Raw genomic sequence first — 67,778 nt, 5'->3', positions numbered from 1 at the left:
TCTGAACTTTTAGAATTATTTTTTTATTGCCATTTTCTGACCCCTGTAGCTTTTTTTCCCCCCCGCATATGGGGCTGTATGAGGGCTCATTTTTTGCGCCATAATCTAGTTTTTTGTATCGGTATCATTTTGGTATTGATTTGACTTTTTAATCGCTTTTAACTTTTTTTCTGGGAAATTATAAAAATTGTAATTCTGTGTTTTTTTTTATTTGTGATTTACCATAGGGGGATATATAATGTTATATATTTTTTGTGAAATAGTTTTTATTAAGCATTTTTCAAAGTTATACAACAGGCCAGGAGATCCCGGTAAGGGTGATGGTACATAAACAGTAATGAACAGTAGTAACACAAAAACAAAATGGGTGAATAATCGTATATCCTACGTGTATACAATATAGAGGACATGTGCTAGAAAAAAAAAGAAGAAGAAGAACCTTGTGCATAGCTGCGGTAAAAGAGGTAAGCAATGGTCTAAGGTGTTGGGGAGAGAAACCTAATGTTACTAAGAACACAAATATTCACTATTAATCCTTCACAGTGAAGGGGGATTGGAACCAGAGCCGCCACTTGTTGAGAAAGGCCGGGTGAGTGCCGTTCCCGTAGGAGATAATTCTTTCATATACGCACATAGGATTCATTTCTAGTTGGAGGGCTGCAAAATCTGGAACTGCCTCCGATTTCCATTTATGGAGCAGAATATTCTTAGCGACAGCACATATTGTACACATGAGGGCTCTACTATTTGGTGGCATATCAGAGATCCCAATGAAAAGAAGGGCCGGTCGCAGGGTCCACACTATTGGCCCAGGGAGAACTTTTCATAGCAATTCTTTGCAATTTTCCCAATAATGTCGTATTAGGGGACACAACCAAAGTATATGTAGCAAGGATCCCCCACCCCCGCAACCCCTCCAACATCTGTCCGAGGCTGAAGGGTACATTAAAGAAAGACGGTCTGGAGTGTAATACCACCGGAATGGGGTTTTGGTGACAGATTCAATATGTGAGGTACATTTGAGGTATAAACGCGACATTTTAAATGCCTTTTGTTACTCATCAATTGAATATTCAGATTGCAAGTCTCGTTCCCAACTACGCATCAGATGAGTTTTCCCACAGCCAACGTCCCGAAGCAAGGCAGCATAAAGGGGTTTCAGCCCCCTACATGAGGAGGATATGTGGAGGCATGCTAATTCATCTAGTTTGAGCCCCAAGGGGTGTAATCCCCCAGCAGGTGTCAGACTTGGAGATATTTAACCCCTTAAGGACCAGGCCATTTTTTGCACATCTGATCACTGTCACTTTAAACATTAATAACTCTGGGATGCTTTTAGTTATTATTCTGATTCTGAGATTGTTTTTCCGTGACATATTCTACTTTATTTTGGTGGTAAATTTTCGGCGTTACTTGCATCCTTTTTTGGTGAAAAATTCCCAAATTTCATGAAAATTTTGTAAATTTTGCATTTTTCTAACTTTGAAGCTCTCTGCTTGTAAGGAAAATGAATATAACAAATAAAGTTTATTTTTATTCACAAATACAATATGTCTACTTTATGTTGACATCTTAAAATGGACATATTTTTACTTTTTGAAAAAATTAGAGGGCTTCAAAGTAGAACAGCAATTTTCTAAAATTTCATGAAAATTGCAAAATCTGAAGGGACAGATGTTACAGAACTACAACTCCCAGCATGCCTGGGCAGTCTGGGCGTGCTGAGAGTTGTAGTTTGGCAACATCTGGAGGGCCACCGTTTGGGCACCACTGTAATAGTGGTCCCCAAACTGTGACCCTCCAGATGTTGCAAAACTACAACTCCTTTTTGGCTGTCTGGGCATGCTGGGAGTTGCAGTTTGGCCTTCCTAGTGGTTGCCACAGTAAAGATCACTTTACTTTCACTTTTGTTTCCCCCCCCCCCCCACGTGTCTCCCTACCTGAGTCGGGATCTCCGTAGTCTCCAGGAGGATCTTCGGTCTCCACGCCATCTTCGGGTAAGGTACCCGGCCTCCATCTTCTTCCCACAATCCCCTCGACATCCAGGGGTGGGCAGAACGGGGGTTGCCATGGCAACCCACTGTCCTGCTCTGCCATTGGTCTGAATCAATTCTGACCAATGGCAGGGGATGGGAGGAAATCGCAGCATTGCGACTTCACTCCTACCCTGCAAGATGATCTGGGCTGTCACTGACAGGTCAGATCATCACAATTTTCCGGGTGATCGGGTCACCAGAGACCCGATCAGCCCGAAATAGAAGAAAATCGCAACTCTGAATTGACATGCGATTTTCTGCGATTGCCGACATGGGGGGGTCCCGGGACCCCCCTGGGCATTTGCACGGGATGCCTGCTGAACGATTGCCTGGCGCACGGTGGGGACCGGAACTGCCCATAACGTAACAGTACGTCATGGGTCCTCAAGACCCAGGGTGTCGGGACGTAACGTTACGTCATGGGTCCTGAACGGGTTAAAGAAATCAGCAGTTGGCAGTGAGAATTTTGCTCAGATATCTCCAAAAGTCAATAGAGAATTGGATGAGTGAATGTCCCCTACTGAGGCCAAACTTTTATCTATCCAAGCCCTTAAATCAGGATGTGGAAGCAGTGCGTTCAGAAGGGTGATGGATATACTAGATGCCTGGGGGGGTACTCCTGTGTCAGACATTCTGTGGAATATTGTCCAAGCTCTGATAGAAGCCGACATCGTTGGGCAGATGTCTTTAGGAGGTGGTAAGTTCCAGAACGGCAACTGCAACAGGTCTTTCAAGGTGTATGGCAAGGCCAGCGAATGTTCTATGTGTACCCATGGAACCTCCAATGTTCCCAGAATCCACCCCCCCCACCAGCACAGAGACCAAGGTGGCTATGTAATAAAGTCAGGCATTGCCAGGCCACCCGCATCCCTCTGCCTAGTTAGAATGTGTCTTGCTATTCTGGGCTTTTTGTTGCCCATAATGTTATATTTTAATAGTTTGTACTGTGATACCAAATATGTTTGTTTTTATTATGTTTATATGTTTTTATATTGGAAAAGGGGGTGATTTGAACTTTTAATATGGAAGGGGTTAATGTGTGTCTTTTAAATACATAGTTTTTTTTGTTTTTTTACACTTTATTAGTCCCTTAGGGGACTTTTAGGAGGAATCATTAGATACCTCATACAGGTCAATAGAGTTCTGTTGAATCTGTGTGCTCTGCAATCCATTGATAGAGCCTAGTCCAGCCAGGATCTATCAATGACAGAGCCACGGGACAGCCGCGGTACAGCAGGGAATCAGAGGTAAGCCCACGTGCTGCGGGGGGGGGGGGGGGGGGGGGGGTGCGATCTAGCACACCAGGGAGCACATTCACATGTCTCTTTAGACGCGCTGTCAGCTTTGACAGTGGTGATCTAAAGGGTTAATAGCCAGCCGCGGAGATCGGGATCACCGCATACTGGCTATTAGCGGCGGCCCCGGCTACTGAGAACAGCCGGGGGCTGCAGAGTACGGGAGCGGTCACGAGTCGGGAGCCCGATCCATACTCCCCTGTGAGCGCCGCCGTGAGGTGCACTGCCGTGCTTATTGGTAGCTTTCAGGTCCGGCCCTGCTTGCCCGAAGCTGGGCTAAAGACCTGAAGAATTCACCTGCCCGGCGCCCGGAACTGCATGTCTCGAGCGTCGGGTGATAGGAATTCCACATCCCTGAGCAATGTTCCGGTGTGAGGTGCAAAACTGCGCCCTGTGCATTTTTGTGTCAGCCTTTCCCCTCACGTGTCCGGAGATTTCCGAACATACAGCGAGGGAACGGGGAAGGCAAAGCTGTGCAGGACGCAGTTCTGCACCTCCCTCCCCCGCTCCCAGACATAGACTTTGACAGCTGTGAAAATCTACGTCCAGGGGCTGTGTGAGCAGCTGTGCACCTCCCCCGGCAGGAGATGGATTCTCACAGGCCTGCTCCTGGATGTAGATTCTCATGCACCTCCCCCGGCAGGAGAGGGATTCTCACAGGCCTGCTCCTGGATGTAGATTCTCATGCACCTCCCCCGGCAGGAGATGGATTCTCACAGGCCTGCTCCTGGATGTAGATATTCATGCACCTCCCCCGACAGGAGAGGGATTCTCACAGGCCTGCTCCTGGATGTAGATTCTCATGCACCTCCCCCGGCAGGAGAGGGATTCTCACAGCCCCGCTCCTGGATGTAGATTCTCATGCACCTCCCCCGGCAGGAGATGGATTCTCACAGGCCTGCTCCTGGATGTAGATTCTCATGCACCTCCCCCGGCAGGAGATGGATTCTCACAGGCCTGCTCCTGGATGTAGATTTTCATGCACCTCCCCCGGCAGGAGATGGATTCTCACAGGCCTGCTCCTGGATGTAGATTCTCATGCGCCTCCCCCGGCAGGAGATGGATTCTCACAGGCCTGCTCCTGGATGTAGATTCTCATGCACCTCCCCCGGCAGGAGATGGATTCTCACAGGCCTGCTCCTGGATGTAGATTCTCATGCACCTCCCCCGGCAGGAGAGGGATTCTCACAGGCCTGCTCCTGGATGTAGATTCTCATGCACCTCCCTCGGCAGGAGATGGATTCTCACAGGCCTGCTCCTGGATGTAGATTCTCATGCACCTCCCTCGGCAGGAGATGGATTCTCACAGGCCTGCTCCTGGATGTAGATTTTCATGCACCTCCCCCGGCAGGAGAGGGATTCTCACAGGCCTGCTCCTGGGTGTAGATTCTCATGCACCTCCCCCGGCAGGAGATGGATTCTCACAGGCCTGCTCCTGGATGTAGATTCTCATGCACCTCCCCCGGCAGGAGATGGATTCTCACAGGCCTGCTCCTGGATGTAGATTCTCATGCACCTCCCCTGGCAGGAGATGGATTCTCACAGGCCTGCTCCTGGATGTAGATATTTATGCACCTCCCCCAACAGGAGAGGGATTCTCACAGGCCTGCTCCTGGATGTAGATTCTCATGCACCTCCCCCGGCAGGAGAGGGATTCTCACAGCCCCGCTCCTGGATGTAGATTCTCATGCACCTCCCCCGGCAGGAGATGGATTCTCACAGGCCTGCTCCTGGATGTAGATTCTCATGCACCTCCCCCGGCAGGAGATGGATTCTCACAGGCCTGCTCCTGGATGTAGATTTTCATGCACCTCCCCCGGCAGGAGATGGATTCTCACAGGCCTGCTCCTGGATGTAGATTCTCATGCGCCTCCCCCGGCAGGAGATGGATTCTCACAGGCCTGCTCCTGGATGTAGATATTCATGCACCTCCCCCGACAGGAGAGGGATTCTCACAGGCCTGCTCCTGCATGTAGATTCTCATGCACCTCCCCCGGCAGGAGATGGATTCTCACAGGCCTGCTCCTGGATGTAGATTCTCATGCACCTCCCCCGGCAGGAGATGGATTCTCACAGGCCTGCTCCTGGATGTAGATTCTCATGCACCTCCCCCGGCAGGAGAGGGATTCTCACAGGCCTGCTCCTGGATGTAGATTCTCATGCACCTCCCCCGGCAGGAGATGGATTCTCACAGGCCTGCTCCTGGATGTAGATTCTCATGCACCTCCCTCGGCAGGAGAGGGATTCTCACAGGCCTGCTCCTGGATGTAGATTCTCATGCACCTCCCTCGGCAGGAGATGGATTCTCACCGGCCTGCTCCTGGATGTAGATTCTCATGCACCTCCCCCGGCAGGAGATGGATTCTCACAGGCCTGCTCCTGGATGTAGATTCTCATGCACCTCCCTCGGCAGGAGATGGATTCTCACAGGCCTGCTCCTGGATGTAGATTTTCATGCACCTCCCCCGGCAGGAGAGGGATTCTCACAGGCCTGCTCCTGGATGTAGATTCTCATGCACCTCCATTAGGAGGAGATGGATTCTCACAGGCCTGCTCCTGGATGTAGATTCTCATGCACCTCCCCCGGCAGGAGAGGGATTCTCACAGGCCTGCTCCTGGATGTAGATTCTCATGCACCTCCATTAGGAGGAGATGGATTCTCACAGGCCTGCTCCTGGATGTAGATTCTCATGCACCTCCCCCGGCAGGAGATGGATTCTCACAGGCCTGCTCCTGGATGTAGATTCTCATGCACCTCCCTCGGCAGGAGAGGGATTCTCACAGGCCTGCTCCTGGATGTAGATTCTCATGCACCTCCATTAGGAAGAGAGGGATTCCCACAGCCCCCTGGACATAGATTTTCACAGCTGTCAAAAGCGGGGGGGGAGGTGTAGAACTGGGGATGATTTTTGGGGAAAACAGGTTTGCACGGGCAGAGCAGGAGGAGAGAGGAGGTACATATGACTACCTCCTCGCAGCCCATGGAAACCCGCGTCGGGAGAATTCAGGCGGGGCTGAGAAGGGGAGATGAGGAGGGAGTCATATGTACCTGATCTCTCCCCCTGCTCTGCCCGTGCAAACCTGCGTTCTCTGAGGTGGAGCAGAGGGAGAGGATATGAGGGAGGCGCGTATCTCTCCGCTCTGTCTTCGCTCTTCCCTCCCCCCAGCTCTAGTTTCGGAAATCTGAGGGGAGGAGCAGAAGCAAGTTTACATGGGGCGCAAGTTTGCACCTCACACCAAATTGGCTTCTCACGAAGGAATCACGCGGATGTGATCCATTATTATGTCAGCCCGAAGCCTTTGTCACTGCCAGGACTCTGCTATTGATACAACCTGTCTATGGACGGATCTAATGGGTCAGTGCAGTATTTATGCTGCATTAATTTGTATGAGCAATCCAATGACTAAACCCCCTCCTCAATAATAATTTTTTGTTGTTGTAATTGTTATAGAAAAGCAGTAAAGCATAAAGAAAACTATGTAAATTAGATATCGTTGTGATCGTAGTCACCTGAAAAACAATTTTACCACACAATGAATGAAGGGTGTCATAACAACGAAAGATCGGTCCCGCAAAAAACAAGATCTCAAATTATGTAAAAATATAAGAGTTATGACTCTGAGGAGAGGGGGAAAAAATTTAAATGCAAAAGCTTAAAGTTATCTGGGTTGTTAAGGGGTTAATACTGATAATAAAATCTGTGTTATTCTCTGCAGATTCTTGTAGCAGGAGATCAGAGGAGAATCTTATATCTTCAGATTATAAAGCAGATGATGATATCACACAAGATACATATGAAGAACATTCCATTATCCCAGATACACCCTCAGCCCTTCACAGCCAAGATCTGTCATCTCATCCTTATATACAGGTCCTGTCTTCTCAGTCATCACAGGATGTTCAGCTAAATAAAGGTCATAGAAGGGGTGTTGGACATCAACGAGCTCATACAGGAAAGAAACCATATTCATGCTCAGAATGTGGGAAATGTTTTGCTAAGAAATCACATCTTGTTCAACATCGAAGAACTCACACAGGGGAGAAACCATTTTCATGTTCAGAATGCGGAAAATGTTTTACTGACAAGTCAAGTCTTGTTAAACATAAAAGAACTCACACAGGAGAGAAGCCATTTTCATGCTCAGAATGTGGAAAATGTTTTACTGTCAAATCAGATCTTGTTAAACATCAAAGAACTCACACAGGGGAGAAGCCATTTCCATGTTCAGAATGTGGAAAATGTTTTACTGGGAAAACAAATCTTGTTCTACATCAAAGAACTCACACAGGGGAGAAGCCGTTTTCATGCTCAGAATGTGGAAAATATTTTACTCAGCAATCACATCTTCTTAAGCATCACAGAACTCACAAAGGAGAGAAGCCATTTTCATGTTCAGAATGTGGAAAATGTTTTACTGAGAAATCAATTCTTGTTCAACATCAAAAAGCTCACACAGGGGAAAAGCCATTTTCATGTTCAGAATGTGAAAAATGTTTTACTGACAAATCAAGTCTTGTTAAACATAAGCGAACTCACACAGGGGAGAAACCATATTCATGTTCAGTGTGTGGGAAATGTTTTTCTGACAAATCAAATCTGGTTAAACATGAAAGAGCTCACACAGTGGAGAAGCCATTTTCATGTTCAGAATGTGGAAAATGTTTTAATGACATATCAAGTTTTGTTATACATATAAAAATTCACACAGAGGAGAAGCCATTTTTCTGTGCAGAGTGTGGAAAAGGTTTTATTGTGAAATCAAATCTTGTTCAACATCAAAGAACTCACACAGGGGTGAAGCCATTTTCATGTGCAGAGTGTGGGAAATGTTTTAATCATCAATCAGGTCTTGTTAAACATCAAAGAACTCACACAGGAGAGAAGCCATTTTCATGTGCAGAATGTGGGAAATGTTTTACTCAGCAATCACATCTTGTTAAACATCAAAGAACTCACACAGGAGAGAAGCCATTTTCATGCTCAGACTGTGGAAAATGTTTTACCCAGCATTCACATCTTGTTAAGCATCACAGAACTCACACAGGAGAGAAGCCAATTCAGAGCAGTAAATTATGCAGATAACACATCTATATATTATCCATGTACATAGGATATCTGACATTTATACATATATCATATACTGCATCTCCAAACTTGTTACCAATTGATAATAAAAGTTTTCTTTCTCATATGATTTATTATTCTTATATTCATCTCCGCACACTGGACTTATAATAAATGTAATATTGTCCCTGAGGTTGTATATAGGGAATGTAACGTGTCAGTGTTGTCCCCGCCCCCTTCTCATTATGATTATAGAGACTTTAATTCAAGGCATCAGACAGGATCCACGCGTCTCCCTTGAAGATCGTCTCTTCTGAACATAAGACGCTGCAGATACTTTTATTTATCACAAACCCTAGACGAGCGTTTCCCGTCTAGGGTAATAAATAAATAAAAACGTATAGGGTTCCCGTATTTTTATTCTCAGCCAGATTCTAACCAAGCAGCAACAGCCTGTGGTTACCAGGGTATGCGAGGAACATTGTTACTGGCCCTCCCCAGCCTAAATAAAGCCAGCCTGTTACCGCCTACGCCCTGGAGCGCCATTTTTGACACTTGGGGCACGTTGGTACCGGCACCACTGTGGCGGTGGGTACCGAGGTAATAATTGGGGGTTAGCGTTAGCTGTTTTTGGGGCTGACGCTAAGCCCCGGTTTAGTAATGGATTCCTTCAATAAGACTGCTTCCACTACTAAGCCTGAAAATTAAATTTAAAAAAACAGGACACATTGGAAAAATTATTTTATTTAAAAAATAACACTCCCCCACAGCCCTCATTAGCCATTTTATTAAAAAAAAAGAAAAAAAATCTAGTTCATCGCTGCAATCCACCGAATCCGCCATAATCCTCTGCATACATGCATCTGAAACGAGAAAAAAAACCACAAAAAATTTGTTAGTACATTTTTGGAGCACTCCGCCCGGGAGAGCGCCCATAATGCAATGTCTTCCCAAACAGGGAGCCTCCAGCCTTTGGCTGTCTGGGCATGCTGGGAGTCATAGTTTAGCAACAGCTGGAGTCTCCCTGTCCGGGAAGACACTGCCAGAAGGGTCTGTTCACATTATACAAAATGTACAATGTGAACAGAGCCTCAGACTTACCACTCTGCCTCCCGTCTGTTAAAATGATGTCATCACTAGGGGCGGAGCTACATGGACCCCACAGGGAGTGAGGGAGGTAAGGGGATCTCCTCTTCTGTATACACTAAATACAGCTATAAGGGGCTATAGGAGCAGGGAGTCCTATCAGTCTGGTGACAGGATTCCCTGCTCCTGTATAATATACACGTGTACACTATGTCCCCTGTATACTATACGGCGGGGGAGGTGAGTAGTGACGCTATACATCACTCATCACCTCCTTACACTCCATGGAGCGGGCGCTCAGCATCCGACCCACAGAGCGGTACCTGAACACAGTAAAAAAAACTGCCACAGGGGACAAAACTGTCTGTTTCCACACACCGGAAAAAAAACAGAAAAAAACTGCCAAAACGCAGAAAAAAGCGGTGACAGTTTTTCTGGCGTTTTTGCTGCTGTTTTTAAGGTCTAAAAAAAAAAAAAAGGGAAAACTTCTCCTTAGTCATACAACGTTTACACTGAATTTCTCCAGTTAAATAAGGGAAATGAGCCAGGGGGAGATAGATAACACCTATGCCAGGACATTTAACCCCTTAAGGACACAGTCAATTTCCAGTATAGGACCCGGCCATTTTTTGCACATCTGACCACTGTCACTTTAAAGGGGTACTACCGTGCTGACAACTTATCCCCTATCTAAAGGATGGGGACTGCTGGGGACCCCCGCGATCTCGCACACAGCACCCTGCCTCTCATCAGGCCCCGGGGTGAACATCCGCTCCGTGTCTGATGACGGGGCCGGTGATCGTGATGTCACAGCTCCGCCCCCTCAATGCAAGTCTATGGCAGGGGCGAAACAGCTGTCTCGCCCCTGCCTTAGACTTGCATTGAGGGGGCGGAGCTGTGACATCACTATACTCCGGCCCCGTGATCGGCAGTCATCAGACCCGGAGCGATGTTCGCTCCGGGACCTGATGAGAGCGGGGTGCTGCATGCGAGATTGCGGAGGTCCCCAGCGGGACCCCGCGCAATCAGGCAACTTATCCACTATCCTTTAGATAGGGGATAAGTTGTCAGCACGGTAGTACCCCTTTAAACATTAATAACTCTGGGATGCTTTTACCTTTCATTCTGATTCCGAGAATGTTTTTTCGTGACATATTCTACTTTTTGTTAGTGGTAAATTTTCGTCGATACTTGCATAATTTCTTGGTGAAAAATTAAAAAATTTCATGAAAAAATTCAAAATTTAGCATTTCTCTAGCTTTGAAGCGCTCTACTTATAGAGGAAATAACATAGTAACATAGTTCATAAGGTTGAAAAAAGACCAAAGTCCATCAAGTTCAACCTATATCCCTAATGAGTCCCTACTGAGTTGATCCAGAGGAGGCAAAAAACCCTCATACAAGAGGTAAAAATTCCTTCCCGACTCCAAATATGGCATCAGAATAAATCCCTGGATCAACGTTCTGTCCCTATAAATCTAGTATACATAACCTGTAATGTTATTATTCCCCAAAAATGCATCCAGACCCCTTTTAAACTCTTTTACAGAGTTCCCCATGACCACCTCCTCAGGCAGAGAATTCCACAGTCTCACTGCTCTTACAGTAAAGAACCCTCATCTGTGCTGGTGAAGAAACCTTCTTTCCTCTAGACGTAGAGGATGCCCCCTTATAGATACAGTCCTGGGTATAAATAGATCATGGAGAGATCTCTGTACTGTCCCCTGATATATTTATACATAGTTATTAGGTCTCCCCTAAGTCTTCTTTTTTCTAAACTAAATAACCCTAATTCCGATAATCTTTCTGGGTACTGTAATCCTCCCATTCCCTGTATTACCCTGGTTGTCCGTCTTTGAACCCTCTCCAGCTCCACTATATCTTTCTTGTACACTGGTGCCCAGTACTGTACACAGTATTCTATGTGTGGTCTGACTAGTACTGTACACAGTATTCTATGTGTGGTCTGACCAGTACTGTACACAGTATTCTATGTGTGGTCTGACTAGTGATTTGTACAGCGGTAGAATTTTTTTCTTGTCGTGGGCATCTATGTCCCTATTGATGCCCCCCCTGATTTTATTTGCCTGACACTGATCACTACAGCTAAATTTACTGTTAACGAATTCCTTTTCCACATCAGTCGTCCCAAGTATTCTCCCATTTAACACATAATCCCAGCCCGGATTTTTCCTCCCAATGTGCATTACCTTAAATTTATCAGTGTTGAACCTCATCTGCCACTTCTCAGCCCAAACCTCCAACCTATCCAGATCCATTTGTAGCAGTGCACTGACCTCTATTGTGTTTACCGCTTTACAGAGTTTAGTATCATCTGCAAAGATTGCTTTACTATTCAACCCCTCTACAAGGTCATTAATTAATATATTAAATAGAACAGGACCCAAGACGGACCCCTGTGATACCCCACTAGTAACAATCACCCAATCAGAATAAGTATCATTAATAACTGAAGAATAAATAGTCCTGCGTGCTGATTGACAAGCTTTAGGCTTTAGCGGACAAACTTCACAAGCCACTTCCAGAAATCCAAGAGTATATTTAATTCACACCAAAAAGGTTAAATACAGGCATGGAGTAAATAATGTACAAAGAAAGAGTTCCTTACATAAAATGATTGAAGATAGAAAAGTTCATATCTCCTGGTCCTTGAGCATTCCTTCATGTGTAGGAGAGATAGTGTGAGTTGTGAGGCCGGCAGAGGGAATGTTGTTGTTCTTCCTTGTGTTATCCTCCTCGTGTTAACCTCCCCACTAGGTTCTAATGGCCTTCTTATATACTAGTAGCTTAGGCCTCATTGGATACATAACAAGTCCTTAAATGTATAGATTCTATTTCAGCTTATGTGGTAATGCGGCAAACCTACAAATATGGTCTTAGGTTGTTTCCCTAGCCAGTGACTAACTATAGAATATAGCTGACACCACTAAGTTGTATATTTGGAGCACTACACGTGGTTACATGACAGCCCTCTTGACTTTCACTAACCTTCAGTATATATAAGATACAAAGTGATCTCTTATCAATGATTACATATGGTCTTATGTTAGGGGTAAGTAAGTTTTGTTAATTATGTTAATTATGATATTACATTTCCCCCTGATGATAGGATTAATATCCTTATCATAACATTCAAACTTTAACATTTACTCTCCATTCGTATCACAGTCATCCTCTATCACATCACACTGTCCCTGGGACCATATGGTAATCTTTGACATGAGATGCCTTCTTCTCTATGTTCACAATGGAATGAGAAGATTGTGCTCTTTTTATCATTTCCCTTAAAATTCCATCTCCCTTATTAACTTCTTTCTTAACTTGTTTATATAATTTACTTATCCTAAACATAAGAAATAGTTGATATAAAATACATAATAAAACAATAATAGCAATAATAACTATTGGATTAGATAATACATGCCCAGCAATGGATTGTACAGAAGATTTTGACCATAAGTTAACAGATTTCTTAAAATTTGACCACCAATTAACTCCCGACATATCATTCCATTGATGATGAACCTGATCTAGTTCTCCCTGTTGATGTATAAACATAATTTCTGAATCTTTTAACTGTTGTTTTAAAATAGCCAATAACCCTTTATCTTTCTTTATTTCTTCAGTCCATGTTTTCCAAGGAAAATGATCTATTTGTGTAAGGTTAAAGTGTACTGGTAGTGTTCTTAAACGTTCTGTGTCTATGGTGGAAACATTGAATACCCTCCCATCTATCTCCAATTTTTTCAATTCTCCTTTTATGCAATACAATCCTCTGTGAAGAGTTTCACGATGCAATACAGACTTCCTTATCACACCCCAACCATTTATTTATCCACAAGTCAATATGATTTAGACTAAAACTATATTTTTCTGGAAGACTTCTCAACAATCCCAGAGGTGTGACGCCACTCTGTAAAGCCTGTGCCATCATCTTCAGATTAGTAGAATACTCTACTTGTATTTCCAAGCATGCTCTAGAAACCTGAACTTCCTGTTGACTCTCTATCAATTCCAATGTTGCATCTTGGAGATGAGACACTGATGATCCTATCACAGTAGAAGTGTTTAAAACCATTTTTTCCAATAATTGGTTCAAGCCCTTCTGAACTGTTACTCCCTTACTACCGATGTATCCTATGGATCCCAAGTCTGATTTAAGTGTGTTTATGTCCATAGTGTTTAGTAAGCTTCCTATTGTACCAACACCCCCCAAGATTCCCTCAACCACACCTCTCTTGTCTCTTTGAGTGATAAGCGGATGTTGTCCAAACCATTGGGCAAGTCCCATTTCCAAATTAGTCAGGTGTGATACACATTGAGGAAACCTTGTGGATATCTTCCAATCTGTCATGTTAAAAGTCCAGACTAAGGTTTCAAATGATCCATTCCTCAACAATGGCTTGGAATGAAAGTAATTAATTTGAAAAGGATTGGATGGTTTGATTGTAATTCCAGTGCATAAATGATCTTCTAGAGACCAAATACTAACATTTGCTCTGTCACAATGTTTGTAATGTCCTCTAGTTAATACACAACATTCATATATCCCAGTGTTTTTACGTGTAGGATTATCTAATTGAAACCCAAAGTTTGTACCATTCCAATAAACATTTCCAATTTGACTTTTATGAAGTACATGAATTTGGTTGTTTGTAAAGCTGCCCAAAGACACCTTTCCAAAAGACCAAACCAATGATGCTCCCAGAGGTAGAGGTAATCTTATTCCACACTGTAGCTCTATGGAATTTATGTCTTCTTGACTCCTAAAACTGTGTGGAGTGACTCTAACTTCAGGTGCTATTGAGTTGGATACTGTAAATACAAAATAAACTTTTACTATAGCCAATTCCATTCCACCTGAAAGTTCCAACTACGAGTCCAATCCCCATCTCCAGCTGAGATTGGAAGAAGAGAAGGATCCAAAAGTTTGCCATAAGACTTAGTCTTATACCAAATTTCTGTCATGGACCTCCCAATCCTTCCTGTATCTAACATGTTATTTGTCACGTCCCCAGTCCATTGAGATGGTTCATCACCTTTGATTGTTATAAACCAAAACATGGAATCATCTGGATGACATTCCCATATTCCTGATTGATTATTTAGTGTATATGTTCCTTGAGCCTGTGTAAAATACATTTTTGGTCCCACTGTTATGTGAACCATTATTTCTGCAGAATGTTCAAAAAATAAATACACACAAGGTGGTTCTCTGTTGCCATAACCAAATCTCAAAGTTCCAACGATACCTTTTGAGGTATCAATGTCTGATGTCAGCAATCGATCTTCTTGAACTTCTCTTGATTTGATTGATAATGATGTCTTCGGTATCAAATCCTTTGCTTTATTATCAATTCCAATTGATTCTGGATATATTGTAAACAACACAACAATCACAAAGCTTAATATCAGCATCCATGGAATCAATACGTAGAATCCTAGGTTGAGTCACGCCTCCTGTACGGATGTTTCTCTGCAGGGTCTTTTTCCAATAATGGATGGTCTTGCTCTTCCATTTTTCCTTGCAGACCTTTTTCCTGCAAGAATAGATAAAGAAATTAATTAGACACATATAATTTACATTAATCCAAATGTACCCACAGCTTTTGCTGCCTTCGGGTATTTCTCAATGTATTCTCTGTTCTTTGAACAAGAATCATGACCTGTCCCATGGTGTCAAGAATTTCAAAAGGACCTTCCCAATTACTCTCCCATGGTCCCGCCTTTCTAAATGTCTTAATCATCACTGATGCTCCTTTGACAAATTTAGAAGAATGAGGCGGTACCATGCGTTGCATCCTTGATGCTGTATGGGGGAGGATTGCTTTCAAATTTTCCTGAAGTACCTGCAACCACTTAGTTCTCGCAACAGCATCTTTCTGTGGAGTAGACAAAAACGGTTCATGAGGAAAAATCAAAGGCATTTTCCTTCCTGTCATTAATTCAAAAGGTGTATACTGGGTAGTAGCAGAGCTTGTTCCCCTAATACTCATCAATACCAAAGGTACAGCATCAACCCAAGTATTTCCTTTGTCCAGAAGAATTTTCGCAATTCTCGTCTTAATTGTTCTGTTCATTCTTTCAACAATACCTGCAGATTGAGGATGGTATGGAACATGAAATTGTTGACGTATTCCCAGTACTGCACACACAGCCTGCATGACCTTGCCAGTAAAACCTTGGGATCCGCCAAGTACAGAATACATGATTCACCAATGCCCTTGCCGTAGACGATGCATCATCTTTCCTGACAGGCAACACTTCTACCCACTTAGAAAAAACATCTACCACAACCAAAGCATACCTGAGACCTTGTTTACCTGAAGGTAAGGGACCTATGTAGTCAATCTGCAATGTAGACCACGGACCATCTGCAGGTGCAATTCTTAGAAGTGGAGGCTTTTGTCCTTTAGGCCTAGGATTCACTTGGACACAAATGAGACATGACTGCACAACATTTTGAACAGTACCCTCCATTTTTTCCCAATAAAACTTCTCTTTGAGAATCTCCAGCAATTTCTGCTGACCCACATGACCTAAACTTTCATGATTATAGCGGGTAAATTCTGTCTGCAAGTGTTTTGGTACAACTGGAAGTAAAATTTCCTTGCATCTCATAACACATCACTCCATTTTCACAAACAAAGGGAGGTGTTATATTATCCTTACAATTCACAATGAACTGATCCTTCATCTGCTCATCTATGAATGAAGGCACATTTACTTCCTTACCTCTTACTGGTAATACCTCCATAGGTTCTGGTTCTGCCACTATTTCTCCTATCAATGCTGCTTCCTTAGCCAGAGAATCTGCCTTCTCATTCCCCAGAACAAAATCACTAGTTCCTTTGCTATGACCTGGTATCTTGACAATAGCATAATGACTAGGCTTTTTAGAAGCAAGCTCAAAAATAGTTTGCAAAACATCAACCTGAGCTAGAATTTTGTTAGATGAATCCACAAAACCTCGTTTTTTCCACACAGGTAAGTAATCTATTAGTGATCTTACAACATAAGAACTATCACTATAGATAACCAAAGGACCATTGTTCTCTTTCTCATCAATTTCCAACACCTTTTTAACAGCTTCAATTTCTGCTCTCTGTGCTGAAAAATGTCCTGGCAATCTAATAGCTCGTCCTGTCTTTGGAAACCAAATGGCATATCCGGTAAAGTATTGTCCTATCAAACAAAACCTGGAACCATCCACATACACTGGTTCATCAGTTTCCTCTGCTTCTTTCCTGAAAAGAGATGGACACTCGCCCTGAAATGTCTCAAGACATTCATGAGAGTTACCTTCATATTGCATCAACTGTGGAAGCACATATTTAGCCTTATGGTCTACTTCAATCTGTTTTGGTGACAAAGACAACAACCAATGTGCAAACCTTTGATGAGACACTCCCGGGACACCTTTTTCAAGAAGCAATTTCAATGTGGAATAAGGAGTCTGCAGAGTAAGTCTGTTGAACCCTACAATGTGTTCTGTAGCTTTAACAGCAAAATGAACTCCCACCGTTTAGCTTTTTCAGCAAAGCCCTCAATGAACTCTCTGGAAAAATTGACAAGTCCTAAAAATTGTCTCAAACCTTTAAATGTAGTTGGAACAGGCAATGCACCTACAGCTGCTACTCTTTCCTGCAAAGGTCATCTCTGCCCTGAACTGATCAAAACCCCAGAGTACTGAACCTCTGTCTTCAGTAATTGGACCTTTCTTGGATTCAATTTCAATCCTGACTCGTACAACAGATCAAACAATTCAGCTAGTAAAGTGAGATGTTCCTCTCTACTCTCTGTTGCCAACAAGATATCATCAACGTATTGTAAAATACAATCTGGTCTGGAGAATTTTGATAACACCTTTGCCAATGCCTGATGAAACACACTAGGTGACATGTGAGCTCCTTGCGGTAACCTGCAAAATACATATTGTTCCTCCAGGAAAGTAAAAGCAAATTTGTACTGACAATTCCTGTCAATCTGTTTACTGAAAAAAACCATTACTGACATCCAGTACAGAGAAAAACGTTGTCTTTGCATTTAATCGAGACACAATGTCAGGGGTATCGACAACAATAGGCGCCACATTTGGAGTGCATTTGTTGATCATATGCAAATCCAGAAGCATTCTGTAAGAATTGTCTGGTTTCTTTACAGCCCATAATGGAGAATTTGTTACAGAATTTGATTTGCGTATGACACCCTGTTGAAGAAGTTCTTCAATGATTTTGGACAATGGCTCGATTGAATCTGGAGGCAATTTGTACTGTTTCTGCGCTCTTGGATCTGGCCCTTCAATTTTAACTTCAACATCTTTCAAACTTCCTACCTCATTCTTTGACTGCGCCCAGAAAAACTGAAGTTTTTTCACAAATTCAACAAGAGTCAAATCATTACAATCAATTTCTGGCCAAACGGAGGCATCCTCAATTAAGTCAATAACAGCTACAGTACTGAAATCACTTGGATCTATTGTCACAGACTTTTTAGGGTACATTCCCACACGGCGTATTTGCTGCGTATTTGCTGCTGCGTATTTTATTTTCTCTGTTGAAGTCAATGGGTAGGAAAATACGCAGCACCAAATACGCAGCAAAATACGCCGTGTGGGAATGTACCCTTAAGGTTAGTACTTCTCCAAATAACCTGGTTCCCCAAATCAATGACCCAACCTCTCTCTTTCATTACATCAGCCCCCAAAATGTTCTCAGAGCTAGGACAATGCCAGATGTCAATGTTATAATCAAGTAGCCAGGAATCTCAACAAAACATTACTAGCCAATTTAGCTGCCGTATAACGTTTCCCACTAAAGCCAACAATAGTGCAAACAGGTGAGGTGGATGTGACATGCATGGATTGATTAGTAACACTCAGTAGTGTTGCTCGCGAATATTCGCAATGCGAATTTTATTCGTGAATATAGCACTATATATTCGAAATTATGAATATTCGTATTTTTTTTTTTTCACAGTACACATCACAGTGATCACCCCTCTCTGCTTCCAGCTTGTGTGGTGTAAAGAAGGCTCTAATACTACTGTGTGAGACTGGTGCACGAATTTTCGCATATGCGAAAATTTGCATACACAAATTTTCGCATACACGAATTTTTGCTTATGCAAATTTTCGCATATGCAAATTTTTGCATATGCGAAACTAAAACGCGAATATTACGAATATGCAAATTTTGTGAATATATTACGAATATTCATCATATATTCGCAAAATATCGCGAATTCGAATATGGCCTATGCCACTCAACACTAACACTCAGTTGTGCCCCTGTGTCAAGTAAGAATGTCAGATCTTTGCCTTGTAGTCTGCCTCTGACATATAGTCTCCCACAATCATCAAGTGATATAGGAGCCACATACATCAAAGATTCCGAAGTCTAATTCCTATCTAGTCATTTAGGAGGGTTTAAATGTCTCTGGACATTCTTGCCTTCACTATTTTGAGTTAGTTCCTGTACTTGTTTAATTAGTGCGGAGTAAGGTGAAGTAGATTGACTCTGCTCACCAGTAGATGGAGCTGTTGGCACTAATCCATTCTCTTTTCCAAAACTTTGTTGTTTAGGACAAGGAGAAAAATCCCTCGACCTAAGGAACAATCTGCATTGCCATCTCAAATGTCCTTTTTTACCACAATGGTAACAATTGATATTTGATCTGTACATTCTCTGTTTAGAGTTTTCATTTTTAGCAGAGTTAGCCTGAGTCTTAGGACAGTCATTAGTATGTCCCTGGACAGTCGCTACCTTTACTCTCATGTTAGACACTTTTATTGATCTCCTTATGTGGTCAATAAATGTGGCTGCATCAGTCAAGGATGGTGCGTCTGATGCTAGTTTGAGTGAAACAGGATCTAAATATTTAAATTTCCTGACAAATGCTGTGATCATAATTCGTGGTTCCTCTTCATCAGGCACAGTCATGACCATTTTGTACGCCTTATCAAACTTCAACAAGAACGCAAAAGGGTCTTCTTGTGAAGTGACTTTTACATTTTCTATCAAATCAAGTGATGGAGAGGAGTCACCAGTGGTAAAAAAGATTAGTTGTTTTAACCTGTCACTGTCTGTAGCACGCACAAAACTTCCAATACCATCATCTCTAGGGGAGTCCTGAAGTCTGTTAGCCATATGAGATGGGAGCCACAGCCGGTATATCTTATTTTTCTGCTCGTCGGTGAGATAGTACTTATCTGTGTTAGTTTCAAAAACATCAATGTTATGAAAAGCATCCATTTTGTCATTGTACTGCGGGATGTCTTTTACTATCTTGATGTGTTGGTCATGTATTTTTAGAGTGATTTTGTGGCCCTATCTTGCAATTTTCGCTTTTCTAACTCATCTCTATTTAATGCTTCTTCTGTCTCCGGATTTACTGCTGGTGGTACATAAGAATTCATCCTATGAGCACCTTTTCCTCGGGTGAGAGCGGCTACCTCTTGTGAACATAATTTGGACACGAGTTGGTTTTTACAATCCAACTGTTGTTCATACAGTTCTAACTGCTGAGCCAAGAAATAACAATTTTGGCAGCCACCGTCATCCGAATCACATTCTACGTCATCACATGCAGTGTTACGTTGATTATCTGTTTTTTGGTTAATCATGCAAAGACTTTGTCTAGGTTGTAAATCGGCTACAATCAGGTCATTAAATTACCATATGTAAGACATTGTGAATCTTTTTCTGAACCTCATTTACACAAAATATTTTCTTATCTATCTACTTATTCTGTTCCTCACATTGTTTATACAATTCAGTCCATAGCTCCGCATTAGTTGCACAGTAAGCGAACTGAAAAGATAAATTACTTTTATTAGAATAAGAGGTAATAAAATCCATGTTTACCTGCTTCACTTGGTGGAGAAATTCCCTCGTGACTCTGGTCTGTATACTTGTAGCTTGTGTCCTGTCGCAGCAGCGTCTAGGTCCTTTCTGTAGCTTTTGTCCCGATAGGTTGCAGTGAACATGTGTTCTTCACTCTTCAACTCCCCCTCAGCAAACTAGAGGGCAAAGGTCAGGAGAAGCATCCAGGCGGCTCGCCGTATGAAGAATAATAGTCCTGCGTGCTGATTGACAAGCTTTAGGCTTTTGCGGACAAACTTCACAAGCCACTTCCAGAAATCCAAGAGTATATTTAATTTACACCAAAGAGGTTAAATACAGGCATGGAGTAAATAATGTACAAAGAAAGAGTTCCTTACATAAAAATGATTGTAGATAGAAAAGTTCATATCTCCTGGTCCTTGAGCATTCCTTCATGTGTAGGAGAGATAGTGTGAGTTGTGAGGCCGGCAGAGGGAATGTTGTTGTTCTTCCTTGTGTTACCTTCTTCGTGTTACCCTCTTACTTGTTCCAAATGGCCTTCTTATATACTATTAGCTTAGGCCTCATTGGATACATAACAAGTCCTTAAATGTATAGATTCTATTTCAGTTTATGTGGTAATGCGGCCAACCTACAAATATGGTCTTAGGTTGTTTCTCCCTAATTAGTGACTAACTATAGAATATAGCTGACACCACTAAGTTGTATATTTGGAGCACTACACGTGGTTACATGTCAGCCATCTTGACTTTCACTAACCTTCAGTATATAAAATACAGTGATCTCTTATCAATGATTACATATGGTCTTATGTTAGGGGTAAGTAAGCTTTGTTAAATTTGTTAATTATGATATTACAAATGTCTTCAGGGTGAGCGTCTATACGGGACACGTGGTCTCTTCTGAATCATAACAAAATTACTAAATAACCATCGGATAGAAGAGAAATAACAATTCCGTACTATGATAGGGACGGACTGTACAAATATAAAATATTATTGGTAAATATAAGATTTAAGAACCTTTATCCTTCCAATCCACGACATATATGGGAATTTACGAGCGCGTAACTGGGTCTTCAATCCGTGTAATAATGGCGCAAAGTGTGAAGTAAAGAGATCTTGTACCAGATGTGATCAGATCTCTAGGGATTTTATACCCCGGGGAGGACAAAGAAAAGGAAAAGAATTACACCGATGTTTACTGAACCCGGGGGACGCTGAGATATTGACGACTTCTCATATAGAAAAATGGATTTTATGATCTGAGACCGAAAATAGACGTCAAGACGGGAAACGCTGGTCTAGGGTTTGTGATAAATAAAAGTATCTGCAACGTCTTATGTTCAGAAGAGACGATCTTCAAGGGAGACGCGCGGATCCTGTCTGATGCCTTGAATTAAAGTCTCTATAATCATAATGAGAAGGGGGCGGGGACAACACTGACGTGTTACATTCCCTATATACAACGCCAGGGACAATATTACATTTATTATAAGTCCAGTGTGCGGAGATGAATATAAGAATAATAAATAATATAAGAAAGAAAACTTTTATTAACAATTGGTAACAAGTTTGGAGATGCAGTATATGATATATGTATAAATGTCAGATATCCTATGTACATGGATAATATATAGATGTGTTGTCTGCATCATTTACTGCTCTGAATTGGCTTCTCTCATGTGTGAGTTCTTTTATGATTAACAAGACTTGATTGTTGAGTAAAACATTTCCCACATTCTGCACATGGAAATGGCTTCTCCCCTGTGTGAGTTCGTTTATGTTCACGAAGAATTGATTTCTTAGCAAAACATTTTCCACAGTCTGTACATGAGAATGGCTTCTCCCCTGTGTGAGTTCTTTGATGGTAAACAAGAGTTGCTTTCTCAGTATAACATTTACCACATTCTGAACATGAAAATGGCTTCTTTCCTGTGTGAGTTATTTGATGTTTATAAAGAGTTGGCTTAAGAGCAAAACATTTCCCACATTCTGAACATGAAAATGGCTTCTCTCCTGTGTGAGTTATTTGATGTCTAACAAGACTTGATTTAATAGTAAAACATTTCCCACATTCTGAACATGAAAACAGCTTCTCTCCTGTGTGAGTTATTTGATGCTGAACAAGACCTGAATTAGAAGTAAAACATTTCCCACATTCTGAGCATGAAAATGGCTTCTCTCCTGTGTGAGTTCTTTGATGTACAATGAGATCGAATTTAGAAGTATAACATTTCCAACATTCTGAGCATGAATATGGTTTATATACTGTAAGAGCTTGTTGATGTCCAACACCCCTTCTGTGACTTTTATTTTGCTGAACATCCTGTGATGACTGAGAAGACAGGACCTGTATATAAGGATGAGATGACAGATCTTGGCTGTGAAGGGCTGAGGGTGTATCTGGGATAATGGAATGTTCTTCATATGTATCTTGTGTGATATCATCATCTGCTTTATAATCTGAAGATAGAAGATTCTCCTCTGATCTCCTGGTACAAGAATCTGCCAAGAATAACACAGATTTTATTATTAATATTAACCCCTTAACAACCCTTATTAACCCCTTAACAATCCTTAAGCTTTTGTGTTTTAATTTTTTCCTCCTCTCCTCATAGCTATAACTCTTATTTTTCCATCTACATTGCGTTTGAGAGCTTGTTGTTTTGTGGGACGGATCTTACATTGTATCAACTGTGCATGAAAATATAAGTCTGGTCCATACAATCACAGCGATATCTAATTTGCATAGTTTTGGTTACACTTTACTACTTTTTAAAAACAATTACAAAAAACATCTTTTGAATGTTTTTTTTATTTTATTTTTTTTACACTTTTTGGTCCTTCTATAGGACTTGTATGAGCAGTCATTGGATTGCTCATACAGATCAGTACAGTATTTACTGCATTGATCCATTAGAGCCGACCATAGACAGGCTGTATGAATAGCAGAGTCCCGGCAGAGTCCTAGCAATCATGTTATGTGCAGTAAAATTGACTTGTTCTCCTCATAGATCAGGTTGGTACGATCGGTATGTATAACAGAGCGTTATCTTTTAGGCTGGGTTCACACTACGTTTTCTCCCATACGGGAGCGCATACGGCAGGGGGGAGCTAAAAGCTCGCGCTCCCGTATGTCACCGTATGCGCTCCCGTATGTCATTCATTTCAATGAGCCGACCGGAGTGAAACGTTCGGTCCGGTCGGCTCATTTTTGCGCCATATGCGCTTTTACAACCGGACCTAAAACTGTGGTCAACCACGGTTTGAGGTCCGGTTGTAAAAGCGCATACGGCGCAAAAATGAGCCGACCGAACGTTTCACTCCGGTCGGCTCATTGAAATGAATGACATACGGGTGCGCATACGGTGACATACGGGAGCGCGAGCTTTTAGCTCCCCTCTGCCGTATGCGCTCCCGTATGGGAAAAAAACGTAGTGTGAATCCAGCCTTACTCAGTTTTTTTTTTTATTTAAACTTATTTTAGTAAAAAGTGAGTAAAGAGCCGTACAGTGTAAGTACAGACCATGGAAGTCTATGACAAAATCCCATTCAGCACAGCATGATGTATACAGAGTGAGGACAGCTGCATAACACAGTCACTGACTACAGACACAATACAACCTAAACCGGGAACTAGAGCCTGCGCAGAACTGGTTGTTCAATCCCACTCCCGCCCGCTCCCAATGATTTTTTTTTTACCAATCCCGCCCACACCCGTAGGATGTTTGCTCCACTCCCACTAAAATGTTTGTCCAATCCCGTCCGCTAACATAGGAATGTACAGACACTAGGGTGCAATGCTCTGCACATACTCCCCATGTAAACTTTCCATTTCTATGCAGAGCACTTTTCAGTAAAAATGACACCTTAGCCGGTGGCAGGGGGAGGAGACTATTGGGAGGGGCACTCTGAGTGTGAGACCCGCAGCCATAGTGCCTGACTGCCCGCCCGCAGCAGCCTCCTGACCGTCTGCGTATTTGGAGTTGGGTCCCGCGTGATCCCAATCCCAGTGCATCCCTCTACCGGGAATTTTAAAGGTGTACTCCGCCCACAGGATAAAAAAGATAGGGGATAAGATGTCTGATTGTGGGGGTCCTACCACTGGGGACCGCCACGATCTCCCTGCAGCACCCGACGTTCTGAAAGTTTTTTTTCAGAATGCTTGGTTTGGGCGGCCGGAGATGTGACATCATGCCACGCCCCCTCCCATAGACATGAATGGAGGGGGCGTGACATAACGTCACATCCCGGCCGCCCAAACTCGGCGTTGTTAACATACTGTTTAGAATGCCGGGTGTTGCACGGAGATCACAGCTGCAGGACCCCCGTGATCAGACATCTTATCTCCTATCCTATGGGTAGGGGATAAGGTGTCTGTGGGCGGAGTAACATGTGGTGGCGCAGTATGGGAGTTATTACCAAGTACCCTTGCTGTCCTGTTGGGCAACCTCCCCTCAGTGTCCCCTGGGCCCCCCACTTGCACCTGCCCCCCCCATGAACATATGTTTACCATGTATTATACTGTGTAATGTGTGAAGAAAGCCTTGTCACTTTAGGAAAGGTTAAAGGGGTTATCGAGAAAAAAACTTTTTTTAATATATCAACTGGCTCCAGAAAGTTAAACAGATTTATAAATTACTTCTATTAAAAAATCTTAATCCTTTCAGTACTTATGAGCTTCTGAAGTTAAGGTTGTTCTTTTCTGTCTAAGTCCTCTCTGATGACACCTGTCTCGGGAAACACCCAGTTTAGCAGAGGTTTGCTATGGGGATTAAAAGGAGTAAGCTCAGGGCATATTTAAGCATATATATATATTTTTTTTTTATTTTATTTTATTTTTTTTTATAAAAAAATTTTTTAAACTAGTCATAAAAAAATATGTAAATTGGGAATCGTTTAAATCGTATTGACCTAAGAATCAAATTAGCAAAATTGCATTTTCTTTTCAGTTTCACCTCACAATCATTTTTTCAAGTTTTATAGAAGATTTTATGGAAATGAAGAAATTAAGGATTTCATTATCACGTACAGTGGATCCGGCAAAATACATGTCTGTGTCTATAAACAGGCGAGGAGGAAAAAATAAAAGATGTAAAAATTATAACTGGCTACATCATTAACCTGTTAAAGACCAAGGGAGTACCTGTATGCCCCGAGTCTCCTCCCTTTCTATAAAGCGGGACCACAGCCGGGACCAGTAACTAATAGCGCGTGGCACTGATCGTGGTGCCGCATGCTATTAACCCTTTAGATGCAGCGTTCAAAGTTGATCGCCGCATCTAAAGTGAAACTAAACTACCCCCAGCTAGCTCAGTGGGCTGTTCTGGACCGCTGCAGTGAAATCGCGGCATCCTGAACAGCTGTAGGACACAAGGAGGGTCCCCCTACCTGCCTCCTGGTGCCGCTCGCTGAATGACTGCTCAGTGCCTGAGATCCAGGCATGAGTAGTCAAGCAGCAGAATCATTGATCAATGTTATCCTATGGGATAACAATGATCAATGTAAAAGATCAGTGTGTGCAGTGTTATAGTCCCCTATGGGATAACAATGATCAGTGTAAGAGATTAGTGTGTGCAGTGTTATAGTCTCCTATGGGATAACAATGATCAGTGTAAAAGATTAGTGTGTGCAGTGGTATAGTCCCCTATGAGATAACAATGATCAGTGTAAGAGATCAGTGTGTGCAGTGTTATAGGCCCCTATGGGATAACAATGATCAGTATAAGAGATCAGTGTGCGCAGTGTTATAGTCTCCTATGGGAGTTATAACATTGCAAAAAAGAAAGTGAAAAAAAAAAAGTGAATAAAGATCATTTAACCCCTTCCCTAATAAAAGTTTGAATCACCCCCTTTTTCCATTAAAAAAAAGTGTAAATAAAAATAAACATATGTGGTATCGCCGCGTGCGGAAATGTCCAAATTATAAAAATATTTTGTTAATTAAACCGCACGGTCAATGGGGTAAACGCAAATAAATTCCAAAGTCCGAAATATCGCATTTTTGGTCACTTTTTATATAATGAAAAAATGAATAAAAAGCGATCAAAAAGTCCAATCAATACAAAAATGGTACCGCTAAAAACTTCAGATCACGGTGCAAAAAGAATGAGCCCTCATACCGCCCCGTACGTGGAAAAATAAAAAGTTATAGGTGTCAGAAGATGACAATATTAAGCGTATACATTTTCCTGCATGTAGTTATGATTTTTTCCAGAAGTCCGACAAAATCAAACCTATATAATAGGGGATCATTATAATCGTATGGACCTACAGAATAAAGAGAAGGTGTCATTTTTACCGAAAAATTTACTGCGTACAAACGTAAACCCCCAAAATTTACAAAATGGTGGTTTTTCTTCAATTTTGTCGCACAATGATTTCTTTTCCATTTCATCATAGATTTATGGGTAAAATTACTGATGTCCTTACAAAGTAGAAGTGGTGGTGCAAAAAATAAGCCATAATATGGCTTTTTAGGTGCACATTTTAAAGAGTTATGATTTTTTAAAGGTAAGGAGGAAAAAATAAAAGTGCAAAAACAGAAAAAACCCTGGTCTTTAAGGGGTTAAAGGGTTAAAACAAAAATAAACTGGAAACTAGGTCAAACACACAGCCAGGGGTCAGGAACCAAAGCTGGTACTCCGGAATAGCCAAAGTCAGGACACCCAAAAGTCAGAACCAGGATTAGGAACCAGAGTGGATGTCAGCCAGACCAGGGTCATAAATGGAATCACAATCAGGAACAACAGTAACGCGCTTGGAGATCAGACTGCCTCTGCCCTTCCGTGGTCTTTGAACTGTTGCCGTTAAATAGCCAGGACCCAGCAGGGAAGGGGCTGGCTGATTAAAAGGTAGCCAGGGAAATAAGTAGCTGCTCAATAATAACAGCTGAGGTTTTGCTGTCTGAGAAACCAGCAGTGGAGCAAAGGAAAGGCAAGAGCCCTCACAGTACCCACCTCTAAACTAACCCTCCACATAGGGGAGCAACAGATTTGTGAAGGGATTAAGCATGAAAGGCACGGAGAAGGGCAGGAGAACGTACATCTGTAGCTGGAACCAGGACCATTCCTCTGCTCCATAGCCTTTCCAGAGGATTAGATACTGGAGGCCGCCCCTGGACATATGGGAGTCAAGGATACTGCAGACCTCATAATCCGACCCTGTCAAGGTGTAGTGAGGTGTAGTGATTGCATAACAACAACTTTAACTCCTTAAAGGAATCAAAACAATTTTCATTTTTGCAATTTTCCTCCTTATTGTTATTGATTTAAAATAAGTAATGTCATTACAAAGTACAATTGGTGACGCAAAAAACAAGTCATATGTGTCTATAGGGGGGAAATTACGTGTTATGATTTTTAGAAGATAATAATCATAACACGTAATTTCCCCCCTATAGACACATATGACTTGTTTTTTGCGTCACCAATTGCACTTTGTAATGACATTACTTTTGACCCCTATAACTAATTTTGACCCTTTTACGCACATGGCAGTACCACATTAGATTTTTTTTTTTTATTACATCATTTTATTTAAAAAAATTGGAAAAGGGGGGGGGGGTGATTCACATTTATTCGCTTATTTTTTTTTAAACCATTTTTTACCCCCTCACAGGGAGCTACAACATGCAATCTTTTGATTGCAAACACTGATCAATGCTATACCATAGCATAGCATTAATCAGTGTTATCAGCACTCTGCTGCTCCAGCCTGCTAAGCAGGCATGAAGCAGTAGATCACCAATGGGACGACGAGGAGGTAGGTGAGGACCCTCCCGCCGTCCAGTAAGCTGATGGGACATCACGATTTTGTCGCAATAGTCCAGATCAGCTACGCTGAGCTGCCGGGATACTTCTGGTTTTGTTTTAGACGCCGTGATAAACTTTGATTGTGGCGTCTAAAGCGTTAATGCCGGGCATCGGCCCGAACGGCCGTGCCCGGCATTAACCTTGGTTCCCGGCTGCTGATAGCAGTTGGGACCCATGGGGTTTGAAGCTTTCTCTGCTCGGGAGAACGGTTTAGACCCCGGTAATGGGAATCAGGACGTACAGGTACGCCCTGAGTCCTTTAGTGGTTAAGAATAAAATCTATACGACCTTTGAAGTCCGCATGGAGGGCGCGAGGTTAAGTCCATAGGAAACCGGGTTAACCTGTCAAAGTACGTGGTAGGGCCCAATATACAGGGGAGCCATTTTTTTGGGTAGAAGTGCAGGGAATCAAGTTGTGGGTGGACAACCATACCCTCGCCTGATCTTCAAGGAGGGTGTCACTAATTGCCTTACAGTCAGTCTGGAGCTTCTGCTACATGGACCTCTAGAGTGATCCTTGGATTTTAGTCTATGTGCTGTCAAAGCGACTTCAATAAGATTCTGCTGCACTGTGCACACGATGGAATTTACAGATCTTGTCCAGATAGACTTGTGTATTCTTTCTGCAGATTCCGCTCGGAAATACATTACAGTCTATGAGACGCCGCATTTCTGAGTGGTCCTATCGGCTATCGGAGCATTCTAATCTGCGGAATGTCGCCGTGTTTTCTCTGTGTTTTTTCTGCACTTTTTCAGCCTTTTGAACCCGGCCTTAGCCAAGATAAAAAAAATCAGGAGAAGAAGAGAGCCCACCTAGCCTGTCCTAGAGATAAACATTTGTTTATTTGTTTGTTTTTAACCTCTCCTGCTCTGGACAGTTCCTGCCCTGGACAGAGATGTCAGCAGAGAGCAGTGTGGTCAGACTGAAAAGAACTACACAGCTTTCTCAGCAGCATACAGCAGCTGACGAGTACTGGAAGGCTAAAGATAATTTTAAATATTTTTTTTTTCCATCGGAGTCCATAAAAGCATATTACAACCGGTAACTGAGCAGAATCTGCATTAAGTGGTTACTACTCACCTAGGCGGTTACCTGTAGGAATGTCCTCCTTATACTGCTCATCGCCACTCACATCTGTCTCTCCTTTTATGTCTGTAGTATTAATATAGATCAGATCTACTCCTGTAGGAATGTCCTTTTTATACTGCTGATCACCGCTCACATATGTCTCTTCTTCTTCCTTTATGTCTGTAGCATTAATATAGATCAGATCTTTCTCTGTTTGAATGTTCTCCTTATACTGCTCATTACCGCTCACATCTGTCTCTTCTTCTTTCCTTATGTCTGTAGCATTAATATAGATCAGATCTTTCTCTGTTTGAATGTTCTCCTTATACTGCTCATCACTGCTCAAATCTGTCTCTTCTTCTTTCCTTATGTCTGTAGCATTAATATAGATGAACTCTTTCCCTATAGGAATGTCCTCCTTATACTTCTCATCACAGCTCACATCTGTCTCTGGAGCATTAATATTGTTTGGACCTTCTCCCTGATTCATAAGATATGGAAGAAATATTGTAAAAGTCATCAGACAGTAGGAGAAGTCACGTGGGATGTTATAGATGAGCAGGAGATGAGGAGTCATGGAGGGTGAGGGGACTGACCACAAGAGCTTCACAGCCCTTCTACAGATCATAGGGAATATCTCCATCTACCTGATCATCCTGTGGAAGAAGAGGATGTGGACACCTCTCTGGTGCTGTTCTCTTACTGGATCTGACTGTAGGGAACACATACAGAGACTGAATTCATTCTTTACATACAAATAATGAGAGGACGTGTGTATATAGTCATGTCTATTACCTGGTGATGTGAGGGGCTGCTGATCCTCCATCATGACCTGATCCTTGTACTGATCCTTGTGTCCTTCTACATACTCCCACTCCTCCATGGAGAAATAGACCGCCACGTCCTGACACCTTATAGGAACCTGACACACAATGATACAGTCATCACCACAACCCCTCCAGTGGTGTTACTGTATAATGTCCCAGCAGTGTCACCTCTCCAGTCATCACCAGACCCCTCCATTACTGTATAATGTCCCAGCATTCCCAGCAGTGTCACCTCTCCAGTCATCACCAGACCCCTCCATTACTGTATAATGTCCCAGCATTCCCAGCAGTGTCACCTCTCCAGTCATCACCAGACCCCTCCATTACTGTATAATGTCCCAGCACTCCCAGCAGTGTCATCTCTCCAGTCATCACCAGAACCCTCCATTACTGTATAATGTCCCAGCATTCCCAGCAGTGTCATCTCTCCAGTCATCACCAGAACCCTCCATTACTGTATAATGTCCCAGCAGTGTCACCTCTCCAGTCATCCCCAGACCCCTCCTTTACTGTATAACGTTCCAGCAGTGTCACCTCTCCAGTCATCACCAGACCCCTCCATTACTGTATAATGTCCCAGCATTCCCAGCAGTGTCACCTCTCCAGTCATCACCAGACCCCTCCATTACTGTATAATGTCCCAGCAGGGTCACCTCTCCAGTCATCACCAGACCCCTCCATTACTGTATAATGTCCCAGCAGTGTCACCTCTCCAGTCATCACCAGACCCCTCCATTACTGTATAATGTCCCAGCAGTGTCACCTCTCCAGTCATCACCAGACCCCTCCATTACTGTATAATGTCCCAGCAGTGTCACCTCTCCAGTCATCACCAGACCACTCCATTACAGTATAATGTCCCAGCATTCCCAGCAGTGTCATCTCTCCAGTCATCACCAGACCCCTCCATTACTGTATAATGTCCCAGCAGTGTCACCTCTCCAGTCATCACCAGACCCCTCCATTACTGTATAATGTCCCAGCAGTGTCACCTCTCCAGTCATCACCAGACCCCCTCCATTACTGTATAATGTCCCAGCAGTGTCACCTCTCCAGTCATCACCAGACCCCTCCATTACTGTATAATGTCCCAGCATTCCCAGCAGTGTCACCTCTCCAGTCATCACCAGACCCCTCCATTACTGTATAATGTCCCAGCAGTGTCACCTCTCCAGTCATCACCAGACCCCCTCCATTACTGTATAATGTCCCAGCAGTGTCACCTCTCCAGTCATCACCAGACCCCTCCATTACTGTATAATGTCCCAGCAGTGTCACCTCTCCAGTCATCACCAGACCACTCCATTACAGTATAATGTCCCAGCATTCCCAGCAGTGTCACCTCTCCAGTCATCACCAGACCCCTCCATTACTGTATAATGTCCCAGCAGTGTCACCTCTCCAGTCATCACCAGACCACTCCATTACAGTATAATGTCCCAGCATTCCCAGCAGTGTCACCTCTCCAGTCATCACCAGACCCCTCCATTACTGTATAATGTCCCAGCAGTGTCACCTCTCCAGTCATCACCAGACCCCTCCATTACTGTATAATGTCCCAGCAGTGTCACCTCTCCAGTCATCACCAGACCCCTCCATTACTGTTTAATGTCCCAGCAGAGTCACCTCTCCAGTCATCACCAGACCCCTCCATTACTGTATAATGTCCTAGCAGTGTCACCTCTCCAGTCATCACCAGACCCCTCCATTACTGTATAATGTCCCAGCATTCCCAGCAGTGTCACCTCTCCAGTCATCACCAGACCCCTCCATTACTGTATAATGTCCCAGCAGTGTCACCTCTCCAATCATCACCAGACCCCTCCATTACTGTATAATGTCCCAGCAGTGTCACCTCTCCAGTCATCACCAGACCCCTCCATTACTGTATAATGTCCCAGCAGTGTCACCTCTCCAGTCATCACCAGACCCCTCCATTACTGTATAATGTCCCAGCAGTGTCACCTCTCCAGTCATCACCAGACCCTTCCATTACTGTATAATGTCCCAGCAGTGTCACCTCTCCAGTCATCACCAGACCCCTCCATTACTGTATAATGTCCCAGCAGTGTCACCTCTCCAGTCATCACCAGACCCCTCCATTACTGTATAATGTCCCAGCAGTGTCACCTCTCCAGTCATCACCAGACCCCTCCATTACTGTATAATGTCCAGCAGTGTCACCTCTCCAGTCATCACCAGACCCCTCCATTACTGTATAATGTCCAGCAGTGTCACCTCTCCAGTCATCACCAGACCCCTCCATTACTGTATAATGTCCCAGAAGGGTCACCTCTTCAGTCATCACCAGACCCCTCCATTACTGTATAATGTCCCAGCATTCCCAGCAGTGTCACCTCTCCAGTCATCACCAGACCCCTCCATTACTGTATAATGTCCCAGCAGTGTCACCTATCCAGTCATCACCAGACCCCTCCATTACTGTATAATGTCCCAGCATTCCCAGCAGTGTCACCTCTCCAGTCATCACCAGACCCCTCCATTACTGTATAATGTCCCAGCAGTGTCACCTATCCAGTCATCACCAGACCCCTCCATTACTGTATAATGTCCCAGCATTCCCAGCAGTGTCACCTCTCCAGTCATCACCAGACCCCTTCATTACTGTATAATGTCCCAGCAGTGTCACCTCTCCAGTCATCACCAGACCCCTCCATTACTGTATAATGTCCCAGCAATGTCACCTCTCCAGTCATCACCAGACCCCTCCATTACTGTATAATGTCCCAGCATTCCCAGCAGTGTCACCTCTCCAGTCATCACCAGACCCCTCCATTCCTGTATAATGTCCCAGCAGTGTCACCTCTCCAGTCATCACCAGACCCCTCCATTACTGTATAATGTCCCAGCAATGTCACCGCTCCAGTCATCACCAGACCCCTCCATTACTGTATAATATCCCAGCAGTGTCACCTCTCCAGTCATCACCAGACCCCTCCATTACTGTATAATGTCCCAGCATTCCCAGCAGTGTCACCTCTCCAGTCATCACCAGACCCCTCCATTACTGTATAATGTCCCAGCAGTGTCACCTCTCCAGTCATCACCAGACCCCTCCATTACTGTATAATGTCCCAGCAGTGTCACCTCTCCAGTCATCACCAGACCCCTCCATTACTGTATAATGTCCCAGCAGTGTCACCTCTCCAGTCATCACCAGACCCCTCCATTACTGTATAATGTCCCAGCAGGGTCACCTCTTCAGTCAGCAGCTCCATCATCTTGTTGATGAGTTCTAGGATCTTCTGTTCATCCATTTCCTCATGTATCAGGGAGTGAGGTGGGGGCCCCGGGATTGGGCTCAGGGTTCTTCCCCATCCTTCACACACAGGGGCCTGACAGCGCCCACTAGAGGACTTCTTCACTACTGTGTAATCCTATGTATGGTAAGACACATTAATATCACTACATACATTCCCAGAATCCCTCACCTCTCCAGTCATATCCATCTGTTATTACATAGATACGAATGAGGTCATGTGACATCACTCCCAGAATCCCTCACCTCTCCAGTCATATCCATCTGTTATTACATAGATAAGAATGAGGTCATGTGACATCACTCCCAGAATCCCTCACCTCTCCAGTCATATCCATCTGTTATTACATAGATAAGAATGAGGTCATGTGACATCACTCCCAGAATCCCTCACCTCTCCAGTCATATCCATCTGTTATTCCATAAATAAGAATGAGGTCATGTGACATCACTCCCAGAATCCCTCACCTCTCCAGTAAGCCGGAAGAGTATCTGTAGGGTGAGGTTTATGATCCTGTCGGCCATCTTGTTCCTGTCTCTCTCCATGGTTGATGGGTCATCCAGGAGAATTCTCTTATATAGAAGATATCAGCAGAGGATCCTGGATTGGAGAAACCTGAAGGGAAGAAGAGGAGACGATGATAAACCGCACCAGATTCTATGGAGAAATAAAATCCATTTCCTGGAGATAATCTGGGGAAACATCTGAGGAGACATTATAGTCACAATGATTTCGGATGAGTTCTCCTCTATGATGACGTCCTCGGAAATTTACCAGAAAATCTTTCAGAATCTTTGGCGGCAAAGAATCAAATACAGAAGAACAAACACCGAGAACACGAAAAGAAAGACAAGAAGGTAAACGTAAAGAAAAGAGAAGAAAAAGGGAGGATAGAGGGTGAAGGGGAACAAGGGGGGGAGGAGCATAAGGCGGGAATGGACGACCAATCACATGACCCAGCAATATAGCAGAGAACACGCTGGAGGACACAACAGGACGGCGACTCCACAGGATCCTGGAATCACATCCACGGGGGCCACGTCTGGTAGAATCTATCATGAGACTCATGGATGGCGACTAATCTATCACCTTGGACACCAGAGCCGGAGGAGATGGGAAGATTTATAGGATGTGGGAGATGAAGGGTTAATGTATCATTTTACTGTATTTTAGCTATAGATCAATGTCTGTCCCCTCCCCCAGAGAGAGGAGAAGATGTCTGGGGGCGGAGTCACCTTTATAGGGGTTCATTGTGTCATGTCACAGCCACACCCCTCGTGATGTCACAGCCACACACACCCTCGTGATGTCACAGCCACACCCCCTCGTGATGTCACAGCCACACACCCTCGTGATGTCACAGCCACACCCTCTCCTGATGTCACAGCCACACCCCTCATGATATCACAGCCACACCCCCTCGTGATATCACAGCCACACACACTCGTGATATCACAGTCACACCCCTCGTGATGTCAGATCTCCATAAACCTCCTTCTACAAGATGGCGGCGGCCGGGGAGACATGTGGACACCGCGGGGAGAGAACCAGAAGGAGAAGAAGAACCTGACATATTAGAGGTAAAGACATAACAGGAATAGGGCCACAAGGACAGGAGGGCGGGGCTTCTAGCTGGGGGCCAACTGGGCGGAGATATAGGAAATGAGTAAAGATGGCGGAATAACACAAACAGCAGCAGAAACAAGACAATATATTAACCCTTCTCTCACCAGGAGCAAAGATAAAATAATATTATAGTAATAAACACAAAAATACATAAAAATAATCCCCAAAGGAGAAATCACAGGATGAGGGGATATTGTCAGTACAATGCATGGGTCATACCAGTGTGCGGGGGGAGGAATATACCATCTGTGCTGCTGGAGGGACGTAAGAGAATCCTGACAGGGAGAGAACACACATACCTGTATCTGTAGAGGAGCTGTGTACTTACAGGACCTGCGATGATGTCACCGTCATGTGATCAGTCACATGATCGGGGGCTGCTGCTCTAGGCTCATCTGCTCAGTGTATACAGTACTCTACTGTCACATGACCATTATCACAGGTCCTTCAACTACAATCTCTCCTACCCTGCACTGCTCAGCCCCGCCCACTACTGTCACATGATCCTCCCCACAGGTCCTTCAGCCACAGTCACTTATTCACTGCTAAACTTTGCCCCCCCCCCCCCCCAAATGTACTGGTCACATGACATCATCACAGATCCTACACCTCCAGCATGTAGCAGATACAGAGCAGGTCCTGGTGGGGCAGTCACTGCTGTTGTGTTGTGTGTGGAGATCTCTCAGAGCAGCAGCCCCTGATCATGTGACCCCCTCCTCCTCCATGTGACAGATCACATGACGGTGACATCATCGCAGGTCCTGTAAGCACACGGTTCCTCTACAGATGCAGGTATGTATGTCCCACCATCAGATCAGGATTATTGGGGATGTTATTAACCCATAAAGGACTAGTGCAGTGAAAAATAACATCCCCTTTTCAAAGTATAGGGGATACGTTATAGATTGCGGGGGTCCAACTGCTGGGATCCCCCACGATTTCCTGTACGGGGGACCAGCAGTTCACAGGAAGCAGGCGATCTGACCCCCAGAGGAAGCCGCTGCCGAAGCTCCCCCTCCATGTATTTCTATAGGATACATGGGGGGGGGGGGCATTTTTGCCGACACTCTGTGCAGGGGTTGGCTCGCCCCCTTCCTGCGGACTGTCGTGGCCCCTTACAAGAGATTGCAGGGGGTCCCAGCAGTCAGACCCCCGCAATCTATAACTTGTCCCCTATCCGTTGGTTATTTTTTACTACAGAACTCCATTAAGAACATGCGGTACATTTACACCCTGCGCCCCATATGGGATTTAGAGCTTAGGAGCTATAAGAAGCCAGGACTCCCCACTAATGATTAACCCATTAAAGGGGTACTCTGCTGCCCCAGTGTTCTGAATGCTTGGAGCGGGGGTTGTGCTGGCACAACCACGCCCCTCGTTCCGTCACACCCTCTCAATGCAGATCTATGGAAGGGGCGTGTTTGTATAGTGAAGGGCTGCAGGTCACCTCCCCGCCCATCCTGTCATCTGGTTAATTTCTTCTCTGGGTATTAGCCATTTCTTCCATACAGCAATCTAAGATGGCCGCCATTGTGGTCCCGGTGGCTGCTTCTACCTCCTTCCTTACGGCCGCACACGAGGCACAGTGGTAACATATGGTCTCTCCTCAGAGGCTTCTCCCTTAGCCTTCTCTGCTTGGGGCCCCTCTGTTCCATCCCCTTTATCACAAACAACGTGTTCCAGATGAAAAGGGTCCATAACGTGGGCACCTGGAGGGACAACATCCACGTCAGGATTCAAACTCCCGACATAGTGTCGTCCCAACCCTGGAAACCAGATTGGCTTTCTGCCCAGGTTCTGGACAATTATGTAACATTCCGGGACAATAATTCCCAGTGTGATGCGGATCCATTCAACTATGATCCCACCAAAGCTTTATGTGAACAAAAGTACAAAAAGCGAAGAGAAGTGTCATGTGACCGTGTCACAAAAGTCTTTACACCCCTGAGGGGAGGCACAATGGTTTGTTCGCAGTGGGATACATACAATGAAGGAATATCAGGTCTAGATGTCCTCAGTCCACTATTAGAGAAGGTGAGATGAGGTAAAGCCGCTCGCAATAAGCGTATACGTATGTATATAATAGAAGGTGATAATGTGAGGAAATCCTTGGGATTAGTGGGAGGCAGAAGGTCTCGATCCTGTGTGGAAATATCCCAGATGGATGATCCCATTATCAATGATTCCAGTGCGGTGTCACCAAATCCCTTATATGTGTAACTGTTCATTGTCTGGAGTCCTGATATTTGGCGCCCTCCAGTGGTCAGGGTAAACACCTAGTTGGCATCAGAAAAACTGACTATAGTTAAAATAGGATGGTAAGAGAAGGTGTGTGACATAGGACAGTGACCTCCTGACCTCCGACCATGACAGGTCACATCTACTGGATGATGAAGAGTCCTCAGACACTTTGTCCACCATTTCCCTCTTCTCACCACTCGCGGCTTCTGGTATTACCTGGATAACATGGACGGTGGATTCCTGTCTCCATATTCTACCCATCCCCCATGACTCCGCCCCAGACTATGATGGATCCCCTGACTAGGTTTACAGCCTCCATGATTGTGACTATAATGTCTCCTCAGATGTTTCCTCAGATTATCTCCAGGAAATGGATTTTATTTCTCCATAGAATCTGGTGCGGTTTATCATCGTCTCCTCTTCTTCCCTTCAGGTTTCTCCAATCCAGGATCCTCTGCTGATATCTTCTATATAAGAGAATTCTCCTGGATGACCCATCAACCATGGAGAGAGACAGGAACAAGATGGCCGACAGGATCATAAACCTCACCCTACAGATACTCTTCCGGCTTACTGGAGAGGTGAGGGATTCTGGGAGTGATGTCACATGACCTCATTCTTATCTATGTAATAACAGATGGATATGACTGGAGAGGTGAGGGATTCTGGGAGTGATGTCACATGACCTCATTCTTATCTATGTAATAACAGATGGATATGACTGGAGAGGTGAGGAATTCTGGGAGTGATGTCACATGACCTCATTCTTATCTATGTAATAACAGATGGATATGACTGGAGAGGTGAGGAATTCTGGGAGTGATGTCACATGACCTCATTCTTATCTATGTAATAACAGATGGATATGACTGGAGAGGTGAGGGATTCTGGGAGTGATGTCACATGACCTCATTCTTATTTATGTAATAACAGATGGATATGACTGGAGAGGTGAGGGATTCTGGGAGTGATGTCACGTGACCTCATTCTTATCTATGTAATAACAGATGGATATGACTGGAGAGGTGAGGGATTCTGGGAGTGATGTCACATGACCTCATTATTATTTATGTAATAAAAGATGGATATGACTGGAGAGGTGAGGGATTCTGGGAATGTATGTAGTGATATTAATGTGTCTTTCCATACATAGGATTACACAGTAGTGAAGAAGTCCTCTAGTGGGCGCTGTCGGGCCCCTGTGTGTGAAGGATGGGGAAGAATCCTGAACACAATCCCGGGGTCCCCACCTCACTCCCTGATACATGAGGAAATGGATGAACAGAAGATTCTAGAACTCATCAACAAGATGATGGAGCTGCTGACTGGAGAGGTGACCCTGCTGGGACATTATACAGTAATGGAGGGGTCTGGTGATGACTGGAGAGGTGACACTGCTGGGGATGCTGGGACATTATACAGTAATGGAGGGGTCTGGTGATGACTGGAGAGGTGACAGTGCTGGGACATTATACAGTAATGGAGGGGTCTGGTGATGACTGGAGAGGTGACACTGCTGGGACATTATACAGTAATGGAGGAGTCTGGTGATGACTGGAGAGGTGACACTGCTGGGACATTATACAGTAATGGAGGGGTCTGGTGATGACTGGAGAGGTGACACTGCTGGGACATTATACAGTAATGGAGGGGTCTGGTGATGACTGGAGAGGTGACACTGCTGGGACATTATACAGTAATGGAGGGGTCTGGTAATGACTGGAGAGGTGACACTGCTGGGACATTATACAGTAATGGAGGGGTCTGGTGATGACTGGAGAGGCGACACTGCTGGGGATGCTGGGACATTATACAGTAATGGAGGGGTCTGGTGATGACTGGAGAGGTGACAGTGCTGGGACATTATACAGTAATGGAGGGGTCTGGTGATGACTGGAGAGGTGACACTGCTGGGACATTATACAGTAATGGAGGAGTCTGGTGATGACTGGAGAGGTGACACTGCTGGGACATTATACAGTAATGGAGGGGTCTGGTGATGACTGGAGAGGTGACCCTGCTGGGAATGCTGGGACATTATACAGTAATGGAGGGGTCTGGTGATGACTGGAGAGGTGACACTGCTGGGACATTATACAGTAATGGAGGGGTCTGGTGATGACTGGAGAGGTGACACTGCTGGGACATTATACAGTAATGGAGGGGTCTGGTGATGACTGGAGAGGTGACACTGCTGGGACATTATACAGTAATGGAGGGGTCTGGTGATGACTGGAGAGGTTACACTGCTGGGACATTATACAGTAATGGAGGGGTCTGGTGATGACTGAGAGGTGACACTGCTGGGACATTATACAGTAATGGAGGGGTCTGGTGATGACTGGAGAGGTGACACTGGGACATTATACAGTAATGGAGGGGTCTGGTGATGACTGGAGAGGTGACACTGCTGGGACATTGTACAGTAATGGAGGGGTCTGGTGATGACTGGAGAGGTGACACTGCTGGGACATTATACAGTAATGGAGGGGTCTGGTGATGACTGGAGAGGTGACACTGCTGGGACATTATACAGTAATGGAGGGGTCTGGTGATGACTGGAGAGGTGATACTGCTGGGACATTATACAGTAATGGAGGGGTATGGTGATGACTGGAGAGGTGACACTGCTGGGAATGCTGGGACATTATACAGTAATGGAGGGGTCTGGTGATGACTGGAGAGGTGACACTGCTGGGACATTATACAGTAATGAATGGGTCTGGTGATGACTGGAGAGGTGACACTGCTGGGACATTATACAGTAATGGAGGGGTCTGGTGATGACTGGAGAGGTGACATTGCTGGGAATGCTGGGACATTATACAGTAATGGAGAGGTCTGGTGATGACTGGAGAGGTGACACTGCTGGGAATGCTGGGACATTATACAGTAATGGAGGGGTCTGGTGATGACTGGAGAGGTGACACTGCTGGGAATGCTGGGACATTATACAGTAATGGAGGGGTCTGGTGATGACTGGAGAGGTGACACTGCTGGGACATTATACAGTAATGGAGGGGTCTGGTGATGACTGGAGAGGTGACACTGCTGGGACATTATACAGTAATGGAGGGGTCTGGTGATGACTGGAGAGGTGACACTGCTGGGACATTATACAGTAATGGAGGGGTCTGGTGATGACTGGAGAGGTGACACTGCTGGGACATTATACAGTAATGGAGGGGTCTGGTGATGACTGGAGAGGTGACACTGCTGGGACATTATACAGTAATGGAGGGGTCCGGTGATGACTGGAGAGGTGACACTGCTGGGACATTATACAGTAATGGAGGGGTCTGGTGATGACTGGAGAGGTGACACTGCTGGGAATGCTGGGACATTATACAGTAATGGAGGGGTCTGGTGATGACTGGAGAGGTGACACTGCTGGGACATTATACAGTTAAGGAGGGGTCTGGTGATGACTGGAGAGGTGACATTGCTGGGACATTATACAGTAATGGAGGGGTCTGGTGATGACTGGAGAGGTGACACTGCTGGGAATGCTGGGACATTATACAGTAATGGAGGGGTCTGGTGATGACTGGAGAGGTGACACTGCTGGGACATTATACTGTAATGGAGGGGTCTGGTGATGACTGGAGAGGTGACATTGCTGGGACGTTATACAGTAATGGAGGGGTCTGGTGATGATTGGAGAGGTGACACTGCTGGGACGTTATACAGTACTGGAGGGGTCTGGTGATGACTGGAGAGGTGACACTGCTGGGACATTATACAGTAATGGAGGGGTCTGGTGATGACTGGAGAGGTGACACTGCTGGGAATGCTGGGACATTATACAGTTATGGAGGGGTCTGGTGATGACTGGAGAGGTGACACTGCTGGGACATTATACAGTAATGGAGGGGTCTGGTGATGACTGGAGAGGTGACACTGCTGGGACATTATACAGTAATGGAGGGGTCTGGTGATGACTGAAGAGGTGACACTGCTGGGACATTATACAGTAATGGAGGGGTCTGGTGATGACTGGAGAGGTGACACTGCTGGGACATTATACAGTAATGGAGGGGTCTGGTGATGACTGGAGAGGTGACACTGCTGGGAATGCTGGGACATTATACAGTAATGTAGGGGTCTGGTGATGACTGGAGAGGTGACACTGCTGGGACATTATACAGTAATGGAGGGGTCTGGTGATGACTGTAGAGGTGACACTGCTGGGACATTATACAGTAATGGAGGGGTCTGGTGATGACTGGAGAGGTGACACTTCTGGGACATTATACAGTAATGGAGGGGTCTGGTGATGACTGGAGAGGTGACACTGCTGGGACGTTATACAGTAATGGAGGGGTCTGGTGATGACTGGAGAGGTGACACTGCTGGGACGTTATACAGTACTGGAGGGGTCTGGTGATGACTGGAGAGGTGACACTGCTGGGACATTATACAGTAATGGAGGGGTCTGGTGATGACTGGAGAGGTGACACTGCTGGGACATTATACAGTAATGGAGGGGTCTGGTGATGACTGGAGAGGTGACACTGCTGGGAATGCTGGGACATTATACAGTAATGGAGGGGGTCTGGTGATGACTGGAGAGGTGACACTGCTGGGACATTATATAGTAATGGAGGGGTCTGGTGATGACTGGAGAGGTGACACTGCTGGGAATGCTGGGACATTATACAGTAACACCACTGGAGGGGTCGGGGTGATGACTGTATCATTATGTGTCAGGTTCCTATAAGGTGTCAGGACGTGGCGGTCTATTTCTCCATGGAGGAGTGGGAGTATGTAGAAGGACACAAGGATCAGTGCAAGGATCAGGTCATGATGGAGGATCAGCAGCCCCTCACATCACCAGGTAATAGACATGACTATATACACACGTCCTCTCATTATTTGTATGTAAAGAATGAATTCAGTCTCTGTATGTGTTCCCTACAGTCAGATCCAGAGAACAGCACCAGAGAGGTGTCCCCGTCCTCTATTTCCACAGGATGATCAGGTAGATGGAGATATTCCCTATGATCTGTAGAAGGGCTGTGAAGCTCTTGTGGTCAGTCCCCTCACCCTCCATGACTCCTCATCTCCTGCTCATCTATAACCTCCCACGTGATTTCTCCTACTGTCTGATGACTTTTACTATATTTCTTCCACATCTTATGAATCAGGGAGAAGATCTCAACAATGTTAATGCTCCAGAGACAGATGTGAGCGGTGATGAGCAGTATAAGGAGGACATCCCGACAGGAAAAGATCTGAACAATGTTAATGCTACAGATATGAAGGAAGAAGAAGAGACAGATGTGAGCAGTGATGAGCAGTATAAGGAGGACATTCTGACAGGAAAAGATCTGAACAATATTAATGCTACAGATATAAAGGAAGAAGAAGAGACAGATGTGAGCTGTGAGGAGCAGTATACGGAGCACATTCCGACAGAAAAAGATCTGTACAATATTAATGCTACAGATAGGGAGGAAGAAAAAGAGACAGATGTGAGCGGTGATGAACAGTATAAGGAGGACATTCCTACAGGTAACCGCCCAGGTGAGTAGTAACAATTTAATATAGAGAAGAGTCACAGATTCTTCTGCTGTAATAATTGTGTAGAATTCTTTAATCTCTCTGTCCTGTCTCTTCCTGTATATTCTTCTATTCAGCCAAAATGTAAACTAATGTGATACTACAGCTGGAATATGGACAAGAAATATCCCTATGTGTACGAGGCCATCACACCCGCTCCCATAGACTTGCACTGAGGGGGCACGGTGTGACATGATGACCCCCGCAGCCCACACCCAGCGTTTGGAACTAAATGTTCTGACCGCTGGGGCAGTGGAGTACCCCTTTAATCTCCCTGTCCATTCTCCCTCTGCGGCAGAACAGCTCAAGTCCATGTATCAGGGATCTCGAAGAGCTTTTGTCTTTCACTATTCTAATTGACACTAGGTTCCGAAAGAGAGAGAGAGAGATCACCATTTTGGGACCCTTTTGAGGAGGCCTTCTGTCAGATTGTCACCTTGCCTTTCATGCCCCCCTCACGCCTCCATCGCCTCCCATGCCTCCCTCACCTCTTATGCCTCCCTCACCTCCCATGCCTTCCTCGCCTCTTATGCCTCCCTCACCTCCCATGCCTCCCTCGCCTCTTATGCCTCCCTCGCCTCCCATGCCCCCCTCGCCTCCCATGCCCCCCTCGCCTCCCATGCCCCCCTCGCCTCCCATGCCCCCCTCGCCTCCCATGCCCCCCTCGCCTCCCATGCCTCCCTCGCCTCCCATGCCTCCCTCGCCTCTTATGCCTCCCTCGCCTCTTATGCCTCCCTCACCTCCCATGCCTCCCTCACCTCTTATGCCTCCCTCACCTCTTATGCCTCCCATGCCTCCCTCGCCTCTTATGCCTCCCTCACCTCCCATGCCTCCCTCACCTCTTATGCCTCCCTCACCTCTTATGCCTCCCATGCCTCCCTCGCCTCTTATGCCTCCCTCACCTCCCATGCCTCCATCACCTCCCATGCCTCCATCACCTCCCATGCCTCCATCACCTCCCATGCCTCCATCACCTCCCATGCCTCCATCACCTCCCATGCCTCCATCACCTCCCATGCCTCCATCACCTCCCATGCCCCCCTCGCCTCCCATGCCCCCCTCGCCTCCCATGCCCCCCTCGCCTCCCATGCCCCCCTCGCCTCCCATGCCTCCCTCACCTCTTATGCCTCCCATGCCCCCCTCGCCTCCCATGCCTCCCTCACCTCTTATGCCTCCCATGCCTCCCTCGCCTCCCATGCCTCCCTCGCCTCTTATGCCTCCCTCGCCTCTTATGCCTCCCTCACCTCCCATGCCTCCCTCACCTCTTATGCCTCCCTCACCTCTTATGCCTCCCATGCCTCCCTCGCCTCTTATGCCTCCCTCACCTCCCATGCCTCCCTCACCTCTTATGCCTCCCTCACCTCTTATGCCTCCCATGCCTCCCTCGCCTCTTATGCCTCCCTCACCTCCCATGCCTCCATCACCTCCCATGCCTCCATCACCTCCCATGCCTCCATCACCTCCCATGCCTCCCTCGCCTCCCATGCCCCCCTCGCCTCCCATGCCCCCCTCGCCTCCCATGCCCCCCTCGCCTCCCATGCCTCCCTCACCTCTTATGCCTCCCATGCCCCCCTCGCCTCCCATGCCTCCCTCACCTCTTATGCCTCCCATGCCTCCCTCGCCTCTCATGCCTCCATCACCTCTCATGCCTCCATCACCTCTCATGCCTCCATCTCCTCTCATGCCTCCATCACCTCCCATGCCCCCCTCGCCTCCCATGCCTCCCTCGCCTCTTATGCCTCCTCGCCTCCCATGCCCCCCTCGCCTCCCATGCCCCCCTCGCCTCCCATGCCCCCCTCGCCTCTTATGCCTCCCTCACCTCCCATGCCCCCCTCGCCTCCCATGTCTCCCTCACCTCTTATGCCTCCCTCACCTCCCATGCCTCCCTCGCCTCTTATGCCTCCCTCACCTCCCATGCCCCCCTCCCTTGCCTCCCTCGCCTCCCATGCCCCCCTCGCCTCTTATGCCTCCCTCGCCTCTTATGCCTCCCTCACCTCCCATGCCTCCCTCGCCTCTTATGCCTCCCTCACCTCCCATGCCCCCCTCGCCTCCCATGCCTCCCTCGCCTCCCATGCCCCCCTCGCCTCTTATGCCTCCCTCGCCTCCCATGCCTCCCTCGCCTCCCATGCCCCCCTCGCCTCCCATGCCTCCCTCGCCTCCCATGCCCCCCTCGCCTCCCATGCCTCCCTCACCTCCCATGCCTCCCTCGCCTCTTATGCCTTCCTTGATCATATAGTGACGGGATAATTCTACCGTACTGATACTGAATAAAACCCCTGTACCACTATCACCCTAACCTCTTAAGGACGCAGGGTGCACCCGCTCCCGTGCTGTAACACAGGGTCGGGCCCGGCACCTAGCAATGACCGGGACCCGTGGCTAATACCGGACATCACTGATTGCGCTGATGCCCGGTATTAACCCTTTAGACGCGGCGATTAAAGTTAATTGCCGCATCTAAAATAAATAAATAAATGCTTCCGGGCAGCTCAGTCAGGCTGATCGGGGACACTGTGGTGAAACCGTGATGTCCCGATCATTTTAACCGTATGGAACTACAGAATAAAGAGAAGGTGTCTTTTTTACCCAAAAATGTACTGCGTAGAAACAGAAGCCCCCAAAAGTTACAAAATAGCGTTTTTTATTTTATTTTATTTTGTCCCACAAATATCTTTTCACCATAGATTTTTGGGTAAAATGATTGATGTAATTACAAAGTACAGCTGGTGGCACAAAAAAACTGTGCAAATACAGAAAAACGTTGAGTCCTTAAGGGGTTAAATCCATTTCCACCTTAAAGGGGTACTCCAGTGGAAAAACATTTTTAAAAAATCATCTGGTGCCATAAAATTATACAGATTTGTAAATGACTTCTATTATAAAATCCTAATCCTTCCAGTACTTATCAGCTGCTGTTTGCTCCACAGGAAGTTTTTTTTATTTTTGCACTTTCGTTTTTTTCCCTTATCACTTTCTAAAAATCATAATGCGTTCAATTTTGCACCTACAGACCCACATGAGGCTTGTTGTTTTTTGTGTCACCAATCGTACTTTGTAATCACAGCAATTATTTTATAACATAATCTGCGGCGAAACAAAAAAACTTTGCTTGTGGGGTGAAATAAAAAAAAAACGCCAAATTGCCTCTTTCTAGGGCTTCCGTTTTTACGCCGTGCACTTTTTGGTAAAAATAACACCTTATCTTTATTCTTTAGGTCCAGACGGTTACAAGGATACCCAATTTAAATAGGTTTTATTTTATTTTACTACTTTACAAAATTCATGCACCAACATTAATATGTTTAAAATTCTCCTCTTTTGAGCTCCATAACTTTTTTTTTTCTTCCGTATACGCGTCTGTATGAGGGTCATTTTTTGCGCCGTGGTCTGTAGTTTTTATCGGTACCATTTTTTTTAAATGGGACTTTTTACCGCAATTTATTAATATTTTTATGGTATATGAAGTGACCAAAAATGCACAATTTTGGAATTTGGTATTTTTTTACGTGTACGCCATCGACCGTGTGGTTTGGCCAACCTTATATTCTAATAGTTCGGACATTTATGCACACGGCGGTACCACATGGGATTTTTTATTTATTTATTTTTTTATTACATTTATTTAAAAAAAATGTAAATGGGGGATTCAAACTTTAATTAGGGGAGGGGCTTATTCACATGTATTAACTTTTTTTTTTTTTTTGCCCCCATAGGGGACTATTACCTGTAATCTTCTGATACCGATCAGTGCTATGCCATAACATTGATCATTGTTATCAGTGCTCTGTTGCTTCAGTCTTGGAGTAATAGAACACTGATCAGATGGCGAGGAGGCAGGTAAGGGCCCTCCCACCGTCCTCTCAGCTGATCGGGACATCAGGATTTTGTGGTGATAAAGGAATAAAAGGGATGAATAATTGCACCACATCATGACCACCACCATTACCACCATATAGTGACGGGATAATACTGCCATACTGATGCTGAATAATACCCCTGTACACAGACTAATATCCCCCATACAGTGCCCCCGGCTCTACACAGGCGCTGCAGACCATATAAGTGATTACAGTGCAGTTACATGTAGTGAATCACAGGGGGCGTCTTCCTGAAGTCGTTCTCTTTCCCTTTCGTCCCCACAGAATCTGCCGGAGAAACCTGTTAGGCACCGCACGTTTCCAGCACGTTTCCCAATTCTTTCCTCAGTGCCCTAAATAGTGTAGATAATGCCAGGATGAAGGCAGATAATGGCGGTAGGTAGATAGCGTTGGTAGGTAGACTGTGTAGGTAGGTAGTGGTGGTAAGTAGATAGATCGTTTTACCACAAAAACAAAAATAATACATCATTTGTGTCTTCCATTCTTATGCAGAGCACTTTTCGGTACAAATGACGTCATCTATATTGTGTCCAAACAATGACATCAATACCCAATATATATAGGTTTTGTATTATTGGATTATATTATTATTGGATTATATTGTATTATAACTTTTTGTAATTTTTCTGTAATATTTCTGCCCCCCCCCCCCCCCCCATAACACTTTATTTTCCTCTATGAGGGATCGTTTTTATTTGCACCGTGATCTGTAGTTTTTGTATAGATTGTTCTTTTGTTTCGCTTTTTATATATTTTTTTTCTCTGCTATTTTTTACATTTGCACCGTTCACTGTGCGGTTTAATTAACAACATTATATTGTAATAGTTCAGATATTTACACCAAATATGCAAAAATGTTTATTTTTGTTTACATTATTTTATTCCAAAAATGGGAAAAGGAAGAGTGGGGGGGGGGGGGTGTAATCAAACTTTTATTAGGGGAGGGGATTTTTCACATTACAGTTTAAAAAAAATATATATTTTATTTACTATTTTTTATGCTATAAATCAGTGATCTGAAACCTAAGGCTCTCTGCCTGCTGCAAAACTACAACTCCCAGCATGTTGCACTATATAGTAGTATAGGTCCTGGTACAACATGCTGGGAGTTGTAGTTTCGGGTCGGCTGCAAAGTCAGAGGCTGTGTCAAGGAATGCTGGGAGCTGAAGTTTTTTACTACATCACCCACCATGCCCTGATACAGCCTATGGCTCTGCAGCTGACCCAACCCAAAACTACTCCCAGCATGTTTCACCATATACTAGTATAGTAAAAGTAATGGTGCAACATGCTGGTAGTCGCGGTTTTGGGTCTGCTGCAGAGGTATAGGCTGTATGAGGGCATGCTGGGTGTTGTAGATGGTAACTGCCACTCCCAGCATTCTTTGACTCTCAGCATTTGTGACATCGCACATTCCCGCCCCCCCACGCCCCCTCCAATAGACTTACATTGATAGGGCGTGGCTTGACGTTACGAGGGGCATAACCGTGACATCACGACCCCCGCAGCCCGAGCCCAGCGTTCATAACAAAATGTTTTGAATGCTGGAGCAGTGGAGTGCCCCTTTAAGGGGTTACAAAGTAGTAAAACATAACAAAATTATGTATGAGTATTGTGATCGTATTCACCTGAGAAATAATTTTACCGCACAGTGAATGAAGGAAAAAATGTTATGGCAAAATAAGAGTTTTGTCTCTAAGTGGAAAGCTTAAATTTCCTGAGTTGTTAAGGGGTTAAAATAAAATCTGTGTTATTCTCTGCAGATTCTTGTAGCAGGAGATCAGAGGAGAATCTTCTATCTTCAGATTATAAAGCAGATGATGATATCACACAAGATACATATGAAGAACATTCCATTATCCCAGATACACCCTCAGCCCTTCACAGCCAAGATCTGTCATCTCATCCTTATATACAGGTCCTGTCTTCTCAGTCATCACAGGAGGTTCAGCAAAATAAAAGCTGCAGAAGGAATGATGGACATCAAAAAGCTAATACAAGGGAAAAGCCAGTGTCATGTTTAGAGTGTGGGAAATGTTTTACTTATAAATCACATCTTGTTAGACATCAAAGAACTCACACAGGAGAGAAATCATATTCATGCTCAGAATGTGGAAAATGTTTCACTCAGAAATCAAATCTTATTGAGCATCAAAGAACTCACACAGGAGAGAAGCCGTTTTCCTGTTCAGAATGTGGAAAATGTTTTACTCATCAAAAAAGTCTTATTAGACATCAAAGAACTCACACAAGGGACAAGCCATTTTCATGTTCAGAATGTGGGAAATGTTTTACTTTTAAATTAGAACTTCTTGTACATCAAAGAACTCACACAGGGGACAAGCCATTTACATGCTCAGAATGTGGAAAATGTTTTACTCATCAGCAAAGTCTTATTAGACATCAAAGAACTCATACAGGGGAGAAGCAATTTTCATGTTCAGAATGTGGGAAATATTTTCCTTTTAAATCAGGTCTTGTTAAACATCAAAGAACTCACACAGGAGAGAAGCCATTTTCATGCTCAGAATGTGGGAAATGTTTTCCTTTTAAATCATGTCTTATTAGACATCAAAAAACTCACACAGGGGACAAGCCATTTTCATGTTCAGAATGTGGGAAATGTTTTCCTTTTAAATCAGGTCTTGTTAAACATCAAAGAACTCACACAGGAGAGAAGCCATTTTCATGCTCAGAATGTGGGAAATGTTTTACTTTTAAATCAGGTCTTATTAGACATCAAAAAACTCACACAGGGGACAAACCATTTTCATGTTCAGAATGTGGGAAATGTTTTACTTTTAAATCAGATCTTGTTGTACATCAAAGAACTCACACAGGAGAGAAGCCATTTTCATGTTCAGAATGTGGAAAATGTTTTACTCATCAACTAAGTCTTATTAAACATCAAAGAACTCACACAGGGGACAAGTCATTTTCATGTTCAGAATGTGGAAAATGTTTTACTTGGAAATCAGATCTTGTTCGACATCAAAGAGCTCACACAGGGAAAAAGCCATTTTCATGTTCAGAATGTGGAAAATGTTTTGCTTTGAAATCATATCTTGTTCAACATCAAAGAACTCACACTGGAGAGAAGCCATTTTTATGTTCAGAATGTGGAAAATGTTTTACTGGGAAAACATATCTTGTTCTGCATCAAAGAACTCACACAGGGGAGAAGCCATTTTCATGTTCAGAATGTGGAAAATGTTTTACTAGGAAATCAGATCTTGCTCAACATCAAAGAACTCACACAGGGGAAAAGCCATTTTCATGTTCAGAATGTGGAAAATGCTTTATTTTGAAATCATATCTTGTTCAACATCAAAGAACTCACACAGGGGAGAAGCCATTTTCATGTTCAGAATGTGTTAAATGTTTTACTAAGAAAACATATCTTGTTCAACATCAAAAAACTCACACAGCGGGGCATGGCTTGGATGGTGAACTGAGTGGTCGCACTCCACTGTGATACCACGGGCCCGACCAAATTTCACCCTGATTTCACCTCCTGAGGGCCCTCACTTACCCCCTCTGTGGTCCGGTGGCATAGCAGAAGCAGTGTGGCAGTGGCGGGCGCAGCTTGGAGACTGACCGGAGCGGGAGCGGAGCAGAAGCTGTGTTTGAGTTACTTGAGTTCTTGCTACTACTCACCTGTTAGTGTTTAGGGTCTAGGCCTGCACAAGTTCCTAGGGTTAGGCAGGGATTTATTTTTTTTGGGGGGGGGCTTGTTTTTGCTTAAACTTGCATTTGTTTTTGTTGTCTATGTCTGTTGGTTGGTCGTCTGGTTGGTGTTTTTGTCTGTGGTATGTGTGGTGTGTGTGTTCCCGGAGTTACTCAGGTGGTGGTGTTGTGTCCCAGGTACAATCTTATTTCTACTCAGACCTTTTTGTGGGAGAAGTGGAGCTCTCCGGTTTATAGTGTTTATTCTGCTGCTTGCTTGGTTGGGTGTATATTATGGGTTCCCTTAGATTAGTGAGCTGGAATGTTAGAGGCCTTAACTCCAAATTTAAGAGGGCCCTTTGTTTGGACTTCATTAAAAAGCAATCCCCACATCTGATTTGCTTACAGGAAACATCTAACTGGTCAGAAAATACTTTCCCTTAAGAGGGCATGGATAGCGAGGGGCTGACACTCTACCTATTCTTCCTCTGCAAGGGGATTGTCTATCTTGGTTACTAAATCCCTTCCCCAGGTCATTGATCAAGTGGCCTGTGATCATTTTGGTAGGTTTGTGATTATCCGGTGTTCCCTACGTGCCTTTAGTTTTCATTTGGTATCCGTATATGTCCCCCCTCCGTTTCATGTCGCTGTCTTAGACTGTATTAAGTTCAAATTGTTAACGTTTCTCTCTTTGCCTGTTCTCCATTTAGGCGACTTTAATGTGGTCCCTGATCCCAGTGTTGATCGTACCGGAGCAGCTGATTTGGGCTGTCATGGCCTTAATAATTGGAGTGTGGCGTTGTCCCTTACTGAGGTTCGGCGCTGGAAGCATCCGTCTGACCCCATATTCTCCTTCTAAACAGCGGTGCATAAATCGTTCTCCAGGATAGATCTGGCGTATGCCTCCTCTGACCTTCTTCCTCTGGTAAGAGAGGTTCTGTAAACCACTAGGGGGATCTCTGACCACTCAGCTCTTGTTCTGTCCCTGAACCTAGGCCCTTGTCACTCCTCTAGGGTCTGGCGGATGCTCCCTGGCTGGCTGCGGGAGGAGGTGGTGACTGCGTCCTTGCTAGAAGCCCTTACCTGTTTTTGGGAACATAATAGAGCCCACCCTGACAAGTAAGTCCAATGGGATACTTATAAAGCGCATGTACGGGGCAGTTCATGGCGGGGGTGGCTGGGCAGCGGCAGGTGTGTACGGCCAGGGAGAGAGCATTGCAGGTTGAGATTGGGGTTCTGGAGGCTGAGGTGGTGAAGACCCTTCCCCTGAGGCTGAACATAAATGGTTGACTGCCCAAAGGGCCCTCCTGATCCTTCAGAGGGAGAAGATTCAAAAGAGATTGGTGGACAGGGAGGCAGCATTATTTGAATTTGGGGATAAGAACGGCAAGTTGCTGGCGTATTTGGCCAGGGAGAGTAGGCCAATGGTGGCTATACCCTGTATTAGGGGGGTTAATGGGTCTCTGGTTTCTGATCCTGTTGGTATTAATACTGTGTTTCGTGACTTCTATAGGGATCTTTATACCTCTCGCATACCCACTGTTCCAGATGGTTTAGTGCCCTTCTTTTGGAGTTTGCCTCTAACGCCATTGACAACGGCCCAGGTGGCCAAGTTAGATGCCCCCTTTTCTGGTGAGGAACTTTCTTTATCTATTGCTTCTTTGCAGTTGGGGAAAACTCCGGGACTGGATGGCATGATTGGAGACTGGTACAGGGTGAATGAGGAGCGGCTGATACCTATATTACTGAATTTTTTTTTATGTGGCCTTGGAGACTGGGAGACTGATTCTTTCCAAACCAGGAAAGGATCCTACGATTCCAGATTCTTATAGACCTATTTCCCTCCTTAATGTTGATATCCAAATTTTGGCTAAAATCTTGGCAAATCGGTTACATAAGGTTATAGCCGCTATCATCCATCCTGACCAAACAGGCTTGATGCCAGGGAGGGATACTGACATTAACGTCCAGCGGTTGCACCTTAACATTGCTGCAGCGGAAGGGGAGGCCTCGGGGTAATATGTTGTTAGCTTAGATGTCTATAAAGCTTTTGATTCGGTGGAATGGTTGTATCTGAGGGGTGTTTTGGGAGTCCTTTGGTTTGGGGCATGGGTTCGATTGTTGTATGACAGTCCCAGGGCTAGGGCAAGAACTAATCTGGAGGTCTCTGAGATCTTTCAGCTAGGTAGGGGTTCCAGGCAGGGATGGCCACTTTCTCCCTTTTTGTTTGCCTTAGCAGTTGAGCCTTTGCTTTACTTGACGAATGTCCAGGGCTCCCTGAGGGCTTTGTTTTCACTTCTGGCTGAATTTAGCTCCTTTTCTGGGCTCCAGGTTAACTGGGCTAAGTCTTCCCTGATGCCTTTGTCGGTGACAATGGATCATGTTCTGTCTCTTCCTCATGGGTTGCAGACGGTTAATCAATTTCGGTATTTTGGAGTAGAGATTTCTGCGTGTGTGACTGATTATGTGGGGCTCAATCTGGAACCAGTGTTGTTGCCGGTGACAACTAAATTACAAGCTTGGTCTCCGTTGCTTCTCTCCCTGGCTGGCCGGATTCATATTTTTAAAATGGTGCATTTACTTAAATTTCTATATCTTTTCCATTTATCTCCAGTGCTTCCCCCCAAGAGTTTTTTTTTACGAGGCTGAGTGGCGCTTTGAGGTCCTTCTATTGGCAGGACAAATCACCGTGGTTGGGTCAGGCGCTGCTTCAGGCGTCCAAACAGAGAGGGGGGTTAGCTGCTCCTCACATACATAATTACTTCCTAGCGTCTCAGTTGGTGTATGCTGCCTGGTGGATCGACCTGGATCTGGAAAACGCCTCTACTGTTCTTGCAGGAGCTCTTTTGGGTTTGTATGAAACTCTGATACTTCCAAACTGTTGATCCCTCTGAGAACTGGGGCTGAGGTGTGGTCGGTGGTCTCTAGATGCTTTCCGTTGCCGATCCTGTCCCCCAGAGCACCTCTGTGGGGAAACCCTCATTTTGAGCACCTGCAGGGGTTGGAGGCGGCCGGATTCTGGAGCGGTCATGGAGTCAAGTTTGCCATGCATTTGTTTGGGGAGTCTCCCTCTTTCCAGGAACTATGTGACCACTATTATCTCCCAGTTTCGGTACTTCCAGCAGAGACATGCGGTGAGGGCGCAGTTTGGCTCTCTTGGCGTGACTCCAGTCTTTTCTGATGTGGAGCTGCTTCTGGGTACCACTGACCTCCCTAAACCCCTGACTCAGGGATATGCATTGGTACAGTCGGCAGGTCCAAATCCGTTTGAGTTGGCTTTTGTTAAATGGGTGGGGGATATTCCTGATTTGACAGACGGACAAAGGCGAGAAGTGACAAAAACCTTTTACCCCACGGTGGTGAGCGCTATAGATTAACTTATTCAGATTCATTTTATGTTTGTACTATACTCCGGTTAGGTTTGTTCAGTATTGGGGTCTCCTCCTCAAATTCTTGTTTCCGGTGTAATGCAGATGTGTGCTCCCTTTTACATGCAATGTGGAGCTGCCCTTGTGTGGAACCCTTCTGGAGGGAAGCGATTGACGGATCACTTAGAATTCCCCTATGAGTTCTCCCCAGTGGTTTGTCTGATAGGGGTCATTAATGATCTGGCCTCTGGCTCCCATAGGCGCCTTCTCATTCGCTTTTTTATTGTTTTGTGCAGGGAAGGTTCTGATTATGACCTGAAAAGATACTTCCCCCTCCCCCATTACATGGTGGTTTAACTTGGTAAACAGGTATATACGTTATACAAGACACTGTACATTAGTCGCAATTGCCCCAAGAATTTTGATAAGGTTTTGATGCCCTGGCTCCTAATTGGTGAGTCGGTAGTCCTCCCAGAGCGGGTCATCTCTCCTTGATAGTCTGGCAGATATTATCTTGGACTAGAACTGGAGGGGTGCTCCGGGAGTGTGAGTGAGTGTGTGGTTGTCTACTGTTCTGTCTATTGTCTTGACATCAGTCGGGTGCGGATTTCTTGACTGCCTACCCATGTGTAGCTATGTTACCTGAATTTACTTATGCAATTGGAGGAGATTGTGGGAGTTTTGTACTTGACTGTATGTTCTGGTAATTCTTTGTCTTTTTTTTTTTTTTTAAAGTTTTATTGGTTTTCAATAACAGAAAGAATTTGTAACATACACAAAAGGAAAATAAAGTACAATTATTTCCAGAGAAATCAAATGAGCAGTCGACGTTTTACTGTAAAAACTAGTAATGTCCTACTAAAGAACAGTCCAAAAGAGACAATCCGGAGGTAGCTGACATAGTCACTAGGGATCGGCACGGCCGATCTTATCGGCCGATATTCACGGTTTTCCCCGTTATCGGTATCGGCTTCTAACCTGCCGATAATGCGCAAAACAAGGCGTGCGCACGAATCGCGGGACTTCAGTCCCGGCCCTGAACTTCGGGCCGGGACTGAAGTCCCGCGATTCGTGCGCACGCCCTGTTTTACCGTGCGGCGCAATCTAGTTGTGTAACCCTTTGCAAATACATCTGACAGGATGGTGGAGCGGGAGCTGTCCGCTGTCCGGCTCCTCCACTCCCTCACCTTTCTCATGCTGCTTCCATCTTGCAGTGGGAGTGAGAGCCGCGGGGACGCCATCCACGGCAGGCCGACGTGATGACATCACATCATTGCGCCGGCGCCCAGAGATCACGTCGCCGCAGCTCTCACTCACAGTACTAGAACGTACCAGCGTGTGAGAAAGGTGATCGCTGCTCTGCTCGGGCGCTGTATGGATGGTCGGGCAAATTATCAGTGAGGGGGGGCAAATATAAGTGAGGGGCACATGTGAGGAGGGTATTATATGTGAGGAACATGGGGCATTATGTGTGGGGTCACAGGACGGTGTATTATTTATGAGGGGCACATGACAAGGGGGGATTATATGTGGGGGCACATGACAGCCCCCCCCGTCATGTGCCCATATAATGCCCCCTGTCCTGTGCCCCTCACATATAATGCCCAGTTCCCCTCACATATAATGCCCCATGTCCTGTGCCCTCACATAAAATGCCCCCTGAGGGGGCATGACAGGGGGCATTATATGTGAGGGGCACAAGAGACGAGGGATTATAAGTCAGGGGTGCATTATATGGGCACATGACAGGGGGGGGGCTGTCATGTGCCCCCACATATAATCCCCCCCTTGTCATGTGCCCCTCCTATATAATCCCCCCCTGTCATGTGCTCCTCATATATAATCCCCCCTGTCATGTGCCCCTCATATATAATCCCCCCCCGTCATGTGCCCCTCATATATAATACCCCCTGTCCTGTGACCCCACTTATAATGCCCCCTGTCATGTGCCCCCACATATAATCCCCCCAGTCATGTGCCCCTACATATAATTCCCCCCCCCCCTGTCATGTGCCCCTCATATATAATACCCCCCTGTCCTGTGACCCCACATATAATGCCCCATGTCCTGTGTTCCTCACATATAATGCCCCATGTCATGTGCCCCTCATATATAATACCCCCTGTCCTGTGACCCCACTTATAATGCCCCCTGTCATGTGCCCCCACATATAATCCCTCCAGTCATGTGCCCCTACATATCCCCCCCTGTCATGTGCCCCTCATATATAATACCCCCTGTCCTGTGACCCCACTTATAATGCCCCCTGTCATGTGCCCCCACATATAATCCCCCCAGTCATGTGCCCCTACATATAATCCCCCCCCTGTCATGTGCCCCTCATATATAATACCCCCCTGTCCTGTGACCCCACATATAATGCCCCATGTCCTGTGTTCCTCACATATAATGCCCCCTGTCATGTGCCCCTCATATATAATGCCCCATGTCCTGTGCCCCTCACATATAATGCCCCCTGTCATAGCCCCTCAGGGGGCATTATATGTGAGAGGCACAGGACAGGGGGCATATATGTGAGGGGCACATGACAAGAGCCCCCTTGTCATGTGCCCATATAATGCCCCCCTGACATTTGCCCCTCACTTATATTGCCCCATTATGTGCCCCTCACTTATAATACCCCCTGTCCTGTGCCCCTCACATATAATGCCCCCTGAGGGGGCAGGACAGGAGGCATTATATGTGAGGGAAACATGGCAGGGGCATTATATGTGAGGGGCACAGCACATGGTGCATTATATGCAATGGGCACAGGACAAAGGGCATTATTATGTAGGGGGAACAGGAGGGGTTATAGTTATTATATGTGGGGGCACAGGATGGGGCATTACTACTATATATGAGGGGCACAGAGTGTTTTGCATTTCAGAGGTATAGGCTGGTATTTATCATTGTAGGTGTAAGTGAAGCATTTTTCTACACCTTTTTTTGTGTGCTGGTAATGTGTAGGAGCACAAAACTTATTAAAAGGTAGCAGAGCATTTGAAATTTTGTGCAGGTCACATTTCTGAAATTTCTCTCTTCACATACACCAAAAAGCCTGGGCTAGTGAAGTTTTAGAGACTTTTTTGTGGCTTTGCACCTTTTTTTGCGCCTATTCACAAAAAAGCGCAGTTCATAAAACCTTTCCATATGTGTATTGCCAAAATCATTGGATTGCAACTCAAGCACAAAAAAAGGCACAAATAAACCCTGCTTGCGCCTTTTTTGCACCATATTTAGACACAAAAAAAAAACAGTTTAAAGACAATTATACATGTCGACCATAGTGTATATTGTAAAGGAATTTTTGTGGTAGTATGGTTTTTATGGGCCACAATACATTACGGTATTGTATTCAGAGGGTGCATGGCAAGATTATATTCAGAGAGCACAGTATGTGGTAGTATTGTAATCAAGAGGGTACAGTGTGTTGTAGTAATATATTCAGAGTGTAGTGGGTCAATAGTAGTATTATCTGTACTGCTCCAATAAGTAAAAGGCTAATAGCATCCCAGTATGTACTGACTGGGTGAGCATGGCAGGAGTACGACTGCTGACAGCATTTACACTCCTATCAGCATCAGTAACGGCCAGGTACATGCTGGGTTTTTTCTTCATCCTCAACTTACTCCAAACCTCACTGTAGCTTGTTGTAACCCTCTTCTTTCAATGCAGATGGATGCACAAAGAAACAGTAAAAGTACAATTTGGGACTATTTTAGTGAACCCTTCCCAGGACAGGCAATGTGCAACACATGCAAAACCAATGTGAGCATGGGATCTGCAACTGCAAAAACAACGAATACATCCAATCTTTGGACCCATCTAAGAATTCATCATGTTGAATTATTTAATGGAGCACGGAAAACAAATGAAAAGGAATCATGTGAAACACCAACTCTATTCCAGACAAACATAAAAGACCTATTTCAGAAACGCACAAAGTGGCAAAAGTCCGATGAAAGATCCCAACTTCTGGACAGGGCAATCACAGAGATGATGGTTACGGATAACCAGTCATTTACAATGGTGTCTGACTCTGGCTTTAAGCGCTTGATGTCCATAGTTGAGCCAAGGTACACACTGAAAAATGAAAAGTTTTACAGAACCGAAATGCTGCCAAAGATTCATCAGAAGGTGATTCAGAAAGTAAAAACAATATTACAACCAGAGAACGCCGGTAATTCACTCTCATTCACTACGGACTGCTGGTCCGGATCAACAGAATCACTAATGAGTCTTACGTGTCACTTCATTGATAATGGATGGACAAAAAGGCAGTTGGTTTTGAACACAAAGGTGATGCAAGGATCCCACACTGGCGAGTACATCAAAGAAATGTTTCTAGGCATGCTTGATGACTGGGGGATAAGCAAAGATAGAGTGCTGCTTGTGCTTCGAGACAGCGGAGCAAACATGGTGAAAGGAATGAGGCTTACTGAAGTGTCAGATCTCAGCTGCATGGCACACACCCTGCAACTTGTAGTAAATGATGGTCTGTCAAGACAGAGAACTGTGATCGACATAATTGCCATGCTAAAGAAGTGCGCAAGTCATTTCCACCATTCATTCATTGCCAAGCACCGACTGAGGTGCATTCAGTCAGACCTTGGCCTGCCCAAAAGCAGCCTGATTCAGGCTGTTCCAACAAGGTGGAACTCCACATGTTACAAAGAATGCTGGGACAAAAGCGAGCTCTTAGCATCTATGCTGGTGAGCATGGAGGCTATTCTTGCCCTAATGCTGATCAGTGGGAGATTGTAGCAAATCTTATTCAGACCCTCCTCCCAATAGAGGAAGTGACCCTAGAGGTTATCCATTACGACTCAAGTGTGTCAACAGTTATTCCATGTGTGAGAGTGCTGAAGATGCTTCTTCAAGAGAATGAAGGGCCCACTACACGTGGAATTAAAACACTCAGGGAGGTTATGAACGAAAGCCTCAACAAACGTTTTTTGAAGTATGAAGAGAATATAAACGTAGTGTTGGCATGTCTTTTAGATCCCCGATTCAAACATCATGCTTTCTTTTCTGATAATGTATTGGCCAAGGCAAAAAAAATGGCTGACAGAAGATAATATGCAAAAGGAGGTGCAGGTTCTAGAAAGGTCACATCTGGAAGAGCCTGATGCTACTAGTCTGGATTTTGTGGAAGAGCCTGATGCTACTACAAGTACTAGTCTGGAAGAACATGCTACTAGTAGTACTAGTCTGGAAGAACATGCGACTAGTAGTACTAGTCTGGAAGAACATGCTACTAGTAGTACTAGTCTGGAAGAACATGCTACTAGTAGTACTAGTCTGGAAGAACATGCTACTAGTAGTACTAGTCTGGAAGAGCAAGATGATGATGCAACAGAAACCTACAAATTCCCAAAAAGGAAACACATGGAAAAAAACAAAATTGATGCCATGTTCAGCGTTTTATTGGGGCCTCATGTAGGGGATTCTCTAACTTCACCAAAAGTCAGCCTTGACAATGAGCTTAATCTTTATTTAAAAGAGCCAGTGATCAATAGAAAGGGCAATCCACTTGAGTGGTGGAAAGAAAATGAGACACGCTTTAAAACCCTTGCTTCTTATGCCAGAAGATACCTTTGCTCTCCACCCTCCTCTGTACCTAGTGAGCGTGTTTTCAGTGACGTGTCAGCAATTTATGAAAGAAACAGAAGCCGTTTAACAGGAGAACATGCAGAAATGTTGTGCTTTCTGCACTACAATGTACTCCTTCTCAACTGGAATTATTGAAGAAATTCTAAAGTTTTAGATTACTTTAGCATACTTTTCATAAAAATGTTATTTAATGTCTGTCTTAACTCTTTTGTGTAACCTTGAAGCTGGATAGCAGGTTAACATGGCTTGGCATTCGCTGAATGATCTGGGTTGCTCAGGAACTGGTCCTGTGTGTAGTGCCCACTACTATTTCCTCTGCTCCCCAAGACCAATACCTGTATGATTGTCTAGCCTTATAGGTTATGCTACCTATCGTTACTCAGCTAGAAAGCTTAAGTTACTCAACATTTATCTTGTTTTAAATGTAATATTCTTTAGTATATGCATTAAACCATGTGTTTAAATTACTTTAAATTGACACTAAGGCTAAGCAGTTAGGCAACAAAACAAATGTAGCTTAAAGGGGTACTCCGGTGTAAAACTTTTTTTTACATCAACTGGTGGCAGAAGGTTAAACAGATTTGTAAATTACTTCTGTTAAATCTTAATCCTTCCAGTACTTATTAGCTGCTGAATACTACAGAGGAAATTCTTTTTTTATTGGAACACAGAGCTCTCTGCTGACATCATGAGCACAGTGCTCTCTGCTGACACCTCTGTCCATTTTAGGAACTGTCCAGAGCAGCATGTGTTTGCTATGGGAATTTTCTTCTACTCTGGACAGTTCTTAAAATGGACAGGGATGTCAGCAGAGAGCTCTGTGTTCCAAAAAGAAAATTATTTCCTCTAGTATTCAGCAGCTAATAAGTGCTAGAAGGATTAAGATTTTTTAATAGAAGTAAATTTGCAAATCTGTTTAACTTTCCGGGACCAGTTGATTTAAAAAAAGTTTTCCACTGGAGTACCCCTTTAATGAAGCTGTCTTGGTGCCTTGCTCATATACACTGTAGTGTCCCTTTGATATAATTGCCTATGTCATTGCTGCTCATTTTACTAAGATTTAATCTAAGTATGGACTATGTGCCATTGAACATTGTTGTTCTTGTTACCTTTTGACTGATATTTATTTAAAAAACACAAGTGGTCCAATTTGTTGTATTTGACATATCACAATTGTTTTGCTGCAATCTGACTGGTATGTTTCTGTATTATTTATGTTTATTTACCTATGAAAAAAACTTTACAAAAAAAGTTAAACGTAAACAATAAACATGTTCATTTAACAGCAGATGTGTAGAAATTTTTTTTTTCCAAAAAAATTTAAATGCACGGAATATCGGTATAAGTTATCGGCTATCGGCCTGAAGGTTTACAGGTTATCGTTATCGGCCCAAAAAAAATCAATATCGGTTGATCCCTAATAGTCACATAAACAAGTGATTCCTGTCAATATACCTCTTCAGCATCAGCATATCAGCTTGGTGGGAGTCTCTTCGAGTAGTAGGCATAACAAGAAAAAAGGAAAAGGAGGAAAAAAGAAAGGGCATCAGCCGAACTAAGCCCTTCGTAACAACAGAATGTAAAATCACACCCACAATAAATCACAGTTTAATGCACACACTCCTCCAGGGGTAAAAAAAAGAGAAGAAAAGTGAAGGAGGTAGAACAGAGGAAGAAGACACCCTAGGCTAGAATAGACACCCTTATTGTTTAGTTTAACCCCTTAAGGACATAGGGCGTATCCATACGCCCCCGTTTCCAAGTCCTTAAGGACCGAGGGCGTATGGATACGCCCTGAGCATTTCCGGCCCCCGACGCTAGCCGGAGGGGAGCCGGGGCCGGATGCCTGCTGAAATCGTTCAGCAGGCATCCCGGCATATCGCCCAGGGGGGTCAATTCAGTCCAGCAATCTGCGACGGATTCCAGGTCAATCGGGTCTCCAGTGACCCGATGACCCGGAATTACTGGCTAATCAGGGCCGTCAGAGACGGCCCCGAACAGCCAGAGCCAGCAGGGGTGAGGTGGCACTGGTGCCACCTCACGATCGCCCTGATTCGGCGGCCGGATTACCGGCCGACCAATCGGGGCGCCTGCTGCGGGTGTCACTCCCGCAACCCGCTCCACCCCTCTTCCGGAGGACGTGAGCGGGTGCGGGACGTGCACCCCGGGTGCTGCAGACCCCGATCCCCGGCGTCCCTGTTGGGATCGGGGCCCCAGGAGCGACGGTGAGGGACTGACCTGTGCGGCGGCATCGTGGAGCAGCAGCAGGAGGTGAGTGACAGCCTCCTGCTGTTGCTTAGCAACAGCTCCCAGCATGCAAAAAGGGCATGCTGGGAGCTGTAGTTATGCAACAGCAGGAGGCAGACCACCACAACTCCCAGCATGCCCTTATGGGCATGCTGGGACTTGTAGTTTTGCAACAGCTGGAGGCACATTTTTCTATGGAAAAATGTACCTTCAGCTGTTGTATAACTACAACTCCCAGCTTGCACAATCAGCTAAAGTGCATGCTGGGAGTTGTAGTGGTGCATCTGGTGGTTGGCTGTCGGTGACTGCTGAGAGTCGTAGTTTTGCAACAGCTGAAGGCACACTGAGTTAAGTAGCAAACCAGTGTGTCTCCAGCTGTTGCATAACTACAATCCCCAGCATCCCCAGCCAAAGTAGTATGCCTCCGGCTGTTGCATAACTACAACACCCAGCATGCCCTTCCGCTGTCCGTACATGCTGGGGGTTGTAGCTTTTGCAACAGCTGAAGGCACACTGGTTGCAAAACACTGGGTTTGTTACCAAACTCGGTGTTTCACAACCTGTGTGTCTCCAGCTGTTGCAAAACTACAACTCCCAGCATGCACTGATAGACCGTACATGCTGGGAGTTGTAGTTTTGCAACAGCTGAATGTTTCTCCCCCCCTCCCCCCCAATGTGAACGTACAGGGTACACTCACATGGGCGGAGGATTACAGTAAGTATCCGGCTGCAAGTTTGAGCTGCGGCAAATTTTCTGCCGCAGCTCAAACTGCCAGCGAGAAACTACTGTGAACCCCCGCCCGTGCGACTGTACCCTAAAAACACTACACTACACTAACAAAAAATAAAATAAAAAACACTACATATATACATACCCCTACACAGCCCCCCTCCCCTCCCCAATAAAAATGAAAAACGTCTGGTACGTCACTGTTTCCAAAACGGAGCCTCCAGCGGTTGCAAAACTACAACTCCCAGCATGCACTGATAGACCGTACATGCTGGGAGTTGTAGTTTTGCAACAGCTGGATGTCCCCCCCCCCCCCCCCCCAATGTGAACGTACAGGGTACACTCACATGGGCAGAGGATTACAGTAAGTATCCGGCTGCAAGTTTGAGCTGCGGCAAATTTTCTGCCGCAGCTCAAGCTGCCAGCGAGAAACTACTGTGAACCCCCGCCCATGTGACTGTACCCTAAAAACACTACACTACACACAATATAATAAAAAGTAAAAAACACTACATATACACATACCCCTACACAGCCCCCCTCCCCTCCCCAATAAAAATGAAAAACGTTTGGTACGCCACTGTTTCCAGAACGGAGCCTCCAGCTGTTGCAAAACAACCACTCCCAGTATTGCCAGATAGCCACTGACTGTCTAGGCATGCTGGGAGTTTTACAACAGCTGGAGGCACCCTGTTTGGGAATCACTGGCGTAGAATACCCCTATGTCCACCCCTATGCAAGTCCCTAATTTAGGCCTCAAATGCGCATGGCACTCTCACTTTGGAGCCCTGTCGTATTTCAAGGCAACAGTTGAGGGCCACATATGGGGTATCGCCGTACTCGGAAGAAATTGTGTTACAAATTTTGGGGGGTATTTTCTGCTATTACCCTTTTTAAAAATGTAAAATTTTTGGGAAAACAAGCATTTTAGGTAAAAAAAATTTTTTTTTACATATACAAAAGTCATGAAACACCTGTGGGGTATAACTGTTCACTTAACCCCTTGTTACATTCGCCGAGGGGTCTAGTTTCCAAAATCGTATGCCATGTGTTTTTTTTTTTTTTTTTTGCTGTCCTGGCACCATAGGGGCTTCCTAAATGCGGCATGCCCACAGAGCAAAATTTGCTTTCAAAAAGCCAAATGTGACTCCTTCTCTCCTGAGACCTGTAGTGCGCCAGCAGAACACTTTTCACCCCCATATGGGGTGTTTTCTGAATCGGGAGAAATTGGGCTTCAAATTTTGGGGGGTGTTTTCTGCTATTACCCTTTTCAAAAATGTACAAATTTTGGGAAACCAAACATTTTAGGTAAAAATTTTTTTTTTCACATATGCAAAAGTCGTGAAACACCTGTAGGGTATTAAGGTTCACATTACCCCTTGTTACGTTCCCCGAGGGGTGTAGTTTCCAAAATGGTATGCCACGTGTTTTTTTTTTGCTGTCCTGGCACCATAGGGGCTTCCTAAAGGTGACATGCCCCCCAAAAACCATTTGTCGCTCCTTCCCTTCTGAGCCCTCTACTGCGCCCACTGAACAATTAACATAGAGATATGTGCTTACTCGAGAGAAATTGGGTTTCAAATACAAGTAAAAATTTTCTCCTTTTCACCCCTTGCAAAAATTCAAAAATTGGGTCTACAAGAACATGCGAGTGTAAAAAATGAAGATTGTGAATTTTCTCCTTCACTTTGCTGCTATTCCTGTGAAACACCTAAAGGGTTAAAACACTGACTGTCATTTTGAATACTTTGGGGGGTGCAGTTTTTTTAATGGGGTCATTTATGGGGTATTTCTAATATGAAGGCCCTTTAAATCCACTTCAAACCTGAACTGGTCCCTAAAAAATAGTGAGTTTGAAAATTTTGTGAAAAATTGGAAAATTGCTGCTGAACTTTGAAGCCCTCTGGTGTCTTCCAAAAGTAAAAACTCTTAAATTTTATGATGCAAACATAAAGTAGACATATTGTATATGTGAACCCAAAAAAAATAATTTTGAATATCCATTTTCCTTACAAGCAGAGAGCTTCAAAGTTAGAAAAATGCAAAATGTTCATTTTTTTCATCAAATTTGGGGATTTTTCACCAAGAAAGGATGCAAGTTACCACAAAAATTTTACCACTAAGTTAAAGTAGAATATGTCACGAAAAAACAATCTCGGAATCAGAATGATAAGTAAAAGCATTCCAGAGTTATTAATGTTTAAAGTGACAGTGGTCCGATGTTCAAAAAATGCTCTGGCCCTTAAGGTGAAAAAGGGCTCGGTCCTTAAGGGGTTAAGGGTTCATGGAGACATAGTGAGGGCTGTGTAACCAGAGATCCCAGTGTTTTAGGAAGCTAAGATCACGATGGTTTGCCAGTGCATGGACACGCTCGTATTCACATAGGAGGTTTACATAAGACAGGATTTCAGATAAGGTTGGGGTTAATGGGGATTTCCATTTCCTAGTTATAAACAGTTTAGTGGACATGAAGATATGAGCAATTACTGTCCTGGACATGGGGGGCTAAAGGTCAAGATCTAACATCAGTAGTGCAGATGCTGGGCTTATTTGTGTCTCTATGCCTAATAATCTGGAAACAACGAGATTAATACCCGACCAAATGGCTTGGAGGGTCGGGCATTCCCAAAGTATGTGCAACAATGTACTGATCTGACCACTATTCCTCCAGAAGGTATTAGTACATGTGGGCTCTACCTTGTACTACCTATGTGGCGTGAAGTACCACCTATGGATGGTTTTGAGTATAGCTTCCTGATGATTGGCACATCTAAAAATGCTAGGTATGTTGTGAAAAGCCAACTGCCATTGTTCGGAGGTGATGGAGCATCGGAGGTCTCTTTCCCATCTGTCCATGTAGGGAAAGGCAGCTGTGCCTGTTTTGTCTTCCAGCAAATCATAGAAAAAGGTAATACCTCTAAATGTGTTTCCTGAGGTGTTAAATGTGCCTAGCAATCTCGCTGGCATACGAAAGTTAGACAGCCACCCAGTGTTTAGCAAACTTCTGATTTGTAGACTTTTATAGAATTCCCTGTGTGGTAGTGGGAAGGTTTCCCGTTAAGACAGGAAGTGGATATTTCCCGTTCTATCTAGTATGTCCCCAATAGAGGTTATGCCTGCAGTCTTCCAGGGAGATAGGTCTAAGTCTTTGATATGGAGCGTCAAAACTCACACAGGGGAGAAGCCATTTTCATGTTCAGAATGTGGAAAATGTTATACTATGAAATCAAGTCTTGTTCATCATCAAAAAACTCACTCGGGAGAAGCCATTTTAATATTCAGATTGTGGAAAATGTTTTAGTCAGAAATCAGATCTTGTTAAACATGAAAGAACTCACACAGGAGAGAGGCCATTTTCATGTTCTGAATGTGGGAAATGTTTTACTGAGAAAGCAACACTTAAAAGACATAAGAATTCACACAGGAGAGAAGCCAATTTGACGCAGATATCACATCCTATATATTAACCATGTACATACGATATCTGACATTTATATATATCATATACTGCAGGGGTCTCAAACTGGTGGCCCTCCAGATGTTGCAAAACTTCAACTCCCAGCATGCCTGTGAGGGGAGTCAGCTTGTTATAGGTTTTTATATAACGTTCTATAATAATCCTTTATATAATTATACGCCATTTTGTATATCATCACCATGTTGTCTATAGTCCACCATCTTGTCTATGTTCCTTCATTATGAACTGAGTGTGAACTTTACCAGAATTATAACCAGGAAACTTGTAAACAAGAACCACAACTGCTGAGCGTACAGAAAACTCCAAGGCTACTGAGTCTGAAGACGTTCACACTTCCCGTCCTTCCTACTTAGAGATAAGACGCCTGTTTGTAACCAGGTATCATTGGGCAGTTTGCCGTCCTTTCATCTTTGCCTATAAGAATTCTGCTGTATGTAGTAAACGTCAGAAGACGCTGTATACAGATCCCAGTCTGTGTCATTTCTTCCAATCTATCAGGCCTGATTGATAAAACATTTCCAATTTGGCCTCGAACAGCAAATGTACCTGAAGGAATTGGTTAAATTCCTTAACATGACCGACAACGGTTATCTGCAGCCAACGGCTGTCCGGGCATGTCCTGGCATGCTGGGAGTTAAAGTTATACAACATCTGGAGGGCCACCAGTTTGAGACCCCTGATATACTGCATCTCCAAACTTGTTACCAATTGTTAATAAAAGTTTTCTTTCTTATATGATTTATTATTCTTATATTCATCTCCGCACACTGGACTTATAATAAATGTAATATTGTCCCTGACGTTGTATATAGGGAATGTAACGCGTCAGTGTTGTCCCCGCCCCCTTCTCATTATGATTATAGAGACTTTAATTCAAGGCATCAGACAGGATCCGTGCGTCTCCCTTGAAGATCGTCTCTTCTGAACATAAGACGCTGCAGATACTTTTATTTATCACAAACCCTAGACCAGCGTTTCCCGTCTTGACGTCTATTTTCGGTCTCAGATCATAAAATCCATTTTTCTATATGAGAAGTCGTCAATATCTCAGCGTCCCCCGGGTTCAGTAAACATCGGTGTAATTCTTTTCCTTTTCTTTGTCCTTCCCGGGGTATAAAATCCTTAGAGATCTGATCACATCTGGTACAAGATCTCTTTACTTCACACTTTGCGCCATTATTACACGGATTGAAGACCCAGTTACACGCTCGTAAATTCCCATATATGTCGTGGATTGGAAGGAAAAAGGTTCTTAAATCTTTATATTTAACCCCTTCAGGACACAGGGCGTACCTGTATGCCGTAATTTCGGGGACCAGACCGGGATGCCTCCTGAAATCATTCAGCAGGCATCCCATGACAATGCCCATGGTGGTTCTGAGACCCCCATACCCGCCCATGTCGCACAATCACCGCAGATCACCGGTGAATTCAAACCCGCATCTTTGGCAATTTTGGTCATATGGGTCACGTGTGACCCGATGAGCCGGAATTAGAATGTGATTGGCGGTGTTCTAAACACCGCCAATCACCTCCTGTAGCTGGGGGGAGGTGGCGATCCGGTCACCTCCCCAGGAGTGCTGCTATTGGTCGGACGATCAATAGCAGCCGGCAGAGGAGGTGTTAATGTCCCTTTCTCTCAGCTCTGCTCGCCCACCGAGCTCAGCTAGCGGGCAGAGCTGAGAGAATAAGCCAGGGACACCCCCCCCCCCCTCTGTGAAGATCTGTGCCCCTCAGGGCTGAAGAATTGATTTTAGTGCAGGGTGAGTTTCAGTGCAGGGACAGGTAGGTTAATAAAAATATAAAAAAGTGAAAAAAAATTCACCACGACCCCCTAATAGGTCCTCATGGGTCCGCCACAGGGTTTCAGGGCACTGCATTTGGCCCCCTTTGTAAAAAAAAATTTTGGGCCACAGCATTTCATTTTTTTCATATAACGGTGTGTGATTTATAATCACACACCGTTATATATATATATATATATATATATATATATATATATAGGTTACACCAAACACATACAC

At 44.7% G+C, this 67,778-nt stretch overlaps 3 protein-coding genes across 3 annotated transcripts; 2 read left to right on the top strand and 1 right to left on the bottom strand.

Annotated features, from left to right (window-relative positions):
* Window positions 1-7,500: 7,500 nt before the first annotated feature.
* Window positions 7,501-50,347, top strand: LOC130302636 (oocyte zinc finger protein XlCOF7.1-like; the record flags this gene model as incomplete). Its single annotated transcript, XM_056551720.1, is given in 5 exon segments — window positions 7,501-8,403; window positions 14,166-14,220; window positions 19,436-19,554; window positions 36,651-37,001; window positions 48,582-50,347. Coding segments are annotated over 5 exon segments (2,970 nt in total), but the record flags the coding sequence as incomplete, so codon positions are not given.
* LOC130302638 (uncharacterized) lies at window positions 29,088-34,511 on the bottom strand. The gene is made up of 6 exons (XM_056551721.1): window positions 34,431-34,511; window positions 33,809-33,956; window positions 33,279-33,458; window positions 30,029-30,155; window positions 29,881-29,945; window positions 29,088-29,714 (listed from the first exon to the last, which is right to left on the bottom strand). Exons 2-6 carry the CDS (start codon window positions 33,884-33,886, stop codon window positions 29,238-29,240), a joined length of 927 nt encoding a protein of 308 aa, XP_056407696.1. The 5' UTR covers window positions 33,887-33,956; window positions 34,431-34,511; the 3' UTR covers window positions 29,088-29,237.
* A 991-nt stretch (window positions 50,348-51,338) lies between the features above and the next one.
* LOC130302635 (zinc finger BED domain-containing protein 4-like) lies at window positions 51,339-59,827 on the top strand. Its single transcript, XM_056551719.1, is given in 7 exon segments — window positions 51,339-51,433; window positions 51,828-52,022; window positions 53,394-53,673; window positions 57,362-58,343; window positions 58,346-58,740; window positions 58,742-58,777; window positions 59,027-59,827. Coding segments are annotated over 7 exon segments (2,391 nt in total). The 3' UTR covers window positions 59,435-59,827.
* The last annotated feature ends 7,951 nt before the right edge of the window (window positions 59,828-67,778 follow it).

The sequence above is a fragment of the Hyla sarda genome, unplaced genomic scaffold (genome assembly GCF_029499605.1).
Source record: "Hyla sarda isolate aHylSar1 unplaced genomic scaffold, aHylSar1.hap1 scaffold_1173, whole genome shotgun sequence".
Lineage (NCBI taxonomy): Eukaryota > Metazoa > Chordata > Amphibia > Anura > Hylidae > Hyla > Hyla sarda.
The sequence above is the reverse complement of the archived record's forward strand: the minus strand, read 5'-3'. Positions and strand labels throughout refer to the sequence as shown.

Coding starts and splice junctions, on each gene's coding strand:
- LOC130302638 (XM_056551721.1), bottom strand. CDS start 33,886: ATGGAGAGAGACAGGAACAAGATGGCCGACAGGATCATAAACCTCACC. Junction 30,156..33,278: donor TGGAGCTGCTGACTGAAGAG/GTGACCCTGCTG, acceptor ATTGTGTGTCAG/GTTCCTATAAGGTGTCAGGA. Junction 29,946..30,028: donor GCAGCCCCTCACATCACCAG/GTAATAGACATG, acceptor TGTTCCCTACAG/TCAGATCCAGTAAGAGAACA.